Source organism: Triplophysa dalaica, chromosome 3, assembly GCF_015846415.1.
Source record: "Triplophysa dalaica isolate WHDGS20190420 chromosome 3, ASM1584641v1, whole genome shotgun sequence".
In the NCBI taxonomy this organism is placed as follows: Eukaryota; Metazoa; Chordata; class Actinopteri; order Cypriniformes; family Nemacheilidae; genus Triplophysa; species Triplophysa dalaica.
Genome location: NC_079544.1, coordinates 1,338,646 through 1,399,593, shown reverse-complemented (window position 1 = coordinate 1,399,593; position 60,948 = coordinate 1,338,646). Strand labels below are relative to the sequence as shown.

Below are 60,948 nucleotides of genomic sequence, written 5' to 3'. Positions count from 1 at the left end.
AAAATATGGACGCATTGTCCGTGACGTCAACCGTATGTTTGTGAAGAGTAAAAATGAAGCCTAAAGTAGACGGATGGAGCTCGTCGCCATCTTGGCATCTTGCGTCACTCCCGGATAATCGAAAACGGAGATAAAGGCGGGACGTGGTTAGAGCTGAGGCGTCTGGTTTGCTGAAACCACTTGTCACTCTAGTGGCCACGCACCTAATTTGCATAAATTTGATTTGACTTAATATAAATTAAACGGATGAGATATACAACAATTCACCCTCCTCACAGTTGTCATGAAGGGTAAAAATAGATTTCTAGACCAAAATATTTTGTTGTACCAGGCTGTAAACGTGTTTTGTTCTACTGTACAGGTGCTCATTTTAACACGGAACTCAATGAGATTTTGCTCTCTTTTGGAGTCAGCCTCTAGCGGGAAATCGATAAATTGCAATTAAAGTCACTTCCGTGTTGGAAATCTGGCCAAATCAAATGCTGTATCCTGCCATGTGATTATTAAAGTCAGTAAAAAAAGTGTGATTTATAAAAGGTTATTTAAACTTTAAGTTGTTTAATGTATGATATAATTCTATTTTATTATCTGATTTTCCGTTCATTTTTTAAATAACGTTAATGGTTTGTGACATTGGTTAAACTGGGAAAGCATCAACACTGTAATACTTTACTTGTCCACTGGGAGGCAAACACGTGACGTTCATAAAGCTGTTTTAACATTGTACATGCGCCCGTTCAGTGCGTTCTACCGTTTCTGTGTTACGCAGAGTTTCTTTTGCATTCTCATTTTATCATGTGTGATGACAACAGTTTATTTGTGTTAATCTGGGGAATTGTTTCTTTGTTTTAGAGTGGAGAAATATTAACTCATTATAATATCAACTCCTCCTCCTCCAGACTTTATTGAAGAAGGTTTTGCTGTTTAAAATTAACATAGAGCTCACAAATGCTCATAAGAAAGATCGAATCCTGGTGAAATGTTACATATGGACCATTTGAGATGAAAATAACAACTATGACATCAGTTTACCGCCATTCTATGTGCTGTCTCAAAGCATGTGGGGTTTACTTCAAACCCATTGTAGGTATCGCTTCTCGGCCTTTTGGCTAAGATCAAGTGTAGTATCTGTTCTTATCAGTTTAATATCTGATACGTCCCCTATCCGGGGACCATATATTAAATTGATTTTTGGAACTGGGAGATGGAATAGGGGCTTGCTCCGACCACTCCACGCATCGACCCGGTATTGCAGTACCTCCGGGAACGGTGCACCCCCCTCTTATGGTCAAAAGAAGATAATACTCTAACTTAAATTGTAAGCATTATAATATAATTTAAAGTTTTGATGTTACAGCCATTAACATTGTACGTGTATTGTACTTATGTAATAATTATTGATCTTGTAAAAAAATCCACGATATTATCTCTTACGTTGCGTTTTGCCCATTGATAGTCTATTCAATATTAATCGTGGTTAACTATAATGTCACGAGATCAAATCCCACCTTCCAATCCCCAAGAAGATCAGCGAGAGGACGACATGTTTCAGGATTATGATGAAATCAGAGAAGCCACAAAGTTCAGGAGCAGGACACACAAAACAATAGCTGTTGTCTTAACACGTAAACACGCTGTATGCGTGCACCGGAAATGATGTATGTGTGTGTATGCTACACGTGAATCCTATCGAAAGCCGTCAGGATCACAATTCTCGTGCTTTGCATCTCTGTAGTAATTATAAAACGCCAATTTTTTTAACGCCGCCAGTATCGAAAGCCAACAGGATCACAATTCGCGTGCATTGGATCGCCGTAGTAATATTAAAACGCCAATTTTTTTAACGCTGCCAGTATCGTCAGCAGCGTCACCCCTCGTGTTCAGCCTCCTTGTGTGAAGACCGACGAATGTAAAGACCTGCGACTCTACCTGCACGACTTCATCGAGCAAAGACACCGGCAAGGCACACCAGTATATTTAACATACCTTTGCTTTCATTTAATTGTCTACTAACATGTGTTTCGAGTTTACTCCTGTATTCCACCGTAGGCAGCGTTCTCACCCAAGACGCATGGCTCGACGCACACACTCTCAAGCGCGTCCCATTTACATCTCCCCTTTTACACCTTTGTCTCTATCTATGGGTCTCTGGAACTGCCAGTCAGCTGTGAACAAGACTGACTTCAACCATGCGTTTGCCAGCCAGTCTGAGATTCACATTCTTGCTCTTACTGAGACATGGATTCGTCCTGAAGACTCAGCTACACCCGCTGCTCTCTCCACAAACTACTCCTTCTCTCACACTGCCCGCCAAACTGGAAGAGGAGGAGGCACAGGTTTGCTTATCAACAATGACTGGAAATATTCCACACTATCTTCCCTATGCAACAACTACTCATTTGAATACCATGCTGTTAATATCACTTTTCCCACTCAGCTCAGCGTTATTGTAGTTATCCGTCCCCCAGGTCCTCTTCACAACTTCATTGGAGAGTTAGATGTGCTGCTCTCGTCATTTCTGGAGGATAGCGGCCCTCTTGTAGTCCTTGGGGACTTCAACATCCATCTGGAGAAACCCTATGCTTCTGACTTCCACACCCTCACCGCCTCGTTCGACCTCATGCACCTCGTCACAGCCAGTACTCACAGATCTGGAAACCAACTGGACCTCATCTACATCCGTAACTGCACCACAGATAACATTCAAGTCACACCTCTTCACATCTCGGACCACTTCTTCATCACTTTCAACATGCTCCTTCCTACATGCACTACACTAACACCACCGCCCGTTTACTTAAGACGGAACCTCCGGTCTCTCTCCCCGAGCACACTCTCTGCTAGAGTGACTTCCTCTCTTCCCTCCAACTTTGCTTCTCTAGATGCTGACACTGCCACCGACACCTTATATTCAACACTTTCATCCTGTTTAGATAATCTTTGTCCTCTGTCCTCCAGACCGGCTCGTGCCACTCCCCGCCGCCCCTGGCTGTCTGACATCATCCGTGAACAACGTAGTACACTCAGGGCTGCTGAAAGGAAATGGCGCAAGACCAAGAACCCTGCTGACCTAGGGGACTACAAGTCACTACTCTCCTCTTTCTCTGCCAGTGTTACCACAGCAAAAATGTCTTTCTATACCACCAAGGTAAGCAATGCATCTAACACTCAACAGCTTTTCAAGACATTTATCCCTCTTCTTTGCCCCAATCCTCCCCCGCCCGCTTTATCATTGACTGCCGAAGACTTCACTGTATTTTTCACTGACAAAACATCATCCATCAGCAAACAATTCTCAGTTCCTCAGACCTTGGAACACACCTCCCACACTCCAACCATCGAACTCTCCTCTTTCACCCCACTGACGGATACTGAAGTCACCAGGCTTCTCTCCAGCCACCCCACCACTTGTCCCCTTGACCCTATCCGCTCCGATCTCCTTCAGGCCATATCCAGCTCGCTCACACCTGCACTCACACACATCATCAACACCTCCCTGCTCACCGGCACTTTTCCATCCACATTCAAACAGGCCCAGGTCACGCCCCTACTGAAGAAACCAACATTGGACCCTTCTACTCCCGACAGTTACAGACCTGTCTCTCTCCTCCCATTTAAAGCAAAAACACTTGAAAGGGCAGCTTTCAACCAGATGTCTTCCCACCTATTCCAGAATAAACTACTGGATGACAAGCAGTCTGGCTTCAAAACAAACCACTCCACTGAGACGGCACTGCTATCGGTCACAGAAGCACTCCGGCTAGCCAAGGCGGAATCTAAATCCTCGGTCCTGATTCTGCTAGACCTATCTGCAGCATTTGACACTGTCAATCACCAGATACTGCTAGCAACCCTGTCATCACTAGGAATCTCAGGCTGGTTCAAATCCTACCTCTCCAACAGATCCTTCAGGGTGTCATGGAGGGGCTCGCTGTCCACTGCTCACCACATGATCACTGGGGTCCCTCAGGGGTCGGTGCTTAGACCGCTGCTTTTCTCCATCTACACGATATCACTGGGACCCATCATACAGGCACATGGCTTCTCATATCACTGTTATGCCTACGACACCAAGATCTACATCTTGTTTCACCCAGACGATACCACTGTAGCAGCTCGCATTACAGCCTGCCTCGAGGACATCTCAGCTTGGATGAAAAGGCATAACCTCCAGCTGAACCCTGCCAAGACAGAGCTACTCGTGTTTCCGGCACACCCTACGGTCCAACACGATTTCAACATCTATCTTGGCAATACCACAATCACCCATTCCAAAACAGCCAGGAATCTCGGAGTCATATTTGATGAACAGCTGTCCTTCAATAATCACATTGCAAAGACAACGCGATCATGCCGATATGCCTTATGCAACATTAGAAAGATCAGACCCTATCTCACGGAGCATGCGGCACAACTCCTTGTCCAGGCCCTGGTAATCTCAAGGTTGGACTACTGCACTCCTTGCTGGTCTTCCTGCAAAGGCTATCAAACCACTTCAGCTGATTCAGAACGCAGCAGCACGCCTTGTCTTCCAACAGCCCAAAAGGCTCACGTGACTCCCCTTTCATCTCTCTTCACTGGCTACCGGTTGCAGCCCGTATCATATTCAAGTCACTAATGCTTGCCTACAGGACTATCACTGGATCTGCACCGGCTTACTTCCACACTCTCCTGCACTCCTACACCCCATCAAGATCTCTGCGTTCAGCAAACCAGCGGCGTCTTGTATTGTCTTCTCATAAGGAAAGTAAATCGCTCTCCCGCTCTTTCTCATTCACAACTCCTTCCTGGTGGAACATTCTTCCTAACTCTGTCCGTTCAACCACATCTCTCACAACATTTAAAAAACTACTTAAAACCCATCTCTTCTGTGAATACTTGACAAACAATTAAAAAAAAAAACACCAACCCTTTCTCTCAACAGGTAGTGGTCTAGCTTTTGTTGAAACCAGTAACTTTGTATTGGCACCTAATGTATTAAGCTCCTGAATGAACAATCGCTTATTGCTCCTATACTCTTTGTAAGTCGCTTTGGATAAAAGCGTCTGCTAAATGTCTAAATGTAAATGTAATGTAAATGTATCGAAAGCCAACAGGATCACAATTCGCGTGCCTTGGATCGCTGTATTAATATTAAGACGCCGATTTCTTAACGTAGCCAGGCGTTAAATAAGCGCCGCATGGTACAAAATTAACGTCATACGCCGCCACGCGGTTAAGTAACGCCGTGCGTCGATCCACGTTAAGTTAACGTCACTCAAAATGCAAATTTATTAGCTAATATACATATCCCCTCCTCTTCCGGGTTTGCACGGTCTACGGCAAGTCGGATGCTCGTCTCATCTCAAATCCATATCCAGCTTAAATTTGTAGAAAACTTAAAATGGAAAGAAATGAAAGAAAAACCCGCCGAAAAGAAATCATATAACTAATGCAGACGGTTCCAGGAAGCTATCTGTAAAATGTGTAATATGTCAAATTAAGTCAAGTCATGATTGAAGGAAGTTCACCTCCAAAACGAAATTTCTGTCATCATTTACCAATGGTCCCATTGACTTCTATTGTATGAAGAAAAAGTCAATGTGGACAAACGGTTTTCTGTTACTAACTTTCTTTCAAATATCTTCTTTTGTGTTTATACGGTTTACACATTATACTGTCATACAGGATTCAAAAGTTAAGAGGGTGGCTTAAATGAAGCCTGAATTAGAGGGAGCTCGTCGCCATCTTGGCATCAATTTGCACAGATTTGATTTGACTTAATATAAATTAAACGGATGAGATATACAACAATTCACCCTCCTCACAGTTGTCATGAAGGGTAAAAATAGATTTCTAGACCAAAATATTTTTTGTACCAGGCTGTAAACGTGTTTTGTTCTACTGTACAGGTGCTCATTTTAACACGGAACTCAATGAGATTTTGCTCTCTTTTGGAGTCAGCCTCTAGCGGGAAATCGATAAATTGCAGTTAAAGTCACTTCCGTGTTGGAAATCTGGCCAAATCAAATGCTGTAATCTGCCATGTGATTATAACAGTCAGTAAAAAAAGTGTGATTTATAAAAGGTTATTTAAATTTGAAGTTGTTTAATCTATGATATAAATCTATTTTATTATCTGATTTTCCATTCATTTTTGAAATAACGTCAATGGTTTGTGACATTGGTTAAACTGGGAAAGCATCAACACTGTAATACTTTACTTGTCCACTGGGAGGCAAACACGTGACGTTAATAAAGCTGTTTTAACATTGCGCCCGTTCAGTGCGTTCTACCGTTTCTGTGTTACGTTCTGAGTTTCTTTTGCATTCTCATTTTATCATGTGTGATGACAACAGTTTATTTGTGTTATACTGGGGAATTGATACTTTGTTTCTGAGTGGAGAAGCACTACCTCATTATAATATCAGCTCTCCTCCTCCAGACTTTATTGAAGAAGATTTTGCTGTTTAAAATTAACATAGAGCTCACAAATGCTCATAAGAAAGTTCGAATCCTGGTGAATGTTACATATGGACCATTTGAGATGAAAATAACAACTATGACATCAGTTTACCGCCATTCTATGTGCTGTCTCAAAGCATGTGGGGTTTACTTCAAACCCATTGTAGGTATCGCTTCTCGGCCTTTTGGCTAAGATCAAGTGTAGTATCTGTTCTTATCAGTTTAATATCTGATACGTCCCCTACCCGGGGACCATATATTAAATTGATTTTTGGAACTGGGAGATGGAATAGGGGCTTGCTCCGACCACTCCACGCATCGACCCGGTATTGCAGTACCTCCGGGAACGGTGCACCCCCCTCTTATGGTCAAAAGAAGGTCTCACTTTATCATTGTAAACTTTACAAAAAGTTTAAGGTTTGTATGTTATGGCAGATAAATATTGAACGTATATTTTACTTATGTAATAAGTATTGATCTTGTAAAAACCACGATTTTATCTCTTACGTTGCGTTTTGTCCATTAATTTTCTACTCAATATTAATCGTGGTTAACTATAATGTTACAGTGTGTACACTAGCTCGAGATAAAGTCCCACCTTCCACTAAATGATCAATCCCCAATAAACTCAATGCACGATCACCTACGCGTTTACGCTCAGGGTGCGAGAAAACATCCGCTGCCTCACCGGAAGCCAGTCATCTCTACCTTGAGCTGTGAACACGATTAAAGGTGTGATGACCTGGCCTGTTCATTGTTTTCAAATTCACTGACTTATTTCCCGGATGCGATGGCAAGGCTTTGCGTATAGTTTGTATAGCCTGTAGTTATATTGCGTTCAATGATATATGACCGTAACCGATTTTACCTTACCAGTTTGAGCCCGAGTCTGACGATGAAACACCCAAAGACGATAGTAGATAATGTTATGCCTGATCATCATTGTCAATCAATATTGACAAAGTCGTTGACCAAAGCACAAAAATGATATTTTCTCATCCAAAAGCCATCTCCTGAATCTTTAGTTGCTGCACATTAATGGAACTTAACAATAAACTGGGTTAGATGAAACTACAAAATTAGCTTCTTTGAGGCAAATTCAGAATGGTTAATCCAAAAATTATGATTCTGTCATAATTTACTAATTGTCCCAAACCTGTGTTAATGTCTTTGTTCTGCTGAACACAAGGGGAGAAATTTTGAATAAGGTTTGTGACATGGCCACGATTGCAGTGGATTTGAGAAAATGAAAACTTGAGTTTAAACAAAGTTCATTTCAAATTTCATAAACAATGCCTTCATTCTGCAACAAGTAAATTTAAATTTACTTTATAGTAATTATACAATTTGTATTAAATGTATTACTACTTAAGATAATCTTAAAAACATAAGTGTACTCAGCCAATCTAAAATGTCTAGGGCACCAACACAGGCTGGGCCGGCCCTGTTTTAAGACACCACGAATATGAAATGTGATCAAATTTTATTTGGTTAGCACTTAGTTACAGGTGGTAATTAAATACATTTTAAATATGCCTACATGAATAGTATGTTAAAAGCACATAAATCAATAAACAGGAAGTGTGAACTATAACTTCTCCCGGAGCAGGAAAGCTCCGCTACATCACTATGACTAGATAGAGCGGAACTGTTACTATAGCAACGATTTCAACTTAAGAGTTTGTCTCTGAGGAGGCTTAAATACTAAAGGCTAATTTTTAGAATACAACTATACATTTAGTGTGCGGAAAAGAGCAATTTAAGTATATTTTGAAAGTGTACTTTTTAGCAAAGAGCCACACACACACCACTATAGTTAGCCTAGGCTTACGGAGCCGCACTGCAAATTTTTTCTAATCTATCTACTTTTTTTGTCATAAGGTAGTATAACGCAAGTTATGTTTCCATAGATACACATTAAAAATGTCATATATAAAAAATATATTAAAATAGTACTTCTTGGGTGCTTGCTCGTGCCAACCCCGCGGAACCTGGAATATAAACTGGTCTGTGACCGTCACGCGCAGTGCACCCGCCTCACTTCTGAGTGGACCACACTACAGCCGTTTTTCTGAGGTAAAAGCTTTTTACTTAGCTGTTTTATTTAAACTCAACCTAAAGCATAAGCTTACAACAAAAGAAAATTACATATTATGAAGAAAGTAATAATAATCATAGTAATAATCATCGAATAAGGACACAGACTGAGTCTGAGGGGAGTTTCTTTCACGCTTTCACACAACAGTTGACGGACTGTCTTTTCCGTTAAATGTATGCTACTGCATTAACTGCTCACACATGGTTTCCTGTCTTTTATGTGCTGTTTACATCTGAACCGTATAATGTTAAAGCCCAACAAACATTTAGACGTTTGATGACCGTTGAAAAGACGTCATTTCGACACGTCCCGTCACGGTTGAAAAATAGTTCCGAAATGAAAGTTGAACCGACGTCTTTGACGTCATCTGAACGTGATTTCCACGTCTTTTCTGCCCGTCCTTGGACGTCCAAATGTATCCTCTTTCGGACGTTTATTAGATGTGTAGCTGCTTAATATAAGCGTATATATAAGAATGCGTTAAATATAATCAAACTCGCGTTGTGTAACATCGTGCAAGGCAAGCAATTATGTATTAAGGTTTACGTGTCTTAAATTGACTTAAGTTCTAAAAAGGTCCAAAATCGGTCCGGTCTGACCTGAACGTCTATAAAACGTTTCAATCACGTGCACATCACAAACAATAACACTTTATTTGTGGATTTAGGCAAAATTTAGTGTTTTAATTTAGCACAGCATATTTTATAGTGAACATCACATTTTTGAATGGTCTTCCATTTGTTTGAAAGCTACTATTCAAACAAGAAAATAAAAATAGTAGAATCTCGAAAGCAATGGAGTTTAACATTGATGTTTACCAGCCATTAATCAAACATGAAAATGACAAAAGTACAGTATTACAAAAACATATGACACTACTTTAGTCCATTTTTTTCAAAATGTTTACTCATTTCTTGGTCCCCGACCACCGGCTCTTCCGGGAGTGTGATTCATGTGTTCCACCATTAATGGTTAAAAGTCAGAGCTATGGCACTACCAAATTATTTCCTAACAGTCTTGTATTACTGTTAAAACAGCCATAAAACAAGTATCCATCAACCCCAGTGTGGTTCAGGTGATCTGCCATTGCTGCATCAAAGTCTGAATCTGTTGCATTTGGGCTACACCTGTTCACAGCATCTGAGTGAGAGAAAAGAATATGAATATTAAAAAAAGGAGAAAAAAGATCAAAGGCAAAATTTGAGGTAAATTACATTAATTTATTTAGAAAATGTCAGATTATCCCACAACTAAATTTAAAATACATACAAGATTGTAATTAACATGTGTTACACTTTATTCTTCTCTAGAATAACCGAATGTCAATAAAAGTTACTAATAACACTAGAATAAATTTATTTAAGGGTAGCAAAAGCACCTGATGAGTACTGTACTCCATGCTGTTCGTTTTGAAAGATGAACTTCAGCAAATAGCTGGTATTCTTGATCATGGCAAGTCTTCATCTTCTATGAAGAGTCTAGATTGTGACAAAGAATATATGTTAGATTAGCGGTGCCCTTGAGAAAGACCCTGTAAACTTTGTAAAAGTGGTATTTCTGGTAAAACCTGATGTTCTTACAGAGAAGTCCACTAAATAGAGAAAATAAAAATTACATAAATGAAAAAATAGACAAGGAACAAGAGATTTTTGCAATGACATAAGGCCAAAATTACCTTGAATTACATAGTATAGCTTTGAATGGCTTCTTTTTAAGTTGACCACCACCCCTCATAATGAATTTCACATTAAATGCATTTAACGTGATTCTGTGAAATAAATGACTCCGGATTACTTCACCTCAGAAAAATTACAGTTTTGTTTTCAGATTTGTTGCTGTCACTATGGTTCTTTTGTTTACTACCCAAATATTTGTATCTACACAGAGAAAGAGATAGAGAAAAACAAACAAACACAAACTACATCCGCACAAACACACACATTCTTTGTCACAATGCAATCTCTTAATAGAAGATGTAGACTTGCCATGTTCCAGAATGCCAGATATTCACTGAAGTTCATCTTTAAAACCGAAAAGCATGGAAAATATTCCTTTGGAATCCTGAAAGAAAAATCTGTTCATTAATATGTACACACACCTGGACACATGACTACTTCTAAACTGAATGTGACACTTGCTGTCACATTTTGTGTTTAATACAAACAATTAGGGCGGATGTCCCAAAGGAAGAAGGTTTGGAACCCCTGATTTATTTACACATTGTTCCTGTAGTTGCATGAAATTACTCAACTTAATGTTAATTGTAACTGACACAAAACACAGCCAACGTTAGCTCTTTACCCGCCAGCCTTTACAAAAAAAGTTCTGAGCCAGCTTCAGCGTTTTTTAACATGTTCTCTAAACTTTGATGGCTCACAATACAATTTCTGTAATGAATAATAACTTGTCTTTGGCAGTGAACGGTTGATTTTTAAATGACAAGATAACTGTGGCAGGGAACGAGTTAGCAGTTTGGGGGATTAATGATTTTGCTATCAATATCCTAGCAAGAAGCATTAACGTTACACAGCACAGTTCAAGTGTAGAAACTAGCGTAACTTTAAACTACCTTTTAGCCTGCTAGCTAATTTCAGCCAAACACAAACTACATGGCAGTTGACAATGTGCGCAACATTTCTTTCAGTTCCTTCGTGTCCAACAAGTAAGACTCAACCACATTAATAAAACTAAACAAAATGCACTTACCCAACAGTAGTATTTGTATAACTCCGTCACTTTTCGAAATAAACCACACCGCCATTCCCGAGTCTTCTTCTTCTTTAGAGTTTATTGCTGATGGTAAATCAACTGAAGGCGCATTACCGCCACCAACTGGAGTGGAGTATGAATCACCGATTTTGACAGCACAGTTTTGGCAATCATCCACTTTAAATTGTGAAAGCAGATATTATAACATTATATATGTAAATGTGTCATTTAACTAAGATGAATACAAATGATCGTGTATTTAAAAAAAAGATTTCCTGCTTTTTGCAATGGGTGTTGTTTGACGTGTAACGTCAACGGACGTCTATCACAACATTTTTATAACTAATTGGGCACTCAAATGAATCATTGCAGTATTATGCTAGGTAAGCACAATTTATTTTGCTTATTTCATAAGAACTTTACAAAGGGTCACGATGGACTAAAAATGCACGTGTAGAGGACGTCACAAGAGGACGCCCTTTCAATCGCTTCAATATTTATATAATTACACGTAGCTAAAGTCAAAGTAACAATCATACATGCAACCCATAGAGATCTGTTGACATGTACAAATGTATCTCAATGCATTTTTAGGAAATGTTATATGTCACATATTTTTACCGGTTTATGCCGTCCTACCGCGACTATTTTAGGCCAGGGACACGACGTTGCCGTCGGACCAATGTTTGTTGGGAGTGTTCAACCTATAAATGTCATCGGGTCATTAACAGATGTAATCACAGTAACGAGGTCGTTTTCTGTTCTGATATTTACATGATGTTCGTGTTAATACAATTCCTTCTTATGTAGCAAAAGCTCAGGGTTAAAATTGTGATTTTATTTCACGCCTCCTTTAAAGTTCGCCGGATTACAATAAACGATTTTCGTCAGCATTGTAAGATGTTCAGTTGCCCCCCTGTCTAGTAAAATGGAGAAGTACTTCAAACTATACTTTGAAACTACATGGACAGTATGGATGCTATTGCTATTAGCATCTAGGACGTAACGAATGACATCATCTTTAAACCGAGTTTTCAATGATTTTCACTTTTCAAAATTCCTTTACCTTTAAATAACAAAATTGTATGAATCTGAACCAATATCAAACACACAGTTGGTAACACACATTTGTTTACATCTGTCATGTGGCTCTCATATGCAGGTTTGATATAAAGAAACAGACATCGATCAGCTTTTAAAAGGCATAAGTATTGTTTAAATACTGAATCGGTTTATCATTTGTTATGTTACATAATTCACCTTAAGTTGATGACAGTAACTTCAATTTTGGTTTTTTAATAAATGTCAACATTCTCACTTCACTCCCATTGTTATATTACGAGTGTGATTTTAAATCATTAATTCAATTGGCTATATGTATTTTCTCAACTCCCAGTCAGAATCAGATGACAGAGGAGATCAGCGAGAGGACGACATGTTTCAGAATTATGATGAAGTCAGAGAAGCCACAAAGTTCAGGAGCAGGACACACAAAAGGAAAGCTGTTGTTGTAACACGTAAACACGGTGTATGCCTGTAATGTAATACTTCAGCTGTGACCTTAATTTTTTTTTTTTTTTTTTCAGAGTATCACAGACATAGTCATACTGCTAACTCAACTCAACTTTATTTATATAGTGCTTTTTACAATTTTCATTGTTACAAAGCAGCTGTACATGAGACACATTGAATACAAGAAAAACAACTAAAGGCATATACCTGTAAAACAAGAAACAGGTGAAAACAACAAAAGACAGACATACAAATGCTCACCACACACAATATGCAAACATACTTACACACATTGACATAGACGCACACACGCAAACACACTCGCACACACGCACACACGCACAGTGAAAGCACACATAGGAGAGAGAACCACAGGTCAAATATTAAACAGACTATAAATTCTTATATGCAATTTTAATTATGTTTAACTTCTAAATTCTAAAGCAGCCCCCCCGGCGCAGGCAAATAGTGTAAAACAATATGCAAACGGTGGTGAGGAACCCAAAACTCCAATCGAGAAAAAAAACCTCAGGAGAACCCAGGCCCAACCAGGGGATTCCAATTCCCCTCTGGCAAAAGCTGCTGCCTCTGCACAAGCTCAACAGTGCTTGCACAACAATGCTAAATAAAAATTAAAATAAATATTATTTTGTTATGTATAGATTTATAGATGGTAAATTATAGATTATCATTAACAATCTAATAGCATTTGAAGTGTTGTAGACGACAAGAGATATGAGAAATGGTTAAAGGGATAGTTCACCCAAAAATGAAAATTCAGTCATCATTTACGCATGCTCAGTCACTATTTAGCCCATTGGTTCTCAATCTAATTTGTCCAAACGGGTCTCGGTTCAGTGTACTGCTGCATCGAAAGCTGTTGCAACCGGTTCCTAACTCGAGAACGAGAACCTCTCTAGCACAAACGTAAACAGAACTGGAGATCGGTGCACATACAGTGATAGTGCAGTAATAAAGTCCTAAACATATTACCAATGTGCTTTATAGTATCACATATCTGATTTTTGTGGAAATATCTGACTTAAGGCTTTTTATTCGCTTTAGAAATGACATGCATGCGGAGTATCATCGGTTCTCAATCAAACTCTCCGTTCAGTGTATACAGCTCAGTATCAGCTGCTCGTGCTCATTAGTTTCCTCTTCACCCACTTCAGTTCAGTCCTGTGACTAACTGAATAATAAAATGGTTTATTTCGAGTCAGAGGGTCTGTCAGACATGCCAGAAAATGAGTAATTCAAGTAATTTGTGATTAAGTGCTTAGTTGAGACTCAAACTGTTTGGAACGGTTCAGTCCGATTTGGTGAACCGGATCGACCAGCCATCACTAGTTCCAGCCATAGTTGGAAAAAGTAAATGGTTTGTGTTAATATATCCTTCTAAAAATCTCCCTTAGTGTTCAACAGAACAAAAAATATACAATATTTTTTTCCAGCTATGATAGTGGAAATTGCTCACATTCTTACAAATATCTTTCTTTGTGTTTAACAGAACAATATCATTTAAATACAGTTTTAAACAACCTGATGGTGATAATGATAACAGAGCATTTCATTTTAGGGTGAACTATCCTTTTAAGAGGGATGACATGAGAAGAACATGGACATCTTTTGAAACAGTAGACGACATTTTTACTGTGTATCGGATAATTTCATGAAGACCATTAATTTTAATCATTTTAAAATTAAAATATTTTACTTTACAAAACTCTGAATAAAACCTTATTTAAATATAAAGCATTTGTTTGAAGTATTTAATAGTTAGCATTTAACCTGACAGTTTCTCTGTATCAGTTATTATATACAACAATAATGGATCACATTATGATAATAGAATATCTTTATTGTCATGTCATAGCTGCACACAACAAATCTTTAGCTACACACAAAGACGTACACACTAAGAACAAAGATATGGATGACTGCACAAGCACATAATACACATCACGTACAGAAACAAATCTGTACAGTATAGAAATGTCTTTAATTACGTTATTTTGATTTACATTACAATCTGTACAAAAAAAATAAATTAAAGTATCCACAGTGTTCCGTTTATTTATTAGCATTAGCTCATTCATTTAGTTTTGATTGAAAAACAATTTAGCAATAACCACCTGCCTCAATAGATAAAATTGTTGTTGAGGAAAGGTGTGTGCATGTTTATTTACTGAAAAAGATGCGTCTAGACTCCTGCAGGGGGTTAGGATTATAAATACCAAAGGTTAGATAGTGGAACAATGATTCTCAGTATGAAAATGTTCTTGCCGTTGTTGCAACATTGAGGAACTCAGTTAACTGGTTTAAATGAACCCAGAATACTGTCTGCCCTTTAGTGAATTTATGTTATTTTTGTTTAAGTTTTAAAGTGCTTGAATGTTTTCTTTTCTGACACCTTTCCTGTTTAACTTTTGACTTAATAATTATATTACTTATGTGGCTTCCTTTGTACCTTTATGTAGCAGCATGAATCCTAATTTTAAAGTCTTCTTTTTTGTATAAGCAACGTAAGGCCCAAATACAATTTTTGCCAAATCAAATGCCCTGAATTCTGCCGCGTGATTATTACAGTCAGTAACAAAGGGTGATTGATAAAAGGTAATTTCAAATTAAATTTGCAAGATATTTAATACCATTCAACACACGTTGTTTAATCACTAAAATAATTACTTTTATTATCTGATTTCCATTCATTTTTTGGAATAAGGTTAATGTTTTGTGACATTGGTTAAACTGGGAAAGCATCAATACTGTAATACTTTACTTGTCCACTGGGAGGCAAACACGTGACGTTAATAAAGCTGTTTTAACATTGTACATGCGCCCGTTCAGTGCGTTCTACCGTTTCTGTGTTACGTTTCTGAGTTTCTTTTGCATTCTCATTTTATCATGTGTGATAACAACAGTTTATTTGTGTAATACTGGGGGAATTAAATCCGTGTTTCTGATTGGAGAAGCACTACCTCATTATAATATCAACTCCTCCTCCAGACTTTATTGAAGAAGGTTTTGCTGTTTTAAACAAACATAGAGCTCACAAATGCTCATAAGAAAGATCGAATCCTGGTGAAATGTTACATATGGACCATTTGAGATGAAAATAACAACTATGACATCAGTTTACCGCCATTCTATGTGCTGTCTCAAAGCATGTGGGGTTTACTTCAAACCCATTGTAGGTATCGCTTCTCGGCCTTTTGGCTAAGATCAAGTGTAGTATCTGTTCTTATCAGTTTAATATCTGATACGTCCCCTACCCGGGGACCATATATTAAATTGATTTTTGGAACCGGGAGATGGAATAGGGGCTTGCTCCGACCACTCCACGCATCGACCCGGTATTGCAGTACTTCCGGGAACGGTGCACCCCCCTCTTATGGTCAAAAGAAGAATCATAGTCTATGATACAGCCAACGCAACAATGTGTCATATATCTTGTAATCTTTAATATTTGTAATGTATTTAATTGAATAGAATCGAAACATATTCTTTACCATTTAATAACAAATTTTCATAATAATGAGATTGATCGTGTAAACGCAGCTACGATATTATCAAACATGTAACTTTTTGCTCATTGGTCATTTGATGAAAGTGATCGATTTTAACAACAATATCACAGTGGGATCAGTACGTGCAGAGTCCAACTCAGCGGCTCGAGATCATGAAGTCCCGCCTTCCACTAAACGAGCCAATCGCTAAAGAGCAACGATTCAGTGAATGAGGCGCTCGTCAGTGTTTTCGCATGCGCAGTAGGAATATCATATGGCTAATTTTTTAAAAGCATTTTAGTTTAAGCAACACAGTTTATGGTCCAGTTAATGTCACTTATAATTGTTGGTTGGTCTTATACGTTTGAAATAGCAGCCTGGATGTGGCGGGCTAATGTCTTTGTTGAGTTGTAATTTTAGATGTTATAAATTTCCCATCAAGCTACCAATTGTTCATAAGCAAGCACTGGATTCATGAAAATTGTCTTTTAAGAATAACTTTACACCTCATAACTGCATTGTGTGGAACAATCGACATGTGTTATATAAAAGGACCATATTTAACACACAATGTGTTGAAAAAATATTATTTTTATTTCACAATTTATGGAAAACAATGAAAACCTAATTAGTTTGTTTAAAATAACCGAATTAATATTACTTGTATAGAATATTTGAGGGTAATTAAAAAAAATCTCCTAAACTTTTACACCGTATCAAGTCATCTCTACACTATTCTAGGTTAATGGAAGACATTCCTTGTTTAATGATAGGTGGGGTTGACTTGATAAATAATGCAATAATTGGCTTATCAGAAAAACATTAATTAGTACAATAAGTAATCCCTGAAAGCAATGGTTCTATGAAAACAAATGGGCTGTTTATAATCATTTTTGTAATTCCTAACAAAGCCAAACAACTGAACATAAAAACCATTACCCTTCTAAATAATTATTGTCAAAGTATATAGATATTCAACCAGATAAGTGTTTTTGTGATGATGAAGATGAATCGGTGGTTCACTTGTTTTTTAGATGTACAGTAACGAGGTTATTTTTAATTGAGCTTTCATTATTGATTTTTAATTTGCTTAATAATTTGATTTATATTAAAGACATCCTGTGTTTATTTTCAAACACTGGCTTCACTACATTGGACAATGCTATCAGAATCCTGTGCTTGCTTGGAAAAAGTTATATACATAAATGTAAAGTTATAGATTCTAATGCTAATGTTATTGTTTTTTGCTCGGAGTTAAAACGTTTTGTCGAAACCCTTTATAAATTGAAGAAAAACTAAAATAGTGTTAAAACACATAACATATTAGATGTGCTTGTTAGATCACAGTGAACAGAAATAAAACGTTTAATTGATTCCTTTCTACCCCCTTACAATTTTTATTTCCATTATTATTTTTCATTCAGATTTATGATTTACGGTTTGTAAATGTATTGATATATATAAAATTGAAACGCATCCCTTGTACTATTTTATAAAAATGTATAATTTAAAAAGAAGATAGTGTCCCGGAAGTGACGCAAATATGGCCGCAAGTGGGGAGGTTCGAAAGTACTTTGGTTAAATATTCAGTGCTTCAATGAAACTTACAAATCACATATCGCGTATAAATAACATTGAAACTTTTTATTTAAGGTGTTCTCTAGATTGTACAATAACTCTCGTGTGATAGTCTTAAAGTGCGCTCAAGATATCTCGGATTTGGGATTTTCCACTAAAAACACGGAAGTAACGTCTGGATTTAGAAATGTTAAAATAAAACGTATAAACATTAATCAACATTAAAAGAGCGTCGATCCGAAAATGATGGTTTCAGGTTGGCTTCCTAGGAGTCTTAAACGCAACGTTCGCTCTAGTTTTGGTACCGCCCACTTGTCTACGTTGACAACGTTTAAGCCAATCAATTGGGCGAACGTTCCTTCCCTAATTAATAATCATGAGCGAGTCCTTCACTGTAGTAGGATTGGTAGCTCGTCTAGCCGGATGGGGCGTAGTGCTACTGTATCCTCTGGGATGCTTCATCGTCGGATATATTAATACCTTACGCTCTTAAATTAATGCAATGAACGCGTTAGCAATAATTTCGTCTTTCGTCAATTGCAGATAGTTTGTAATTGACGTTTTAAATCCAGAATCCCTGTGAAGCATTGTCATCTGTCCCCTGCGCTCTCGGGATCACCTCCGGACATCAGTGGCTTTATTATCATCGGTTCATCGAAATGAAAGTGACGGTGGATTTTGAAGAATGTCTCAAGGATTCGCCGCGGTTCCGGTGAGTCTGATGTGAATATCAAACAAATGTCCCGTAAATAAACACACAAAAGCGTCGCTCTTGTGGCACCTCTCATGGATGATGCGTCTCAAAACCTAGGGAGCTCCCTTCCAAGACAGCATCTCTAGACCTCACTTGCGCGTTCTCACGCGGTCCTTTAGATGCTGACTAGGTGGGCAGCTCACTAGATTTTGAGTCGCATCTTATCCGCATTATTGATGGAAAGATGTGCTGGAAGAGAAATATTGATCTCTGTTGTGTATTTATGCATTCGGGCATATGTGGTAAACGTGTCTGGTGTGTGTTTAAGATTTTTGGGTTTAAGATAGAAAGATAAAAATCATAATTGAAGGCATTTGGATTATATAAGGAGAAGGATAATAATGACCTTGTTGTTTTATTTCTATTCATCTCCAGCACTTGGGTTTTCATTTAGGAGTGCAGTGCAGAAAGATGCTGGTACTATAGGCCCAGTGATGCTCTACAGATGTCATGAATATACATGAACGTATATGGTGCACTGTTCATATTTATAATCGATATAAACCACGTCTTTAAATCAAATAGTTTATATATAAAAAAGCATACGCAGAAGAAACTATTTTGCATTCATTTAGGAAAAATACGTGTAAAAATTACTCAAAGAGCACAAAGAGAGATATTTTGAAGAATGTCAGTAATTTTTAGTTCTGGGACATCACAATATTCATTTAAGCCGTGTCATATGACCCCTTATATGGTAGTCAAAGATGCTCCAGAACTCTCTGTTTTCCTAAATTCTTCAAAATGTCTCATTATGTGTTCAACAGAACAAAAAGAAATACAATATTTTTTTCCTACTATGGTAGTGGATGATGTCCCAGAACTGAAAATTGCTAAAATTCTTACCGATATCTTTCTCTGTGTTCATTGGAACGAAGAACTTTATACAGGTTGGAAACAACCTGAGGGTAAGTTTTTCATTTTTGGAGGAACTGTCCCTTTAACTCTGTAAACAAACAAACAAACCCGAGGTAGCTATAGATCAGATTTCTTGTCCAGTCTGATCAATGCATTTTAAAAGTAACAGAGTCCCTCATATAAATGCTAATCTATAAAATGTGGTTCACAATGTTGGACACGTGTATATACTGTAGGAATGAGACATCTTCTCAGAGAGTGAGATAATGTGTGTCGCTAGAAGAGCTTTCACATCTTCTGTATGCTGCTTGAATTTACTGATGTTATTTCATTAAAATGTCTTTAATGAAGTTGACTAACTCAGTTGATGTTTGTAGGGCCACGGTAGAAGAGGTGGAAGGAGACGTTGGAGAACTGGAGTCAAAACTTGACAAGGTGATCGGCTCGCACACTTTACATTCATGTACCTTAGTTGGTAGATCATTGCGTTGATGGTGCATAGGTCATTTGGTTGAAAGCGTATTGTACGTAAATGTACATGAAACCGCCATATGTCTAATTGTAAATAAATCTATATGTACTCGAAATCGTGAGTGTTAACAAGTGTTTTTAACGTGATTGTGTTGTAGCTGGTGAAGTTGTGTATAGGGATGATAGATGCTGGACGGGTCTATAATCAGGCCAACAAGCAGTTTGTGAATGGAATCAGAGAACTGGCCCTGCAGTCCACCAGAGATGAGGTCATCGGGGTAAGAGCGAGTCTACGGCTCAATCTTTAGTAAATCATGTCAACGTTATTCTTCTTATACTTCTGTCTTCCTCTTTTAGTGCAGTTTAGCCTCGTTTGCTGAGACACTGCTGGAAATGAACAACTATCACACAGTAAGAGACATGAAACATGTAGACAACATTTCTATTCTTAAATTATACGACGATGACCTTAATGATATGAAAAATGTGCATACATAGTTTATGATATGATGCGATTACATATAAACCTGTCATGAAGAATGTGCACGGAATGTCAAATTACTTTGTGCTTCAGTTTGTCATATATCATAAGTGTAATATTAAGTGTTTTAAGTATTAGAATTGTGATTGTAATAAATACAAATATAGGAAATACATGAAGAAAAATCATGTATTTTTATTGTGCATTGCAATTAATATCAATCAAACTACAGTTTTTTCATTTTTTATTCAAGCCATCGTAACCAACACAATAAAACAGAATAAAAACATCATTACGACATATAAAACATGATTTTTGAAAAACTTTCATTGTGGCCGGCCTAAGGTACATCTGTGCATAATTTTGAGTTCAGCTCAAAGTCTCTGACATGGGACTGTATTGGGACCCCCCAATACAGTAAAACTTCACATTTTAGAGTGAACTTTTATTGTGGCCGTCCTAAGGCACACATGTGCAGTAATGATGCTGTCTAATCCGCATCTGGATATCACACACATGTGAGGTCGATGGACTATCTCGACAAAGGCCTTTTATGTAAATAGAAGAAGTGTTTGATCTTTGAGTTCAGCTCATGAAATATGGGGTCAAAAACAAAAGTGTTGCGTTTATAATTTTGCTCAGTGCACATGTATTTTAAATATAAATTTTATGATACAATTGTTATCCGAACAAAATGCAAAAAAGTGATTATTAAAACTTTGTTGAGGCTTAAACACATGATTCCTTCAGACAGACCTGTCTTTCTTTCTTTATTTGTTTGTAATGAAACATCTGTTTTTTCTTTAGATTTTGTTCGATCAAGCCCAGAGATCCATCAAGTCTCAGCTTCAGGCTTTCGTGAAGGAGTGAGTGTCTGTTTCATCCACTTTCACGATGGGTCTGTTTATGTGACCTTTTTTCACCTCCGATTTTCCTTTTTCAGAGACTTGAAGAAGTTTAAAGACGCCAAGAAGCATTTTGATAAAGTGAGCGAGGAGAAGGAAGTGGCTCTTGTGAAAAACTCTCAGGTGCCTCGTAACAAACAGCACGAGGTGGAGGAGGCCACCAACATCCTGACCACCACACGCAAGTGCTTCCGTCACATCGCCCTCGACTATGTGCTGCAGGTCAGTCATCCGTGAGCCGACATTCTCTTTATCTTTATACCGTTCATCCATATTTGCAGGAAATATTGACTTTGGATACATTTTATTTCTATTGACCTGTTCAGAATTCTGATGGTTGAGGTTCAATGACAAAAGCTTTAATTCTTTCAAGAGCATTCAAATGAACTTCAAGCGTTAAACTGTACGCTTTACAAAAAGACCCTGTTTAACTATGAAATAATCCATGTTTAACATTTGCACAATCGTTTTCAGATTAACGTGCTTCAGTCTAAAAGAAGATTGGAAATCCTCAAATCGGTAAGACTCTTAAAGCGATTCTTTCAAATGTCACAATTCTGCAGCAAGATTTGGAGAGGAACCCTTGACAATTTCAGTTCTGTCTCTGCAGATGTTGTCCTATATGAACTCAAACTTCACGTTTTTCCATCAAGGATACGATTTGTTCAGTCAACTTCAGCCTTTAATGAAGCAGCTCGGCGGTCAGGTACACACACACACGCACACGTCACGTATTTTGAGATGTGAAGCTCGTCGTGTTGATGTGTCGTGTTGATGTGATGTCTGATTTGTCAGTTGGATCAGCTGGTGGTTGATTCAGCAAAGGAAAAGCGAGACATGGAGCAGAAACACTCAACTATCCAACAGAAGGTAAATATATACTCATAAAGGGCGAATTCAACTATTCGAAACAGATCTTTTTACTCTGTGATGACTGATAAAATGTGTTGTATTTAATTAAAACCAATGAAAATGCATTTGCTAATTTCTTATCTTGCTGTTGATGCAAATGAAAATCCAAAATTTATATATGTTAAAAGTCTCATATATGTTCTGATATAGTTTCCTTACCGCATTCCTTTGAATTCACGTGCTATAAGAAACGTTTTCTGTTGCTTACCAGTTTCTCTTCTTCTCTTTCAGGCTGCTTTGCAGGTGAGCCATTCATATGATCTCTGTATTCTTATTGAAGGGATTTTTATAAACAAATGGAGTTTAACAAAGCCATTCTTTAATTGCTTTTCTAATTAAACAAAATATTCCAGTAAACAAAAGGCAGAACCAGGGCAGCTTTTCACATCAACATAAGACAATAACTGAACTAAGTACGTGAACACCAAAATGCACAAAGTGAGTGAATTAAACTAGAAGACAAATGCTAAGCAGGAAGAACACAGAAGCAACAGAACCAATTACAAAGTAAAAGTCAATGGATAGTGTACAACGGGGCTAAAGGCACACCTTAGGATAAAAATGAAAATTGTTTCCACTATTGAATATATTACATCAGAATAACATTCAATTACATCAGAGGTAACTGTTATTAAATTAAAGAAAAAATAAGAGTAATCCCTTATTTTACATTTCGAGGGAAAAGTCATTAAATTTCAGTATCCAATCACTTAGTCACTAGTTACACCATCACTGCTCCTAATGTATGTTTTCAGAAAAAACACATATGTTTATATTAACATTTACTGCACAACAGATTTTGTGTTGAAAATACATCATAAGTTGTTCTTTTTGTTTAAATTTTTTATAAATATATGAGGTGACGTGTTTAATTACACATACAGGGTTAAAAGCTCATCAGAATGGGGTAAAATTCACAAACACTTTACATGAAATAATACATAAAAGTCCTTGAATGAAACAGAAAGAGAGATTCATTATGCAATTCATGTAAATGTGTATAATTTTCCTGATGCCAAAATCTTTTTTTATGGGCTGAAATAATATTAGTAGTATCTAACTGAACCCTAACTTTACTACTGTTTCTTTTGTTTATTTATTTTTTAAGGATTTCTCGACAGATGACACAAAACTAGAGTATAATGTGGATACAGAAAATGGAATAGCTATGGAGGGATATCTCTTTAAAAGAGCAAGCAACGCCTTTAAATCCTGGAACAGGTAGAGCGAAACTGTTGTTTTCTTCCACCAAAGTTTTGCATCAGCATTTCAGAATCCATTTTGTTTCCATCTCCATTGATGTTCAATTGACCCTGTTTGTTTATCTTTTATTTTGTGTTGCTTTATTTGTCCTCATCTCCTGTGTTGCCCCACTCAATGTTGAAACCAAACAAAAGCTGAGCATGCAGGTACCATAATACACATTGACGTCGGGTAACGTCTCCATCCCGGATATTCTGAATACTTGTTTTCATCTTCACGTCTCCCAAACATTTCATCCGGCACCCAGTTTATCTTCCCTTTTGTCTCTTCCCAGGCGCTGGTTCTCCATTCAGAACAGTCAGCTGGTTTATCAGAAGAAGTTTAGGGTAAGTTAGTGTCTAGGCTGGTTCAGTGTGACACACGGGGGCTGAAGTGGTTAACTATAGTGTGTGTGTTTCTTTAGGATAACCCCACTGTAGTGGTGGAAGATCTGAGACTGTGCACGGTCAAACACTATGAGGACATAGAGCGACGCTTCTGTTTTGAAGTCGTGTCCCCTTCCAAGTATGTCTGACTCCCTTAGTAGTGTCATTGTTAGATATATCTTAAGAAAACGACTGTGTGGCAGTGTGAGTTGATGCATGGGCAGCTGACGTGTGATGTTCATCAGGAGCTGGATGATGCAGGCGGACTCGGAGAAGCTGCGGCAGGCGTGGATCAAAGCCGTACAGAACAGCATCGCCACGGCCTACAGAGAGAACGGAGAGGAAGATACTGTTGTGAGTCAATGTGTTAAACTAGCACTGATGTATATTATTATGTGATGAGGAATAAAAACACAACATTGAATAAATGGACAGATATATATATATAATTTAAATTATATATGATATATTCAAAAATACATGCAAACATTTCCTTAAAGTATACATGCATGTGCTTTAGGGCTGTCTAACGATTCATCACGATTAATCGAATCCAGAATAAAAGTCTGTGTTTACATGATAAATGTCTTTGTACTGTGAATGTTAACTTTGTATTTATAAACACATACACATACATGCGTATATTAAAGAAAAACATGAAATTAAATAAATGTTTATGTATAAATTAAATTATATATAAATATTCATAAATACATGCAAACGTTTCCTTATAGTATACTTGCATGTGCTTTAGGGCTGTCTAATGATTCATCACGATTAATCGCATCCAGAATAAAAGTCTTGTTTTTACATAATATATGTCTTTGTACTGTGCATGCTAATTTTGTATTTATAAAAACAAACACATCTTAAATCTAACAATTAATAAACATAAATATATAATATTAGTTATTATCAATATTGTGTTATCACTAGAGCGAAATTATCTCAATATGATCGTGGTCACATGACTATGAAACGATAGGTCTTCTGGGCCTAACATAGAGAATGTCCAAAAATAATTATAGATGTTACCTTTGTCAAGGTCCATCTGGTGCAATTACAGTTTTTTATTTTATTAAAATATATATATTATACTATAACTCATACCTCTAAGCAACAGTTATGATAAGATGATCAAGAAAAGAGGATGCTTGAAGATATATGGCAGTGTTTTAATTTTTGGGTCAAATATTCTTTTGACTTGTGATACATTTGTAGCGTCTGCATGTATTCACAGCTTTTAAATCATTTGTGTTTGTTTATTTTGTAGAGTCTAGACAGGAACTCGTCTGCGTCTCTGGGCAGTCTGGACTCGGGCTGTGAGTCGGTGAAGCCGGTTAAGGGCGAGAGCGCTCTACAGAGGGTGCAGGCCATCCCTGGAAATGAGTTCTGCTGTGACTGTGGACAGTCTGATCCACGCTGGGCCAGCATCAACCTCGGCATCACGCTCTGTATCGAGTGCTCTGGCATTCACAGGTACCTTTCCAACCACCCGCCCTTCAAATTCTGCCTCTGGCGGGGAGTGAAACAAACTCATCGTGCATTTTGCGACGAATAGACTTCAGGATGTCCGGATGGAAACCTTTTTCTGAAGAGAAACGGTCTTTAACACTCCTCAAACATTTTGTTTTCCATGTTTTCTCCTCAGGAGTTTAGGAGTTCACAACTCAAAGGTGCGATCCCTCACGCTGGATTCATGGGAGCCAGAGCTCCTTAAGGTATAAGTGGTTGTTATTTCATTATTTTTAGGTGTATGCGCATCACAGTTTTTTAACTGTTTTGGTTTGGTTTGCAGTTAATGTGCGAGCTGGGTAATGGTGTCGTCAATCACATCTATGAAGCTCGGAGAGAAGAGATGGTCGCCAGGAAACCTCAGCCTGGAGATTCCAGGTACTTCCTTCCACTGCCTGTTTATATTTGTATTTAGAAAGTCCTGGATGACTTCTTTAGCTTTCTAACTAACAGTCTGGATATGTTCATCAGGTTTATAATAATGCAAACCGCTCACATAAAGAAACAAAGCTCTCCTCATAACTCCTATGCTTGTTATTTTTTGGAGGAACACAAAATAAGTTTTAGAGAACTTTAATGTGGCACTTCATTGAGCATCAGGGATGTAACGATTCACATTACTGATCTCACGAGACTATTTATTCACGATTTATATTTACAAAATGAGTTGAGTCAAATTAGAAATGAACAACTGCCCTTTTACTATTTATCAAATGCCGCACATTTCTTTGTAAAATGAAAGCATCTTTTGTATCCAAGAACAATTTTTTTTTAAATAAAATAAAATAAATAATATAAAAGTCCCTTTAATGACAACAAATGAAGACTTTGTGCTTTTCTTGCATTTAAATTTAAGAAATATCAGCCTATCCACCTTTTCCAAGTGTGCAGTGAACGCAGCGCCCCCTGCTGTTCAAAACATTCATTTATCATCTCGACTTGACTTGAACACTCACAATTTATAATAGATTTTTAACCATCTCACGGTCAATTGTTACATCCCTATCAGGATCTGTTCATAATGACAACTGGGGTCAACCTCCACAAAAGTCCGTGCCAATAAAATACGAACAGGCTTTTTTTGCCCCTTCCTCAAAATCTCCCCCAGTGTTCAGCTTTCTCTATTTCTTATTAACATAGTAAGACTTTTTTGGTGTGTTTCTGTGAGTTTTCTCGTGATGGAGCTTGCGTGTGCTGTTGTTATATTCAAACATGACATCTGTTCTTTGATGGGTTACAGAAAGACACACGGGTTTGGGATAACATGAGCGTGACAAAATGATGACGGATCGTTTTTTGTGTATGTGACATTAAAGACAGGAGATCGAAGCCTTCATCCGAGCTAAATACATAGAGAGGAGGTTTGTCGTGAAACCGACAGCTCAGGAGCAGAAGGAAAAGATCATGGCGTTGAGGAAACATGACAAGCGTGTGAAGGGGAACATGGAGTTTCTGCCCCCGCGGCCGCCCCCTCCAACACCTAAACTCCGCACTACCTCCAGTACCTCAGGTAGACATACTATACTGCTTTCTACATGCTGAATAACATTGTCTGTTGTTTACTTCCTCTTTCTGAACGGTGTCATCGTCTGTCAACAGCTTCCCTCAGTGGTCATGAGGTGCGGCGCGACTCACTTTTCTGCCCCGATGAGCTTGACTCTCTCTTTTCTTACTTCGACACGTCCTCAAAGCTGCGGAGCCGTAAGTACCGAGTAACCTAGCCCCTCCCATCATGGTTTGGATTTGTTTTCATTGCTTATTGAAGAGCTTGTGTTTCTGTGGCAGTGAGGAGTGCAGACAGTGGTATTCAGAACAGTGCAGATGGGAGCAGAGAGATGTTGGCCTCCAGCCCGTCCAGCAATAGCCTGAGTGAAGCAGGTGAGTTCAACATACAACATGCTGTATATCACCCTTAGATGTCATTCGTAGCATCCTTGTTTTTAAAAATGAACTCTGAACCTCACTTAAAGTCCCCGTGAACCGGAAGTTGTGATCGTATTTACTTATGTATTTCGACGCATTTTCGAGTGAGATGAAATTTCGAATGGAAAAAAAGGTGAACGTGGGTTTCGTCTTTCTCTGCCATTTGATTAGATGTATAAAAACAGTCATTGTGTTTTGAAATGGAACTGGCAGACTGACAGTTGAAGGGGAGGAGTTAATGGATGCTCCGCCCAAGACATCTAACATACGTCATTTTTAGCCGGGGCGTACACGGTGCGAATTCTGATGGTCGGAAGACCGTATGTCCACGCACACATCACGAGTGAGTAAAAATTGAGAAGTGTAAGAAGGCAGTGATACATGACACGATTGTACGACCTGACGATTTCCCAAGCACGAATTCAGAAGAGATTGTTTTCTGTGTGGCAGCAATGCCTTTCGAAAGAAAAAAAAAAAAAAAAAATGGCAAAGAATTTGGTTGAAGAGCAGAGAACAGCATGGACTTTCTGTTCTTCAAAAACTTGAGGTAATAACGAATCTGTTCGTGCATGCTTTCATGTGGTCACGGAAGATATCATATCAATCATAGCGTGTCACGCAAGTTTGTGCAAATAGTTACTCCTGATTGGTCGATTTCAGATAGATCAACAAATCAGCTCGTTCAACAGCATACATGTCACAGATTCAATCCGGTAGCTCCCGAACTTTTTCGACATATTTAAAAATGATCAGGAGGTTGGGAAGTGATCGTAAACGATTTCCGTGCGATTAGAAAAAAATCACCTGCAAGCACATATGACAGTAAAAATCGCACCGTGTATGCCGTGTATGCCCGCCTTAAGTGCATTCTCTAGTCAAATGACCCACGCTACACATGCGCGTTACTCTGTAAAGTTGATGCAGCGCGTCTCCAAAAAAAGTGTGCGTCGCCCCCTTTTTATGTGCGCCTGTCGCGTATCTACATTTAAAATACCGAACTTGCGCGCGCAAAAGACACGAAATGTGAATCGCCCCTAATATGGATAGTCAATAAAGGAAGGAAGCGCATTTTCAGGTTTTAGCTAAAGATTTTGAAGGCACATGATTTAAAAAAATATATAATGATTGACATTGATAAACTATTTAAAGCAAACGCTGCAATATTTTATGAAGAAAAAGGCATTGTCTTTTTTAATTTCACATGGGCTTTAGTGGTGATAAAAAACATTCAGATTGTCCAAAAATGCTTAAAAACGGAAAAAGAAAACTGAAACTGAAAAAGAAGAATGAAGGTCGATGTTGTTAATGTTCTAAATGAATTATTGTGACTCATAACAGTGTAGTAAATGGCACACATCCTTATTAATGTGTATTATATTACAGCCCAGGAGCCCCAGGAGAGTGATTCACCCGTGTCTGTGAATCAGATGGACGGTCCTCCTGTGTTCTCTGAGTTGACCGATTTCTCCGCTGGTCCTCTCCTGTACTGGGCGTCCTGCGCCGGCAGTCTGACAGACATGGTGGAGGCGCTGGCTCACGGAGCCGATGTCAACTGGGTCAATGGTGAAGACAGTAATCGGACTCCGCTCATACAGGCCGTACAGGGGGTTTGTACAGATGTGACTGTTCTTCTAACTTTACTCTGCGTTGTAGGGTAGGCTGTGGTAAAGTCCAGCGCTTTCAATGCATCTCTGTGTGTGTTCAGGGTTCACTGATCACCTGTGAGTTTCTGCTACAAAACGCTGCCAACGTGGACCAGCAGGACATTCGTGGCAGAGGACCTCTGCATCACGCCACCATACTCGCTCACACGGGGTAATTCATGTAGAAATGAATGAAATGTTGGACATTCACCAGATGTATAGTATTAACAGTCGTTTTGTGTGTTTTCGTTCCGTCAGTCAAGTTTGTCTGTTTCTAAAGCGAGGGGGCAAGCAGAACACCGTGGACGTTGACGGCAGAAGTCCACTATCCATCGCCGTAGAGGCTGCCAACGCAGACATCGTCACACTGTATGTTAGACCAAGAAACTCTCTCCCGCTCCTGTTCGTACGTTTTCCTTTCAAACTGAGCTTGTTTCTTTCTGTCAGGTTACGATTGGCGAAGATGAACGAAGAGATGAAAGGTACAGAGGGAGCGTTTGGCCAGTCGGGTCAATACTCTCATTCACAGAGTCACACCGAGCAGCAGTATAAAAAATGCATTCAAGAATTTATCACTTCACAACTACAGGAGTCGTAAAGCTCGACACGCCGTCAGAATGGGAATCTTCACATGAGGGTATAACTACAGTTACACATTTACACCGAACGCCACCGCTGTGCTGCACACAGATCTTCCTGTTGGATATTTAACGTCATCCTTTAGTTGTTTTAAAGTGTCTGAATCGTATGTTTTGTTTTTGAACCCAAGTGACATCACTCGCCAGCAGTCACCAGACAGCACAAATACTTGTATTAATATGCTTTTTTTTGGTACGTTTTCAGATTTTGGAGCTGTGTTGTATGATGTGTTGAATTTTTTTAACATTTCTGATCGCACTGGTGCTCGTTTAAAACCAAATACTTGGTCTATTGTATTTCCAAATCAAATCAAGTAGCCTAAAATTGAAAAGTAAATCGTTTTAACATCAGGATGGTGCTTGTTTGTTCCTGAGCTTGTTCAAATGTTTCGCTCGACGTCAGTATTTTCTAATAATCCGTTATCATTGAAATAGATACCTTGAAAATTGTATATAATATTGTATTGAAATCCATATATGACTAAAGCAATAAGCCCCGCAAAGCAGTTGGTTATTCTGCAGTTTATAACGTGTCCAAACGCCCTTAGCTGTTATAAAATGCACTGTAACCCACTGCATTGCGAGGCTTATTGCTTTTATAAAACTGTTATTCCACATGCGTAGCAAGGTTTCATAAAATAAAGTAAATTAAGTGATATTGAGGCCATCTGATGCGGTCAGCAGTTAGAAATCAGGGTATTTTATAACGGCTTTGGACTCGGCTCAGCCAATCAGAATCAAGGACCAGAACTGACCGTTTCATAATCGCCATGTTTACGTCCTCGTGGAATTTGGTCATATTAACCCAACCAAGGCCGTAATAAAGCTATAAGAAGTCCAAACAATTCTAAGACGTGTCAAGAATATTAATACTGTATCTGCGAACATTAAGAAAAATCGAAGCGTTCTTAATAAGTTGGTCAGACTTCTGTGTGACATGAGGATTCATTCAATGAAGTCTGCTAAGAATTACTAAATATTATTCTCCATTTATTCTGAATACGATGATAAAGTGTGTGCAGGAATACGAATCTCAATCTGAAAAATAATGTGCGTGTAAATGTGGTCAGTGATTGAGTCTAATTGTGTTATGATTTAGCATTGATGTGCGGCGATACTGTACCTATTTTTCAAGTTTATATGAATGGAACGCTACACCTTGTATAGATGTTTTCAAAGCGGCATAATTAAACGTTACTGCGCACGTGCATGCATGGACCGCCCGTAACTTCCGGTACACATTTACAAACAATAAAGCGCCTGTAGCAACAAGCCATAAGAAACAGCGAGGAAGCGTTACTTGGCTAAACTTGCCGGTCTTACAGTTTGAATTTAGACTGCGATACCAAGCTGGACCGCTAGATATCAGTGTTCCTTTAAATGTGAAAAAACTACAGGACCCATTCGACAAATTGTTTATTTGATACAATTATTATACAATAAAATAACCATACAAATTAATATTAACATAAATAAAATCTAAATAGTTATGTTATTAGACACTAGCCAAACACAAACCGGAAGTTAATTGCAGTCCAGGCGCGCACGTCCGATGAAACGGTCTTTAAGGACTCATCTCTGGATTTGTTTAGCATGGTGGCCTTTGCACAGTCATTGCGTGTAAATTCAGTGAAATGGAAATGTGTCTTGGAAACCCCGGTTTGAAAAGTTTGGTGTCAAAGCTAATGCCATCTTATATACATTTTAAGAGAAAATACAAGTTGAGACAAACACTTCTTTCACCGGTTCAGATAATCTTAATCACATATTGTGCAAAGGTCGTTTAAAGGGATAGTTCACCCAAACATTACTTTACTTGTTCTAAACCTGCATAAATGTCTTTGTTTGGTGAACACAGAGAAAGATGTTTGGACGAATGCTTCAACAGATCTCGACACCCATTGACTCCAATAGTAGGAAAAATGACGATGGTAGTCGAAAGTGTGCCATAGGTGGTTGCTTGCCTACATTTTTTAAAATATCTTCTTTTGTGTACAAAAAGAGTAAAAAAATGATAAAGTTATTTTTCCTACTATGGGAGTCAATGGGGTCCAAGATCTGTTTGGTTACAAGCATTCTTCCAAATATCTTTCTCTGTGTTAATCAGAACCAAGAAGTTTATACAGACTTGGTACAACTGGAAAGTGATTAAACCATGACGACATTTTCATATTTGGGTGAACTGTTTCTTTAAAAAGCAGATTTTTTGTCTTACAAAGAAACTCTTCCATCTTATCATCAGTCAAAAAATGATACGTTTGTAAAGTTCATGTTTAGTCATCAGGGACTCTGGGATGTCCGTCTTCAATCATTGGTTCATTATTGTAACTTGCATGTGCTCGTGAAATGATACGTGTTGTTCGCATATATAAGGGCGACCTCTGGCCAGGTGCTAATCTGAATTCATGCTACTATAATGATTCCCTGTAAATATTACATCATCACGAGTCATCATATAACCTGATGTAAATACATTATATGAAGCACATTTACCGGACCAGTTAAGTGAAAACCAGCATAGTGAAAACTTTTGGATTTTAACGTCATTCTTAAATCATTTTAATATTGCAGCGTAATACTTATGATGCGTTTGTCTGGGCTAACCAATCCAAAGCTAAAGATTTGAGAAAGGTTTTGAATTTGAGCTCGTAGTTACAATGTCAACAACCAGGACTGTTCATGGTACTTTGGAGTTGAATGTTTTGTATCATGAAGCCTATAGAGCTTGTTAATCGACGTCACGCCATGTTTAATGTTGCGCCATCTTTGGAGGATGGCTGCTAGGGCGTTCAATGCTTTTCTTGTTTGATGAGGAAATATAACTATGGTAGGTCGGTAGTGCTGTGTTAAAAACTGCAATAGCATTACGCAGAGTCGTTCAGGAAAAGCCCTTGGTAATCTCACTTTCGATTTCTCCGTATATCAAACAAAACAAGAAACGGTACATATCAAAACAATCGCAGCAGTTGAGTATGATCCTCCCAAGATGGCGGCGTCACTGCAACATAGGGCGTGACGTCAGCTTCCAATTCTCTATAAAGATCAGTGGGATGTCTGTGCTGACAGAGGAGCAGAGCTTCTTCTGAGGACGCTTGACGCTTGTGTCTGAATGCAGTAGTGTGAAAGCACACTTGAAGGTGACTATGTTTGGAATAGCATACTGTGAATACTTATTCTGTATGTATACTTTCTGTATGCTTGAAATTTCTGGATGTCTTACACGATGCAACACGCTTGACCTACTGATGGCAAAATGATGTTAAATTATGCACACAACCGTTTCACATACTATCTCGTCTTAAAGTCGTATGCAGCGTAAGTAAATCTCGTATTCTATTCCAAGCACAGCCGAGCATAGCAATACACTGTAATCTCTCCATATGTTACACTGTGACTGTATGAACAACGTGCCGTTATCTTGTATTTTACTCTTTGTGTCTCCATCCCTGTTATTATCCGTTTCGTGCGACGGTTTTGCGTTAATCACTTCATACTTCATCCAGCGGACCGCACACCGTCGAAGTGAAATATATTTTGTTCAAGGTCTGCTTTTCTCTTCGTTTCTTATGTAAAAGTAGTTTAAGAGAGTCTGGAGTGAAGCTTCAGTGAGAAAAGGGCTTGATGAATGACCGGAGTCTGCAAACTCCTATTTCTGATGATTGTCTGTATTGGATCAACGTGTATAGAACGGGACCAGCCGTATTAGAGACCTGAACCATTTGTAGATCCATTATGGCGTAGTATAAACCACGTGGATGTACAGTGTGTTTGTTATATCTCCACTGGACCAGAAGGGGGTCTTACAGAAGAGACCTCACGCATGGCGCTGCTGTATCGCTCCTACACTTTCACTCTGGAGATTGTGCCTTTTTCTGTTCTTTCATTTTTTTGTCAATCTGCACTTTAACTAATAAATCTGTTTGTTGGCAAACTTCATGTTTGGGTTTTTATTTATTGATTATTATAATCAGTAAATAGATCAATCAGAATGGAGTGGGTCAAGCGTAACCTTAAACTAAGTTTCAAATGTACGTCCGATCATTTCATCCTGTGGGTCATTTCAAGTTGTACCAGACGTCTTAAGGCCAAACTACTTACTCTACAAGACTTTTGCTCAGCTTTTCCCAGATTTTTAGTCTGGATTTATTGCAGAAAGTCTGTGCCAGTCTGCAGATTTGTTTAGTTAGTTTTTATATCTGAAATTTTCAAATATATGTCTAGTTAAAAAAAATATCTGATTTTAAAAGCCTTGTAGTGTATTCCAGCCATTAGTAAAATGTCTGAATTTAGTGGCTACCATCACACTCTGAAGAAGTTCCAAACAACTGGTGAAAAGTAAAAGACTTGAACACCTGCTCTGGTGAAAGTGCAGAACGGGCCTGTCATTTGTTCGGTCGAATTAGTTTTATTCAACCATCAGATAATCATAGATATAATTACAGAATCCAGGAATAATTTTCAAACACATTATATTAAAGGGGTCATATGAGGCGAACACATGTTTTTCTGTGTCTTTGGTGTGTTACACTGCAAAAAATGACATTTTTAATTGAGAAAAATGATCTTGAATTGAGTGACTAAGAAAAAGTTAAACCTTAATTCAAGATTATTTTTCTTAAACCATTGGCAGATTTTTTTGCTTGTTTTAAGCAAACATTCACTAAAAATTCATATATTTCTTTTTTAAAACAAGACTTATTTTCGTAGGTCATTTTGCTCATCAAGAAAATGCAACTTGATTCAAGAATTTGTAGACATTTTTACTGGAAAACAAGAGAAAGGCGAAGTAAGAAAGTCATTTTTTGCATTGTATAAGTTGCCCATACATGTATTAAAATTGCAAAAATGAAAGTGTGGGAACAAAAGATGCATTCTATCTAAAAGCGAATGCTCACCCAGACCTGCCTGAAACACCTTGTGTAACCACATCCCCACAAATCTACGTCAGGTAGGGGCGAAGAGGAGATACAAACATGCACGGTAGGTAAAATATACAGCATTTAGAACCTTAAATCGTGCGCACACATTGCATTACATCTAAAACAAACCATAATTGTATCCGTGTCATATCACCCCTTTAACAGACAACGCGGACACATTGTATTTATATTCCCTACTATGGCAGTAAATGGAGGATGCGATCTGTTTGGTTACTGACATTCTTCAAAATATCTTCCTTTGTGTTTATCAGATCAAAGAAATGTATACAGGTTTGGAACAATCTGAGGGTGAGTAAATGATGACAGGATTTTCATTTTTCGGTGAACTGTCCAGTTATGTAAATATTCATTGACCACCTGAACAGAATCAAATAATGTAATATTAAACTTGAGAGAGGGATTGTCATGTATCTTAAATGTTTGTACAGTAGAACATGTTTGTTCGTTTGTCCATGTATATGAAACACAAAGGAGGTTTCGGGGGGGATGAGAAAAAAAAATATGTTTGGAATTTACGTAAAATAATATTTTATGTGATGGACTGAATGCAGGAGTTGATTGAGTGCCTTTTGGGGGCGTAATGGGTAGAAATGTAATTCATTCTTTTCACATAAGGGGGCGGTATGCACCTATAAAGGTGGCTCGCAAACCGCAAAAAACAACAACAACAACAGAAGAAGCCCAGTGCATACTACAACACAAAAGTCCCTCTGCTACACAGCTACGTCGACTTATCTCCGACTGCACAATATTTACAAAATTACGAAACAAACGTATGTTGCATGAAGCCCAGAAAGCAGCATACAGCATTGGACTGAATGCAATTTTCAGGACGTGTTTTTGGCTTATCGGAGACAATTGTGTAATAATTGTACACTATCTTAAAATAATTGATTACACAAGAATTGGTAACTGCTATGCACTAGTAAGTTAGTAAACTTTATTGAACGAACTGTACTGTCGAGTAATTTCAAACGGCTATAATTGGTCCATCCGTATCACGTGACAGCGCCAGGCACCACGCATCACAAGTATGTATAATAAATTGCTTCTATGAAATGACTCCGGTGAATTTTAATTTGTTACTAAATTGAAAGTAAACCGCAAGGAGTTTATAAACGCGAAAATAATTAACGTACTTTCAAACATTCATGGCCCGTTAGAGACTATTTCCGTGCTAAACCCCGCCCCTTTCGTCACTCAGTTTCACGCTCAGGGTTTTGACTAGAAGCGATACAGTTCTCTCCACTGGGCATGCGCACTTCAATACCGCGTAATTTTTGTCACGCTAAAAACGGTAGATTAATATTTTAGTGTTGTTGTAAGTTTATGTTCAGAGTTGGGTTAGGTGTAGGCGTTAGCTAATGTGATTTATTGTAATTATATGACGAGATTTCGCACCACTTCCGGTCGTAGCTGTTTCCCTTCTAGCAACAACCTGCTCACAGCGACTCCGCTCGCTCGTTTCTTTCAGTTACATTAGACACATACATGACAAACATGGCAGGCAAAGCAGGGAAGCAGAACCGCGCTAGGAAGGCAGGAGCGGAGCAGGAGGAAGGAGAGCAGCCGCTGCAGGCTGTGCTCATCGCGGACAGTTTTAACCGCAGATTCTTCCCCATAACCAAAGATCAGCCGCGGGTATGTGAGAGAAGCGAACATCACATCATCACAGTGAGCACATGCTGATCCTGGCGATCACTGTAATAACACAACACCACGACTTATAATAAACGAAAAAGTACCATGTTAATACCGCGGTATTCTCAGCTGAGCACTCCAAACATGTACTACGGTATTTAAAATGGTACTCATAGTACCACATGAATGAATGTGTAATCATAACAGCTGATGTCATACTGTGTAATACCAGGTTGTGTTGGACTTCATAGTACTTGTAGTGTTAACACAAGGTTATCATTACCAGAGTATTTTAACATACCATAATACACATCAAAGTGTAATGCTTAATAATGTAGAGTACCACCACAGTGTTGTTTTGTAAACGTCATTTAAATTGAGATGTTCTCCATCTGTCCCTATCAGGCTCTTCTGCCACTGGCCAACGTCTCCATGATCGACTACACACTGGAGTTTCTGACCTCCACGGGAGTCCAAGAGACGTTCGTGTTCTGCTGCTGGATGTCCAACAAAATCAAAGAGCACTTGCAGTGAGTCATTCAGCTCAAGTTTATTCATGTCACGCTTTTAACAGTGTTTCTAAGCTGGGTCATTCCGTGTCGGGTACATCAAGATGTTTCCCATATCTCCACGACGTGAACCTTAAGGGCCTCAAAAATGTACTTACCAAAAGACAAGTCGGTCAAGTACAAGTAACTAAAAGAACGTTAAGATATATCTCACATTTCATGAGTTACAGGCATGCAAATTACAGGTGTAGAAATAACACAAAAAGTGCTTTTCCTCATTTTTGAAGGCATAAAGGAGTGGATTGCTCAGTTACTTTGCATCGGTGGCATTATATATTTTGTTTTTCATCTCACTGATGGTCCTGCTTCTGTAAAAATTGATCAAATTTGTGCTGGGAAAATTTGTTTGAGATATAACATGGAATGACCCAGCAGGTTTACATAAAAATGACAAATAAATTATTATATCTATTCTTAAAGTCCCAGTGAAAGATAAAAATGACGATGACTATTTTTTAGGGATACACCGAATATTCGGCCACCGAATTTTTTGGCCGAAAATGGCCCAAAAGTGCATTTTCGGTTTTCGGCCGAAAGACTTCTATCACCGAAACAATACAGCCGAAATGTTGTGATGACACAAACAGATACCGCTCCTTTAATGCATCTGTAGCGGACGTTATTCCTTTAATCGCAGCACTAAAGCTTCTCCTAAACTGCATGCACCCTCAGGGCTCTAGAGTGCGACCAATATTCCTTTACGTGTGTGAAACAGAGGTCGCGTAATCCCAAAAATTCTTTGTCATTGACAGATTTTTTTACCAGTGACGCCGTCATTCAGGCAGATTACAATGAGGGCAATTTGTAAACACCCGTTTCCCTTCAGCGGGATATGCTCGTGAAGCGATCTACATGTCGTTGTAAACCACATAACATGAAGAATGAAGTATTAATGCACATTTCCCGCCATTCCTGTGTAAACTATGGCATGCAAAGTCTTTTTATACAATGTTTTAGTGAGGTGACAGAGCCCCCCCATATACAGCACCAGGAGTTATGCCCGCTCCACTGCTCACGCGAGCCGGACCGCGATCGCAAAATATACAAGAGATGATCAAAAGTCCAGACACTATGTACATGATAAACAGCGTAGAACTTGCTTCACTGCTTATTAGTTGATGTCCGTAATGTTTCCTCGTGGTGTGATAATGGCAGAGCTCTCGTTCTTTAAATGTGCGCTGCACCATTTTCATTACTTTCGTTTTATTCCAACGGTTTTGTACAGTATTTTTATAGACTTCAACACTAGGAATTGTTTTTTTTACTACATTTTTATTAGAGTAAGTCTCTTACCACTGTAAAGTGATTTTTACTTTTGATATTGGACTGTTTGCCTTTTAATTTTTTTAACTTAACTTTAAACACGTTTTTCTCCAAATTCCGTTCCTGAACATCATAGCGCTTCAGATGACAGAATAAGTTGGTTATTCTATTCTTACGCTACTGATTATCAAATTTGCACATCTGCACATTCTTGGTGCATTTGTTGTTGTTAAAGTTCTACAGTTAACATATGGGCTGTGAGAGTCTTTGTTTTGATACACTATTATGTTGAAGGCCAACAGAGAAAATATTGTTGTATCTTTAAGCAGTTGCACTTGTTCTGAATAGACTTTCTTGTAGTAGTCCTACAGAGAAAAATGTAAAATGCACTTTGTTTTCATGAGAGAACATTTAATTGTACAACTTTTCAGCAGGCCAGTCCAATATACATTATTATTGAATATACACATAGTGGGGTCAAGTTAAACATCTTAGTTGAATTTTATTTTATACTGTGCATTGTTGCAATGTGCTAAATAAATATTTGCATAATTTGTAATTGATTTATTCTTTGAAACTTTAATATTTATGCAATTGCAATGCCTTGATTTTGGTAAAGTTAGTACACAGTAATAGCCATAAATGCAAGGGTACTAATAATTGGCCAAATTTCTTTTGGTGTTTCGGTTTTCGGCTTTCGGCCTTGGTTTCCTCTTTTCGGTTTTCGGTTTCGGGCAAGAATTTTCCTTTCGGTGCATCCCTACTATTTTTTTATGAAATGTCCTAGCGTTTATTGGAAATAGTTATTCAACGTGGGTCGTGCGCCCTCATTATCTTCGGTTAAAATCTGAAAATGCACTTCCGACCTGTAATGACGATCCATTTTATATGAGGTGTGTTAGACTGTGTGGGCGGAGCATCCGTTAACTCCTCCCCTTCAATTGTCAGTCTGCTGCAGGAATGCAACGGCTGTTTTTATACATCCAATCAAATCGCAAAGAAAGACGAAACCCACTTTCCATTTCACCCGGAAATGCGTCAAAAAACGGAGGTACGAACGATCGCCACTTCTGGTTCACGGGGACTTTAACGATGCCAATACAGGTTACATGGAAATGCCACACAAGCAATGAAACGTGCTTGCAAAAGGAATTTGCAGTAATACCATGATATCTGTCTAAACAACATACTCTATTTATATAATAAAAGATCATAAACACTCTCCAACCACTCAATATTCTGCATCTTATCGTACAGGAAGTCGAAATGGTGCCGGCCAACATCTCCAAACACAGTTCACATCATCACCTCGGATCTGTACCGTTCCCTCGGGGATGTTTTGCGAGACGTGGATGCCAAGACGCTGGTCCGATCCGACTTTCTGCTGGTTTATGGTGACGTGGTGTCCAACATTGATGTATCGCAGGCGTTACAAGAGCACAGGTAAGTGTCGTGGTCAGTCCCGTCTATAAACAGACTCTATGTACAGTATTAATGTGCCAGATGCGTTGGTTTCCTCAAAGGCAGCGCCGCAAAATCGAGAAGAACATCTCTGTGATGACCATGATCTTCAAGGAGTCCTCGCCCGGCCACAAGACACGCTGTGAGGAAGATGACTTCATGGTAGCCATGGACAGCAAGAGCAAGCGTGTTCTTCATTACCAGAGAGCACAGAGCCTGAAGAAACTCCAGTTTCCTATGGTGGGGTATTTCAATGACGTTTAGCAATGAAATTGGGAAAATTGTGATTTGCACCTTCATGATGTGTTGCTTTGTGTTTTTCTGTTTCGAAACGTAAATTCCTTTCATGTTTTGATTTTCAGAATATGATATAAATGCCTTTATTTGATAACAGCTGTTATTTTTTTATTCCATACAGAACATCTTCCACAGTGGAAGTGATGAGTTTGAAATTAGATACGATCTTCTGGATTGTCATATCAGCATCTGTTCTCCACAGGTCAGTGTGTCTCCACATGTGTGGGTGATTGAAATAGACGTTCAATGAAAAGTGACGACTTTGTCTCTTAGGTTGCTGAACTTTTCACCGACAACTTCGACTACCAGACGAGAAACGACTTTGTCCGCGGCATTTTAGTCAGTGAGGAGGTACAAAACACAAGAGACTTCAGAAAAGCTTGATGATGATGTCACACACACCTGTCTTATCGTCCTTTTCCTTTCAGATCTTGGGAAACCAGATCCACATGCACGTCACTAAAGACGGGTACGGGGCTCGTGTGTCAAATCTCCTAATGTACGACTCCGTCTCCTCAGACATGATCCGGCGCTGGATCTATCCCATCACGCCCGAGACTAACTTTGCGGGCCATAAAGGCCAGAGCTGTACTCACTCCAGACATAACGTGTACCGAGAGCCCGGGGTCAGTCTGGGCCACGGCAGTCAGATGGAGGAGAACGTGCTCATCGGCCGAAACACCGTGATCGGAGCCAACTGCACTATCTCCAACACTGTGATCGGTGCAAACTGTGTTATAGGTACGGTATTGAATTTGTTTTCATATATTGCTAACTTTGCAATGCTTACTAAATCAAGTATGCCAATTTAAGTCGTTTTAGTTGTGAAAGTTGATTTGTTTGAAACAACGTTTGCTTTGTCTTCTAAGGGGACAATGTGATTCTGGACAGAGCTTATATATGGAACAAAGTCCATATTGCCAACAATGTAAAGGTCCAGCAGTCGGTCATCTGTGACGGTGGGGAGGTGAAACAGGGAGTCACTCTGAATGAGCAGTGTGTGCTCGCCTACAATGTAAGAAAATATAGCCGAAGGGCGTGTTCACACTCGATTTCTTTTTTGACAAGAAAAACTTGACAAAGGCAAAGGCAGCCCAGAGAAACAGATAGGCAACGTAACGGAAGTCTACTTGATTTGTAATCAGAGAGCGTCTTTACAATAACTAATCACATATTTGAAACTACAATACTAATTTCTCGCTAGAAATCCAATCAGAAGTTGATGAAAGTGAAAATGAAACTTACATTTATACAAAACTATGCTCCAATAGGCATTTCGGCCGCTATTTCATTTTCTCGAGCTTGAGCCAGTTACATTCCTCGCATGTTGTTATAGAAATGACAGGTCTCTGTCATTGGTTAGCTGTGAAAAAGGAGCTTGACGTAGGGCGTTTTTTTTCAGAGAAGTTGAAGCTTTTCGACTTCAAAAGACGCTCTGAGCTGGAAAAAAGACGCTGGCGTTTAAAAAAGCGCTCGAAGTTTTTTGAAAACAGCGTTTAATCCTTAGGGTTATAATGTAAAACAGACGCTTCGAAAAAGAAGTCAAGTCTGAACACGGCCTAATTTGACTGAAAATAACTTATCTGACTGCTAGAGAACACGTGCGGTGTCCCAAATGATGTGGTATAGAGAATGAGAAGCTGACGTCACGCCCTATGCTGCATTTTGCAGTGGTGCCGCCATCTTGGGAGGATCATACTCCACTGCTATTATTGTTTAGACATGTACCGTTACATATTTTGTTTGATGTAAGGAGAAATTGAAAGTGAAAGAACCAGGTGGTTTCCTAAACGACTAATGCTTTAATGCGCAATGCTATTGCAGTATTTAACACAGCAAGACCGACCTACCATAGTTATATTTCCTTATCAATCTAGAAAACAAAACGCTGCATTGAACTCACTAGCAGCCATCCTCCCAAGATGGCGCAATATTGAACGCGGCGTAACGTAGCTTTACATTCTCTATAAACTCTGCGCTGTACTTACACTATTCATGCCACAAAATGGTATGTTTCTTAATTATTGTTAAAGGCAGAGCTCTCCCAAAAAGGAAAATTCTGTCATCATTTACTCACCCTTGAGTTGTTCCAAATCTTTATACATTTCTTTGTTCTGTTCAACACAAAGGAATATATTTAAAATAATTTTTGGAATTTTCATTTCTGGGACATAAACTACCATGGTGCCACAGAACTGTTTGACTCCTTACATTTTCCTAAATGTCTCATTTTATGTTCAAAAGAACAATGTATATATAAATACACAAACGTACTTGTTTTTTTGAGTCGGCATGAAATGGTAGTAGCAATTGACCAATTGTTCCGTATTGTGACATATATCCGATTGTATGACACATGTACTATATAAACACAAACATTTAGGTTGAAATCGATAAATCGCAATTAATCGTCGATCTGACAGCATTCATTATGTTTAAACACATTTTTATGAAGCAATGTTTAGGGCTCATTAATATTTCTGTCTGGTACTAACACAATCAACGCATATGCAAGCCTGAATGTTTCTTTGATTTTACTTTTATTCATGTTTACAAAATGGGTGTTTAATGCAAAGACAAAAAGATGAAAGGTTTGCTCTGTTTTAAATCGGACGTTGATGATGCACAGGTGGTTGTGGGTCCTGACATCACGGTCCCAGGTGGCACAGTTCTGTCCATGCATCATCCAGATGAGGAAGATGAAGATGATGATGACGATGAGTTTATGAGCGATGACAACGCTGTCGGCCAAAATAAAGACAAAACCAAACAGAAAGGTTCGTTACCCTTTTATTTCCCTATACGTAGACAGTGACACATTTAAAATCCTTCTTTTTTTGTAATGACGTGTGTTCATCGTGTTGTTAGCGTTTAATCCAGCAGACGTGGGTGCTGAAGGAAGAGGATACAGGTGGAAAGCCAGCAGCCTCGAGGATAGGGAGGAAGATGAACTTGCTGAATGCATTTGGGGTGAGACGTCTGTCGTGTTCTAATAATACCACCTTAAAGGTTCCTTAAGAATCACATATGGGAAATTCATGGTGTTTGCAATTCATCAGGCCTGGTGTTGAATCCCGACCCTGAGAGTGACAGCGAGAGTGAGGTCAGCGATGAGGATAGTGACCAGCCGTACCCTGCATCACCAGAACCAGATGATGTCAAAGGTGAATAGTACACTAATACTTTTTAATGGGTCATATTGGATGGCTAAAACAAACATTATTGTGTGTGTTTGGTGTAATAAAGTGTGTTCACGCAGTTTACGAAAAAAAACCCCACACTTTCACTTTTCTAATATATGCATGAACAACTTGTAACATACAGAAAAAAACACAAAATCGTGTCATATGACTCCTTTAAACTTTCAAATACTTGGTCGTTGTGAGAGAATTCAAACCTGACGTTGTTTTCTTTACTCGGTCGCAGTGTTCCAGAATGAGGTTCATGGTACTTTACAGAGAGGACTGGACGAGAACATTGGCTGTGACAATCTAGTTCTTGAGATTAACTCGCTCAAGTAAGTGAAGTGTGAATTGTTTACTTTTGCATGAAAAGGACACTTTTTAAAGGGTTAGCACACAAACATCTGGCTGCTGTCTATTTTATGTCTGTATTTACATCTGCATGACATTATTTGCTCATCCGCAATACGTCTCGGAGACGTCAGATGTCATATACAGTAGAAATCTACATTTACATCTTACAAATAGACGTAAGCTAGATGTAGTGTGCAAGTGGACACAACAATACAGTTTAGGAAGCTTGCTTTCAGATCTTGACTTATTTCTTTAACAAGTAAAAACACATCGGCGCAAAACATCTGTACAGAAAAAACATTGTATTTTTTTTATAATTTATTAAGCAATAAAATGGTTAAAGATTTGAATGTCCAAAAGTTTGAGTCTACTCTACTCTGTGTGGGGACTTGATCGATATATTCTGGTTGTTGTGACACCATTAAAAAGGAAACTTCCTCAATTGTGTCAACTGGCGTACAGAATGCACATAAAATGGAATAAAAACAGAAGAATGACTTTGTGTTTTTTTTCCATCTCAGGTATGCTTACAACATTACTCTGAAGGAAGTGATGCAGATCTTGACCCGAGTGGTGCTCGAGTTTCCCTTCCATCAGCAGGGGGTTGAGATAACCACATCACAATACACCTCACATCTGCTGCCCGTAAGTTACTCCCACCATCTCATTTGATTCTTACAGTTGATGACAACTATGACAGTAATATTTCCCTGCAGTTGTTGAAGAAGTGGTCGCCGGTCTTTAAGAACTACGTGAAGAGAATTCAAGACCACATGGACTGTCTGGCGTCCATAGAGGAAGTCTTTCTGGAGCGTGACACTCGTTGGGCAGCTTTAGTCAAAGTGAGGATTTTTCATACACACAGAAGCTGTTTTCTGAACAGATCCACATGATGCTGTATATATTTCTATTGAGTACATGTGTTGGAAACAAAGCTTTTTGCGTTGTCTTGCATAACTTTTGAGTTCCCCTGAGAAACATTGAGTTCTCTCGCAAAGACATTTGCTTTATCGACAAACACGTCCTGTTGTCCCGCTCCGTACATTAACAATGGAGCGGTTCTTAGTAGATTCCCGGACCAATTGTGATCTAAACGGTGTTATAACACAAATAACACATAATTTCTTATACAAGGATCTACAACCTAGTCAAAACGAGTCTTATAATATGAATTGATCTCTATATGAGAAGACAACATGGACAAGTCCGGAGGGACTGTTTGCAAACTGACTGTAAACACGAAAAGCGTTACTATAAAAATAGTAATTAATAACTTCAATGTTACACACTGTAATGTCACCAAATTCAGTTTACACATTAATGCTCTTCTGCTGAATTTAAACTAGTTTAGTTACTACATTTACTTTTATTTACATTTATGCATTTATCAGACGCTTATATCCAAAGCGACTTACATTGCATTATCCTATACATTCATACATAGGTATGCGCGATCCCCTGGGATCAAACCCAAAACCTGCTCTTACCACTGAGCTACAGTATGTAGCACTGAAGTTAATGACTATTTTGCCCTTTGTAGATGATCCCTTCGGTCTGGTCTCAGCAGGCTGCCGCTTTAGATCATTACAAGGCTCGATTCGTGGAAAATTAAGTTGTAGCTCATTGTTTACGTCAGATAGAATGAGGTGTCATTTGTGTTATAAGAGCGGTAAGCTCACGAGTTATTGGTCCGGGAATCTGCGACTATAGACCAATGTTTATGTACAGAGCGGGACATTAAACATGAAGTGTTTGTTTGAACTCACAGAATGTTTTGCGAGGGAACGTGAATATCTTTGCGAGAGAATGTAAAAGTTTTGCTTGGGAACGCAATGTTTCTCTGGGGAACGGAAAAGTTTTGCGATATAACTTGAATATCTTTGCAAGAGAATGTTAAAGTTTAGCTATGGAACACATTTTTTCTCTGGAGAACGCAAATATCTTTGCGAGAGAACGCAAAAGTTTAAAGAGGCAACGCAGTGTTTCTCTGGGCAAAGCAAAAGTTTACAAGATAATAAGAATATCTTTGCGAGAGAACGCAAAAGTTTTGCTTGGGAACACAGTGTTTCTCTGGGGAACGCAAAAACGCAAACATTTTGCGAGATAAGGCAAAAGCTTGAAAAAATTTATCTTCCCACTCATATTTCTTCCACCGCCATGCCCCTAAAGTGTGAAAGATGAAAAAGACAGACAGCCTTTGTGACAACCAGAAGTAATAGCATCTGTGGTTTTGTAACAATTCTTTTTCACGTTTCTTTCTTACACTGGCAAAATGTTTTAACAAATTTCATAATAACATTCGATTCAGTAAGAGGTAACAACTTTTCTCACAAATAAAATGTAAAGTAATGACGTTCACGTAGTGTTGCATTGTACTGCTTGAAATCCTTTCGGACTCATCCTTTCATGTATTTTCATATTTGAGGTTCTGATGAACATGTACCAGCTGGAGATCTTGGAGGAGGACGCCATCATGCGCTGGTTCTCTCAGGCCGCCACCTCAGACAAGAGCAGACAGCTTCGCAAGAATCAAGGGGTGAGTGTCGCTCGATGTGAGAAATTCTGTCGTTGATTTACTCAACCTCATGTTGTCCCTGGTTCTCTTGCTTTATATTGTGAAACACAAAGAAAATTGTTAACACGGATAGCATCTCCAAGCATTGAAACCCTGAAGGTTGACGTGCTCCAAAACAAAAGTGCAACTTGTGTGCTATATTACAGACTGAAAATCTACAGTAGCTTTCACATTTAAGATTATTTTCATGCTACGTTTGCATATGCAAATACAGGTTTGGAATAAACAAGGTTTATTTTAATGAACTGATATTTTCAGCAATTATAAAGGACCTATAAAATTATGTTGTAAAGATCATTAGAAAATGTTATCTTGTATTTTGTGTCTTTGTTCACAGCTCCTGAAGTTTATTCAATGGCTGGAAGAGGCCGAGGAGTCTTCAGAGGGGGATGAATGAACATCTTGCCTATTACGAGATCCTACAGTGATTCATAAACCCATCTGATGGATGAAACTGTTTTCATGTTCTGCTGATTTAGTCTGCCATGGTTGACTGGATTTGAAGAAAGTTTGACGATCGTCTTTAGAAATTCAGTTTAAAACCTCCAGCGGTGTAATAGCTTATTATTTGCTGTATGGTTGTAATGTATATTTTAAGACATGTATTGGGAAAGAATACCACAAGCTTCAATAAATTATGCATTTATATAAGTCTCTTGATTTTGCCAATTGGAAAGTTTTTTTTTAATGCTATTTAAAGGCACATCTCAAAAAATGAGAATATCACGGACTTTGTCCTTTGTAATCTAACTCCAATAAGCAAACGTTCTTATATTCTAGATTCATTACGACAAAGTGAAATAATTCATGATGCTTTTTTGTTTGTTTTAATTCTGATGGCTGCGGCTAACTGCTCAAAAATGTTAAAAATCCACTTTCTCATCGAATTAGACTTAAGGAAATGGGCTTGAGCTGTCACATTCCTAAAACCAAGCCTCTCCTAAACCAGAAACAACATCAGGAGAGTCTCACCTGGGCTTCACTGGTCCAAAGTTCACTTTTCGGTTGAAAGTAGATTTGTCATTTCATTTGCAAATAAAGGTCCCAGAGTCTGGAGGAAAAGTGGAGAGGCACAGTTTCCACAGTCAGATGATTTGAAGAACCATATCATCTGCTGGTGTTGGTCCATCGTGCTTCATCAAGTCCAAATTAGAGGCAGTAATTCATGCAAAAGGAGTCCCAACCGAGTATTGAGTGCATAATATACTTTGGAGATCTGGAACATTTCTATTTCGTAAATAATTTTTCGATTCATCTTTGAGAAAATATTATAATTTTAGGCATTGCCATCAGAATTAAAAGAAAAAGTCATGAAATATTTCACTTTGTGTAATGAATCTAGAAAATAAGAAAGTTGTTTTAAATTGCAAAAGAAAAAGAACTTGGTCTGTGATATTCTACATTTTTGAGATGTGCATGTTTGTCCTGACTTTACTTATTAACCTGTTTTTAATAAACTTCCTATAGACAAACATTACTTAGTCATCATATTCTTAATAAAATTCCTGTATTTAAACCGTTAACATATTTTTTATAAACTTGCTATAGACAAACCTGATTTACTTACATAATTGTAATAAACTTGATGAAGACAAACTATATATTAACATATTTTTTATAAACTTTCTATTGACAAACTTGACTTATTAACGTATTTTTAATAATTTGCTGAAGACAAACTTTTAACAAACTTGCTGAAGACAAACTATTTATCGTTAACGTATTTTTCATAAATAAAGTCTGTCTTCAGCAAATTTATTAACATATTTTAAATAAACTTGCTTTAGAAAAACTTTATTTATTTACGTATTTTTAATAGCACAGCATATTTTTTTAGATTAAGGTTTAGGGTTTGGTTACTTTTAATAATGTATTTTGTTGCGTTTAGGGTTTGGGTTAACACATTTAACTGCAATCCTTACTTACAGACATACACTTCATTATGATTACGTTGATAAGAGCAAACATTGGCTACCACTGGTTGGAATTTAGCTCTCCAAATTGCGGCTAAGTATATAAAGTGAGAGGAGTTGGACCTGGATCCAACCTCGCCCCCTGGATCATGTGTTCCGCATTGAGGACCATCTCGTTATGGACCACCTATACCTCCCAATCATTTCCCAGCTGATAGTCAAGTCTCCTAAAATAAAAGATTTTAATAAAAAATCGTTGATTAAAACCAAAGATTGCAGCACATAGTTGTTTATTTACCTAGTGTGGCATGTTGCGTACATTTCATAATTCTTAAACATCTTAATCAAAAAAAAATTATTGGAAACCAAAGCTTTAGCAGATTTCAATCAAGTACCCAGACATCCTCCCACTTATAAATCCACAACCCATTTAAACAGCACCAACCACTCAAAGTAAATCTGTTCTCGTGCGTAGTAGTGATAAGACTCAATCACTTCTTCTTATCCTTGAGTCCAGTATGGATGAAACCAGCTAGCAGCGTGACCCCAGTGATGCCGAACAGCGCTGTCAGCCCTTTCCACATGTTGGCGCTGTTCTCGTGCCGCTGAATGAAGCTCTTGTAATCGCTGGCGATCAGGATGTAACTGCGGCCGTCTCTAGGTGGCCGCAACTTCACAACCTTGTCCTGCTCCAGCACGAGCTCTCCGAACCCTGTGAGAAAAGACCCGACCCGCAGCATCTCTTCACGCTCCTCTAGAGCAACGGGCTTCTCCCCGCTGAACTCGTGGAGCACAATGCCCACCAGGCCCTCTTGAGCCTGTCGGAGGCGTTTGTGCACCTGCTCCAGGTAATCCCCGGCCGCCTCCAGAGGAGAATCCACATGGACGGAGACCTCGTTGACATATGATCCGGGCTGGACCAGGCTGAAAGGCACCGTGTTGTTGGTTTCCTTCTTGTTCACCGTTTTGGAGACCCTGTCCATGTACAGAGGCAGATAAGCTTTTTCACACTACATGTCATGGCTTTTTGGGTGAAGAGCAAAATGATGATCGACATGAACGTTTACCATGATTTCATCATTGAGTTCCAATACTTCCAATGCTCCTGCACAGTGATTTTCTGCACAACGCCGTGACAGCGTTGTGCGTATTGGCTGGTAATAGGCTCTCCGTTAGCCTGCACCAAACCTGTGAAATAAAGACGCGTCAATGTCGATGTTTCACTGCAGGTGGAGGTATTCAAAACTCACTACGTATACACACCGTCTACAGCAACATAATGAAGTCTTTTGTGTGGGGTTGCGTTCAGTATTCTGAGCAGGTTATGGTCTGGCTGAAAGTGTGGGATCTCCTAGAAGAATGATTTATAGACAAGAAACAAATGATATATGATAAACATATTCATGTTCACCTCAAAACCCAAAACACATATGTGGACAATTCCGTACACACGTGCCCATTTTGCGAGTGACATTTCCACGTACAGAATAGACATGTGGACGGTTAATCGCGGTACCACTAAATCCTGCTGAAATCGAGCTGGCTGCAATAATGCAAGGCATCGATTATTTTATTTATGTGTAGCTTGTCCGTGAAGCACCGCTCTGGGATCAGTAGTAAATGTTGCTCAATATTTTTTTATTTAAAAACAAAACCACCCGTTAATCCGATCATTATAAATATACTTTATTATCATGAAAATACCCGAGGAGGCTTGAGGAACAGTGATAAAAACATGCCATTTCCAAGAACTACGTGTGCTATGGTCTTCTGTAAATGATTTTAAAAGAAAACATTCCTAGATTTTTCTCCACATAGTGACTTCAATGGACTCCAAACAGTTTAAAGTGAAAATGACAGTTTCAGTGCAGCTTCAAAGGGCTTTAAACCAGACCAGACCATGAACAAAGGTCTTATCTAGTGAAACCATCGCTCACTTTCTAAATAAAACAACAATTTCTTTTCGACTAAAGAAACAAATTCACCATTGGGGTTGAGTTAATTATCATGAAAATTTATTTTGAAAGTGAACTACTCCTTTAACTCACAAGTTGTGCATAAATCACGTGACATTTATATTTTCGGTGAATCGTGCACATTCCTAGCAGAGACCTCTTATTATTCATCTATGTCAAAGTAAATACAGTTTCGATTCTATGACACCTTTAACAGCTCGTACATGTTATATTTGAGTGTTTAGCACTACCTTCAGCTTCTGTGTCTCTTGTTTTTTATCTTTGTACAGCTTATAAAACACCGCAGAGAAAGCCAAGCTGGATCCAGCACATATGACCGTCAATGGGCTGTAGAATAAGTCACTCATTTCTCTTCTGAAATAAAGACACAAACATGTCGAAATAACCTCTCATGGGCCACGCAGATGTTATAATTGTTATAAACCCCAGAGTTTAAAAGTAAACTTCTTAATAAAGGCAAATAAGGAAGTTAAATGTCAAAGCAGTTTCATTGAGGAGCAGAATCTAGTTTCGCTTTCATTGGTTCGTCTTGATATCTCAGTGATACAATATAACATTGTTTGATACAAAGCACTTTGATCTCAATGTATCAGTCGACTTCATGTCGTTACATCAGAAGAACACTTACAGTAACAATGTAACTCATCAGATGAGACGACAGGTGAGAGCACACACACACGAACACACCTCAGCTCAGTGAAAGTAAACCTTGAGTTCCGATGAATCACGAAACCACAACTGCATAACAAAACAGAAGACTATGACGAGTAATCTTATGATATTACATATTCTTCATCGTTTAAGATATCAACGTGGACACTGTAACACTTAAGTATTCACCTTCTCACCTGACCGTGTATCAGTTTGTTATTTAATCCGCCATCATTCGTGTTGTATGGCGGTGAGCATCATGATGTCCACGAGAGGGCGCTGTTGACAAAGAACAGATACGTGTTGTTCTGTCAGGTCAAGCACACACATGTGTTAAACTCACTGTTTACATGAATAAACGAATACATTTTACTACACAAAACATCTTTTTAAAGAAAGAAGCACAAGCTCACTTTCATGTTAAACCTGAAACAAAAAGAAGTTTGTTATGATAAAACAAAGCATGTGTTGAAGACACACACCTACTCTGCCTTGGACACGTGGGAACTATACGTCCAAAAAAACTAAGATTATGAAATGTTGATGCAAAAATATTATTTAATTCTAAAAAAAAACATTTATTCTTATTTAATGCAATGAAATAATTAAAGCTAAATCTTCTTTAAAAAGTTCATTCAGTTCCAAATACACTTCGTATAAATATACAATAGAGGCGCATTATATTAGGTACACAAATAATTGTGTAATGGGAATTATATGCAGTGGATCTCAAAAGTCTACAAACCCCTGATAAAATCGCAGAGGTTTTCATCACCAAGATAAAGTGCGTCAGAATTCCCTGTTTGAACTTTTTTGTAAAATTTAAGTTTATTAAGATGAATAACAATGAGAATCATTTAGAGGGAAAAATAAAAAACTGGTTCATAAAGGTACACATACAGCTGAGACCTCACAGGAAACTCCTCTTACTGTGAGGTCACATCCTGTAGGTCTCTGTTCATCCACAACAGGATGCCACGAGCTATTCTTCTTCTATCCGACTCTCCACAAAACAATGCATTGGCCCCAATGTTTTTCAGATCTACACAAAATGTAATCTTCAGAAAGGTACAGGGCTTTAATGTTCCTGTGTTTACAACACTGGTTTATAAGTGACTATAATGTCTGTGTATTGTTGTTCACGGTTTGTTTCGTAAGGATGCATTTGGCGAACCTTGAATCATTTTCTAACTTTCGACTAATGCAATTTATTATCAGGGTTGTAAAATATATTTACAATCACACAATTGTTGAGGATGTCAAGGATCAACCTGATGACAGATATTTATATGAGTTGTTCATTTAGGTTGCCAAACACAACATTGTGTAAGAGTCAGGACAATAAAACCAGAGATACGACATGCACTGCAGACTTCTTTGAAGAAGAAAATGTAGATATTGTGTTTGCCTGGTATTGAGCGTTTCTGTGAACTGAGCAAGAATGTTGAAGTGCTCATGAGGAACTATCTCCACAACTGTGTTACAACATGATATATAAGCATTCATAGAATCATTGATAGTTTCATAAGATTTTTACAAACATCTTCTGAGAAGAGACGCTTGTAAATGATCACATGTAAGCGAAGGCGTGGTCAAGATTCTTCCAGAAGCTTACAATCGCCTTCAGTAATAAAAATGTTCAATGTTTACCTTGAAACGCTTCTGGACTTCTTTCTCCATTTTTACAGAAAGTAGAATTGAAGAGTATATATGATCACATGATGTCGTTCCCAGCGTGCATATACAGAACGAATAAACTTTGCATTCTTGATGTCTGATTTGGTTTGTTGTTTTTTAACAATCTAATGAAGGTTATGTTGTCATGTTTCTCACAGATAATAGTTCAGTCACCATTATTGTCATCCGTCTAGTCCAATGTTTACTTCAATTGTTCTAAATTCAGATTGTTGACAGTCTTGGACAATAACTTGACTAGATGGACTGGGAGATTAATGTTCGTGTTACTAAATTTAGTTTATTCTCAGAATTAGACTGACATTTTTAAGTTGAGCCTGGTCTGAGCATCAGGTCAACGGCATCTTGTTCCAACATTGAGTTCTATGACATCATTAAAAGTTTCAGTGAATTTCATTCCACTATATAATCTATTTTCGGTCGAGACACAGGACTCTCAGTTCTCAGAAGTTCTTTGTTAATGTTTTCTGAGAAGAGCGTCTTGGATATCTCATCTCCTGACGAGATAAAAACTAAGTACAAAGATCACCTTCAACACTTTTGTAACAGTATTTCGACCCTTGAGGCGTGACATGCAGATTATGTTACTCAAAATAACATCGGACCTTTTTCTAAGAACTAACGATGGCATGAACTGATATGTTAACTGTGTTTGAGTACAGTAATATTGCTGGGAGTGTCGAGAGGTGACATAAGAAACCTCTCCAGGTGGCTTGGAATAGTTTCTGCTGGCCTTGACTTGTTTCCTTTATAAACAGGACATTCAGTAAAGAGTGACAGAAGTGTCCTTCAAGCGCGAGAGCTATACAGGGAGTTCCTCTAGTTCTACTAATAGAGCATTGTGCTAGCACACAAACTTATATAATGTATACCTCAAACTATAAAGACACTTTGGATGAAAACGTTGGCCAAACAGAATCATTTGTACTTTATTTTTTCTACATTTTATTATGCTTTTGGCAGACGCATTTATCCAAAGGGACTTTCATTGCATTGTACTTTACATTATTCTTTAAATTTTTATTAAGTATGTGCAATCCCTGGGATCGAACCTATGACCTTGGCGTTAGCAGCACCATGATCTTACCACTGAGCCACAAAATAAACGGATGTTTGCTCAACTGTGGAAAACATTTAGAAACCAATCTAGTTTTAAAAAACATGCTTCAAAAGGTTCTTCGATGTCATAAAGAACCTCTAACATCTGAAGAACCTTTCAGTATCACAAAAGGATCTTTGTGGCGAAAAAAAGTCCTTCAGGTTATAAAAAAGTAAGACAAAGCCTTCTTGTTCTTTGTGGATCCAAACATGGTCCTTCTATGGCATCGTTGGGAAGAATCTTTTAAGCACCTTTATTTGTAAGAGTGTATTCAGTATTTCTGCATATATTATGCCAATTCCAAGTGTCTGTTGAATTTCAACGGTAACAAAATTTAGGAATGACAGGAAAGTCTTCCAACAGCAATGCGAAAGACAGAGAGAATGCAAAGACACATGAAATTTATGAACCCCCCTCAGAGCAAAGGTATGTCCAAAGACGTCTTTTCTATGGAAGTATATTGGTAGCAGTTTAGATTTTGCTACAGTTTTGCTTGGCTATCTTTATCCTATATAATCCATCCGGGGAATGCATTTTCATTTACATTTTGCAATTTAAAGAGCTTTAAAATATTAATTTCAATTACATATTAAATGTACAGCATTGGCGTTTCGCAAATTGCATTTCAATTATATAATTGCAACATGCTTTCATACTTTTCAACGTCTTTGTTGGCATTGAAAACGTGTTCCTTTAGGAGCCAAAAGTACGTCTTTTTCTGACGTCATGCATCAATACTGTCATATAGTGTCACAAAAAGCCACGGTGTGATTGGTGTCATTCATGTCCAGAGCACAATGTGAGACAAGTAATGTCAAAGTTGTAATTGGGGGTTTGTCAGAACCTTCATGAGCAATATACCAACATACAAAGAACATGTCAGCATCTGCCTGTTGATACTCCAATGTGTGGTGAACCGGTGTGATGATTTTAGTCCCACAGAATGACTAACAAATCCCTTCTTGTATTCATTTTGCACTCACATTTTGGGGTGTTGATGGATGTGACCCGTGCTATTCATAAACACGTAAAGTGCAGTTTATTAAACACACTCTTTAAAGCTCACCCTTTTCATTTCGGTGTTTCTCATTAGAATCTCTGACGCATTTGGTCAGACGTAAGACAAAAGATTTATTCATTACAGAAGAGCTTCAATGAGGACGTCTGTCTTTTGTTGTTTTCACCTTTTTCTTGTTTTACAGGTATATGCCTTTAGTTGTTTTTCTTGTATTCAATGTGTCTCATGTACAGCTGCTTTGTAACAATGAAAAATGTAAAAAGCGTTATATAAATAAAGTTGAGTTGAGTTGAGGATGATTTAAGGTTCAAGAGTCAATATGAGAATCCTTTACTCACGCAGACAGATGCGAACAAGCTTTTATGTTCTCATTTTATCAACACTCACTTCTTATAGATGTTTGACTTTGAAAATAAATATTACATAGCACTCTTTATAATTAAGGTACATAACGGGTCTAAAACTTTATAAAAAAAAATTTATGGTCAATAAGTGGAAGTGCTAAGCTTTCAAAAACGAATTGATTTGCATCTCATGTTGTTAGTTTTGGAGTTTTGCTTGTTTTTTTTCAGCTGTATTGCAGAATTATTTAATCTATAATTTTGAAACTGTGAGAATTATCCAGCAGTTCAGAGTGCACTTAATGCAAGAGGTTAAGATGTTGTCATTCATTAAGCCCATTCAGACAACATACCTGCTCATCCACGTAAGCTCTTTCATAAGACGATGGCTTGATCATGCCACACATGGAGGATGCTGTGTTCACGCAGGCAGCCGTTGAAAACAGAAGGTGTGATGATGTGAGACGTGTGAGGTCACACCACAGAGACACATGGATCAGCAACACACCCCCTCTGATGGCCTGAGCACATGTGGCTCAAAGATGAGGTGAGAAATAACACAATCACCAGCAATTCAAAGCTCATTATGAGGTCGCAGGTTCTAACAAGAAAGCTCGAAAAGTGAGGACTGTTGCTAGGGAACGCATTTGGAGAGCTTGTTTCATCCTTCCGCAGAACGTGATTAAATGATGTTGCTTTGATATTTAAGAACGCCTCTGACCATATTTGGAACATCAGGTTCCTCTTCAATTGTACTGACAGGTACGCCCACCTTACTTGTGTATACATTTGGGCGGTCTTAGTCAAATCAGACCACCAACTGATGTAGATTTGTGGAGGTGTGGTTACACGAGGCGTTTCAGGCAGGTCTGGGTGATCATTCACTTTTAGACAGAAATCATCTTCTGTTCCCACACTTTCATTTTTACAATTTTATGTGTCTAATACATGCATGGGCAACTTATGACACACCAAAGACACAGAAAAACACGTGTTCGTGCCATATGACCCCTTTAAGTAAAGAGACCACAAGAAGAGGGTTATTAATATGTGGTACAAACACAAAGATACTAAGAACAGTAATTCACATACAAATAAAAACACATTTTATTTAGAATAACTATTGGCTAATAACATGACAACGTTGGAATGATCCAAGTAAGAATGTAAAAAACATCTCAATGGATTTTTAATGCACAATTTAACAAAATTGAATAAAAAAACAAGATTTTCACCTGTACTGTTGAACTTGTGTATATGTTTGAATGACAATAAAGGGATTTGATTTAATGATGTATATTAAATAAATATAAATAATGTCACATGCATATCGTGTGATTATATTGCTAATATAAATAAAATAATTTCAGTCATTTCTTTTTGTTGAAAGTGTAAACATTTACAGAAATCCTCAGAATAGAATAGAAAAGGCTTTGGCCCAAAGATGTAACTATATTTGAAGAGTTTGGCTGCAAAATAAGATAACTAAGTTTTCAAAATATCATGTTTTTATTTTGTTAGTCCGCTGTATTTTTTTAATTATTTTGGCTAGAATCAAAACAAACTGACTGCAGTTTGTTATTAATTGTTATCAAATAAAAAACATGATTTCTAAATCTCATTTTGGAACCAAACTCTTAATTTGTTCTTAAACACGGATGCTTCACTTTATAGGGGCGAAATTCATTACTTAATATTCTTAACCTTTAGTTCACAAACATTTTTATGTATATCTGTGTATTTTGCCACTATTTTGAAGTATATTTTGAAACATGGAGGTATAGAATATTTTCAATATTCAGCTGTGCTTTAACAGGCACATGTGACCAAATAGGGCGTGTAGAAGATTAAACCTTGTTAGCAATGATTGTTTGTCTGTTCATCTGCATTTGTTACTTTTTATGGGCCAATGTGCTTTAATCTATTTTTAAAAACTCTTTATTGGCTCATTCTACCTGAATCACAGCTCAGTGATTTGCCCATAATGACAGACACTTTATTTTCCTGTCACAGCAGCTGACAATCAATCCGCTCCCCAACACAGATCAGGCGTAACGGACAGATCGATGGTCTGCCGGCACATTTATAATACACGTGCAGACATGACAATCAATAGCTCTTGAATGTGCCACAGCTCTCAAAGGAACAGAATGTTCAAACGCTTTTTGTTTCAAATATTTGATTATTTAGGATACAATATGATATGCAAAAATGAAAACTAGATGCTCTCATAAAACTGTGGATGAAGGTTTTGGGTCTAATATAGATAACGTTATAAATTGTATTTTTGGAGGACATGCGAGTGAAAACATAAAATCCTATTACAAGAAGAAAAGATGTTTATCGACTTCTATTTGTCGAATATTTACAGTTTGTGTGATCCAGTCATGAACAAGTAAACATGTTTGCATGGCCTCATGTGTGAATGTGTTTTGTGTCTGAGCACCACAGCTGCACTTGACATGAGGAAGTTGAAACAAAGCCCCAGACAGACGGGAAATGATTTCCGTGGCTCAGAAAAACAAAATTCCTTTTCTGTCACCGGCTGCTCTGGAAGATGTTTCACACAAAGCCAGTGTGACCATCAGTTCGTCTGTTCAACTTTCAGAAATATTGCACTCAATACAGTGACTAAACTGGCATGTTATTGATGACGGTCTGGTGGTCTAGACACACACCGGGGGCCGTAAAGTAAACTGCCTTTAGTGATGGGTCAGAATTCTGTGTGTAGTGAAGTGTGAAAGTCAAAAGCAACACAGGCATAATCGATACAACGCTTTGCAGAGCATGTGTCCTTATTTACAGCTTCAAATATTGCTGTAAATATTACAAACTTCTTGGTTTCTGTACATTTCACTTTGCATCTTGTGATAAAAACATTATACATTATACATTATGTTAAGTGTCCAATGGTCAAATTTGTCTTTGTTTCACTTTTACGCGGCTCATTGTGCACTCATAAAATGTGGAAAAAACGGATAAAAAAATCCCCAAAACACAGATAATTCATTTATAGGGAACATGTGACACTGTTTAATTATTGCTGTGCAGAAGCGTCATTTAAATAACAGGAACAAAACCAGGAATAAAGGGTCAAAATCAAGCCTGTAAATATGTTTATACTAAAAATCATTATGGATGGCTAATAACTTTAATTTTATGAATGTGTTCTACCGATAAACTGTCTCAATTATTGGCAATTGTTATTCATTTCTTCTATTACTGAAGTATAACAAATATGCACATAGAAAACATGGCACATGGCGTGGTCAGTCCTCTCTTGGCTCACGTTATTAACTGTGTTGGCATTTCCTCACATGTAAATACAGATCATCATCATGCATTTTCCATTCGGAGGACAGTGCAGAAATACACTTTACATAATCTGTCATCATTGTGAATTTGGTTTTTACTTAATTTGTTTCGTAAAAAAAACACAGTTTTTAAAGTATATTTTACTTCATTTGTTCTGTAATGTTTTTTGTCACACAGCTTTAAAACTAAATTTCACTTAAGTTGTTTTGTGACGTTTATTTTCACACAGTTTTTAGTAAATTTTACTTAATTTGTTTTGTTTTGTCAAAAAACACAAAAACATTAAGTACATCATACTGGTTTTGTTTTTTACAATGCATTTAAAATTAGATGGCAGTGTACTTTACTGCACAAGACAGTAGAGAGAAAAAAATCCAATCCACTTTCCTCTTAGTCTGTTCTAATGAAAGTGCAACAACATTTTACCATTAAACCAGAAATCTTATTTTAACAAGACTTTTCCATTATTTAATGAAAAAAAGAATATGTCACCTTTCTTTGTGTTTATTGACAAATAACACTCAACACATTTACATTTACTGTAAGTAATACAGCATCTACACAGAAAAGAGAATATTCACAGATTTGAAACATTTGCATAGCAAAGATATATTTTACAGTGCATTTAAACATCACCTACAAGATCAATCTAATGCTTCACACATTTAACTAAACACTCCAGACCAGTTCAAGTACAATGAAGATAACAGCCAACATCCACAGTATTGGAATGTAAAAGAATAGACGTTGACGTTTTTTCAGCTGTTTTTCGTTTCTGGATGGTTATCATCTGTGAACTCATCAGAATCTGTTCCGGAGCTCAAGTCAATATTACCGTCAATGGACGACTCACTGCTCGTGCTCTCACCACACAGCAGACGAGTCACCTGAGCATCAGACTTCAAAGACTTCACATCATTTCCAATGCACAGCTCTCCCAGTTCATTGATGATGGCACACAATCCCTCTTCGCTGTCCTCGAAACAGTCGTCGTCTAGAAACTCATCAAACAGCATGACCCTCTCCTCCTCTCCCTCCCCGACCAGATCTTCAATGATGGAGTGGAGTTTAGGAGCGCTTCGGCTGCGCTCCACCGGAGGTTTGTACACGCTCACCATCTTCCTCTTGAGCACGAGAGGAACCGTTTGCTCTCCTATGAGGATCTGTTGCTGATGTTTGGCGTCTTCTCTTCGTTTGAGTCTCTGAAACTCGCTCAGAGCCGAGCTGGAGGTCTGGTACAGCAGAAGCGCCATCGCTTTTGCCTTCTCGGGTCTGGAGACGAGGACCGCGTGGCATCTCAGCATCACCGCTTTGTGCTTGATCTCGTGTCGGTAAATCCAGGCGAAGATTTTGGGGAGCCTCGGATCGGCCACGCAGTATGTGATTCGGTGAAGTAAGTACAGATGTCCTGGTTTTCTGGACTTCTCGTCTGAGTGGATCATGCGTATTCCCTCAGCGCCCATGGTCAGGCGCATTTTAATGCCGTGTCTGCCCATCTCGCTCTTATTCCAGATCTTCCTGATGACCACGTCCGTACATCCCTCTCCTTTCAACTGAATGGTGGTCGAATTGCCCAAATATAAGACCGTATAGGTGGGATCGTCTGAGGTGATGTCTAACTTTTTCCTTCTGGATTTGAAGATGGTCCCGATGCGGGTCAGAGCGCTGTCTGGATATGATTTGGTGAATGAAGACAGAGCCGAGCCGAGAGAAAACTTTGAGTATTTATCTTTTTCTATGAGTTCATCTTCATTCGCTTTTAGTTGCAACATTGTGACAATAAATGCTGCGCTGTATTGAATCTAAACTTTCACAACCTGCCAGAGACACATCTGCTCTACAGCACAGCACTGAGCTGCAGTCACTTATATATCTGTGTGGACTGAACCATTACAGATTATAGCAGGGGTGGCCAAACTTTTTGTACATATATATACTGTTAAAAATTAAACTGGAATATGTTCATTTAACAAAGATATTTATGTTACTTAAACAAATAATGTTTTGTAGAAGGAGAAAATATACTATTTTACGTGTACTGAATAAAATCCGTCCACAGCGTGTTGCTAACAAAGATTATTTTGTTGACTGGACTTAGATACTCTTAGATAACTTAGATAAGCCTTTGTTCAAAACTTGCAATATTATTTAAGCTCAACAAACAGAAACTCCAGCTTGCATTGTGGCACATTTAGTTTGATTTTGAATCAAATTTTTTAAAATAAATTCCTGTTTTAGTGTTTACTAACTTTATTCATGCAGTTGTTGTTTAAAATGTTTAAAATGTAGTTAGTTTAGAGTTATTATTTTATAAATGATGTTTCCTGATTGTCATCATGATTGATGTTTGTGTTTCTAAAGTTTGAGGTCTAAGTGCATGACCCTGTGCTCCTATCCCTGAAAGTGGTTTTAACACAAACTGCTCGAGCATTTATTGATCCAATATTTAGGTATGCCATTAAGAGCATGTTTATAATGTCATAAAAATAAATTATATAAGAGAAATATGACCATCGGACCATCCCAGCTCAGACCAATACACCCCCAACCAAAAGCAAAGACTGACTATTTGTCTTATTAATGCTGAAGTTACAATATTTGGTATTAAATGCTAAACTAAAATCACATGTCAGCAGTCTGAGTGCAGCTATGACACGTCAGAGGGGATCTGGCCCTCCCGGTTGAACCTGGTTTCTCCCGAGGTTTTTTTCTCCATTAATCAATCATTGGAGTTTGGGTTCCTCACAGCAAGGCAGTGTTGGCCTGCTCACCGGGAGACTGCATTTATTTATTTATTTAGATATTAGATATTATTTACTGGAATGATCTTACTCGTTGTATAAACACCATGCACTGTGCTGTGTTTTTACCTTTTCTGTTTTTCCTGTTTGCCCCTGTAAAGCTGCTTTGAAACAATACACATTGTGAAAAGCGCTATATAAATAAACTTGAATTGAATTGAATCAGAAAAAGTACTATTTTGAGTTGGGTAGACTTAAATCCATAGTTGAGTGAACTCACAAATTTGCTTGTTGTCCAGTTGTCTCAAGTTTTTTCCAATGACTTTTCTTTTTTTGTAA

At 38.1% G+C, this 60,948-nt stretch overlaps 4 protein-coding genes, 1 long non-coding RNA gene and 3 other non-coding genes across 14 annotated transcripts; 5 read left to right on the top strand and 3 right to left on the bottom strand.

The window, feature by feature from the left end:
* The first annotated feature begins 1,089 nt into the window (after positions 1-1,089).
* LOC130418546 (U2 spliceosomal RNA) lies at positions 1,090-1,280 on the top strand. Its single transcript, XR_008906355.1, has one exon. It is a non-coding gene; the product is annotated as a U2 spliceosomal RNA (small nuclear RNA).
* Positions 1,281-6,613: 5,333 nt separating this feature from the next.
* LOC130418548 (U2 spliceosomal RNA) lies at positions 6,614-6,804 on the top strand. Its single transcript, XR_008906357.1, has one exon. It is a non-coding gene; the product is annotated as a U2 spliceosomal RNA (small nuclear RNA).
* Positions 6,805-8,402: 1,598 nt separating this feature from the next.
* acap2a (ArfGAP with coiled-coil, ankyrin repeat and PH domains 2a) lies at positions 8,403-33,514 on the top strand. Of its 3 annotated transcripts, none has more exons than XM_056742561.1 (26): positions 8,403-8,520; positions 12,648-12,988; positions 13,211-18,562; positions 19,840-19,897; positions 20,092-20,211; positions 20,291-20,344; positions 21,222-21,280; positions 21,358-21,541; positions 21,794-21,838; positions 21,930-22,025; positions 22,115-22,189; positions 22,463-22,474; positions 23,340-23,452; positions 23,769-23,820; positions 23,898-23,998; positions 24,105-24,213; positions 25,133-25,338; positions 25,511-25,580; positions 25,658-25,752; positions 26,691-26,884; positions 26,974-27,075; positions 27,160-27,252; positions 28,681-28,904; positions 29,003-29,112; positions 29,199-29,309; positions 29,388-33,514. In XM_056742561.1, the coding sequence occupies exons 3-26, from the start codon at positions 18,510-18,512 to the stop codon at positions 29,536-29,538; spliced, it is 2,487 nt and encodes an 828-aa protein (XP_056598539.1). In that variant the 5' UTR covers positions 8,403-8,520; positions 12,648-12,988; positions 13,211-18,509; the 3' UTR covers positions 29,539-33,514. The 3 variants fall into 3 exon arrangements, with proteins under 3 accessions (XP_056598539.1, XP_056598537.1, XP_056598540.1); XM_056742559.1 differs by having other exon boundaries at positions 13,208-18,562; XM_056742562.1 differs by lacking the exon at positions 20,291-20,344 and having other exon boundaries at positions 12,648-18,562.
* On the bottom strand, positions 9,460-10,287 carry LOC130417246 (uncharacterized). Of its 3 annotated transcripts, none has more exons than XR_008906158.1 (4): positions 10,218-10,287; positions 10,123-10,133; positions 9,921-10,020; positions 9,460-9,682 (listed from the first exon to the last, which is right to left on the bottom strand). It is a non-coding gene; the product is annotated as an uncharacterized LOC130417246 (long non-coding RNA). The 3 variants fall into 3 exon arrangements; XR_008906159.1 differs by having other exon boundaries at positions 10,110-10,133; positions 10,218-10,274; XR_008906157.1 differs by lacking the exon at positions 10,123-10,133 and having other exon boundaries at positions 10,218-10,281.
* On the top strand, positions 15,963-16,153 carry LOC130418549 (U2 spliceosomal RNA). The gene has a single exon (XR_008906358.1). It is a non-coding gene; the product is annotated as a U2 spliceosomal RNA (small nuclear RNA).
* Positions 33,515-35,728: 2,214 nt separating the features above from the next.
* Positions 35,729-46,511, top strand: LOC130417207 (translation initiation factor eIF-2B subunit epsilon-like). Its single transcript, XM_056742563.1, has 16 exons — positions 35,729-36,159; positions 36,565-36,689; positions 39,249-39,434; positions 39,515-39,692; positions 39,871-39,951; positions 40,023-40,100; positions 40,178-40,490; positions 40,619-40,764; positions 42,379-42,526; positions 42,618-42,719; positions 42,809-42,913; positions 43,176-43,266; positions 43,807-43,930; positions 44,002-44,127; positions 45,711-45,821; positions 46,198-46,511. The coding sequence occupies exons 1-16, from the start codon at positions 36,010-36,012 to the stop codon at positions 46,255-46,257; spliced, it is 2,124 nt and encodes a 707-aa protein (XP_056598541.1). The 5' UTR covers positions 35,729-36,009; the 3' UTR covers positions 46,258-46,511.
* A 1,535-nt stretch (positions 46,512-48,046) lies between these two features.
* Positions 48,047-50,673, bottom strand: LOC130417232 (mitochondrial ubiquitin ligase activator of nfkb 1-A). 3 transcript variants are annotated; one of them, XM_056742610.1, is made up of 6 exons: positions 50,598-50,673; positions 50,378-50,487; positions 49,980-50,103; positions 49,037-49,124; positions 48,841-48,961; positions 48,047-48,748 (listed from the first exon to the last, which is right to left on the bottom strand). In XM_056742610.1, exons 3-6 carry the CDS (start codon positions 50,094-50,096, stop codon positions 48,265-48,267), a joined length of 810 nt encoding a protein of 269 aa, XP_056598588.1. In that variant the 5' UTR covers positions 50,097-50,103; positions 50,378-50,487; positions 50,598-50,673; the 3' UTR covers positions 48,047-48,264. The 3 variants fall into 3 exon arrangements, with proteins under 3 accessions (XP_056598588.1, XP_056598586.1, XP_056598589.1); XM_056742608.1 differs by having other exon boundaries at positions 50,590-50,658; XM_056742611.1 differs by having other exon boundaries at positions 50,378-50,507; positions 50,590-50,622.
* A 6,902-nt stretch (positions 50,674-57,575) lies between these two features.
* LOC130417226 (protein FAM43A-like) lies at positions 57,576-59,694 on the bottom strand. Its single transcript, XM_056742597.1, has one exon. The coding sequence runs from the start codon at positions 59,638-59,640 to the stop codon at positions 58,627-58,629; it is 1,014 nt and encodes a 337-aa protein (XP_056598575.1). The 5' UTR covers positions 59,641-59,694; the 3' UTR covers positions 57,576-58,626.
* Between the last annotated feature and the right edge of the window lie 1,254 nt (positions 59,695-60,948).

What these genes read in the sequence shown, in the direction of transcription:
- acap2a (XM_056742561.1), top strand. Translation starts at nt 18,510, where the DNA reads ATGAAAGTGACGGTGGATTTTGAAGAATGTCTCAAGGATTCGCCGCGG. An exon ending in GTCCTCAAAGCTGCGGAGCC is followed by an intron (nt 27,076 to 27,159) that starts GTAAGTACCGAG and finishes TTTCTGTGGCAG; the next exon opens with TGAGGAGTGCAGACAGTGGT. An exon ending in ACCATACTCGCTCACACGGG is followed by an intron (nt 29,113 to 29,198) that starts GTAATTCATGTA and finishes TCGTTCCGTCAG; the next exon opens with TCAAGTTTGTCTGTTTCTAA.
- LOC130417226 (XM_056742597.1), bottom strand. Translation starts at nt 59,640, where the DNA reads ATGTTGCAACTAAAAGCGAATGAAGATGAACTCATAGAAAAAGATAAA.
- LOC130417207 (XM_056742563.1), top strand. Translation starts at nt 36,010, where the DNA reads ATGACAAACATGGCAGGCAAAGCAGGGAAGCAGAACCGCGCTAGGAAG. An exon ending in CAGGCGTTACAAGAGCACAG is followed by an intron (nt 39,435 to 39,514) that starts GTAAGTGTCGTG and finishes GTTTCCTCAAAG; the next exon opens with GCAGCGCCGCAAAATCGAGA. An exon ending in AGAAACTCCAGTTTCCTATG is followed by an intron (nt 39,693 to 39,870) that starts GTGGGGTATTTC and finishes TATTCCATACAG; the next exon opens with AACATCTTCCACAGTGGAAG.
- LOC130417232 (XM_056742610.1), bottom strand. Translation starts at nt 50,096, where the DNA reads ATGAGTGACTTATTCTACAGCCCATTGACGGTCATATGTGCTGGATCC. An exon ending in AAGAGACACAGAAGCTGAAG is followed by an intron (nt 49,125 to 49,979) that starts GTAGTGCTAAAC and finishes TCATTCTTCTAG; the next exon opens with GAGATCCCACACTTTCAGCC. An exon ending in TCATTATGTTGCTGTAGACG is followed by an intron (nt 48,962 to 49,036) that starts GTGTGTATACGT and finishes TTTATTTCACAG; the next exon opens with GTTTGGTGCAGGCTAACGGA.